Source organism: Capra hircus, chromosome 26 (genome assembly GCF_001704415.2).
Source record: "Capra hircus breed San Clemente chromosome 26, ASM170441v1, whole genome shotgun sequence".
Lineage (NCBI taxonomy): Eukaryota > Metazoa > Chordata > Mammalia > Artiodactyla > Bovidae > Capra > Capra hircus.
Window position 1 is genome coordinate 500,742 of NC_030833.1, and position 69,222 is coordinate 569,963.

The 69,222-nt window shown below is 62.5% G+C and overlaps 1 protein-coding gene across 1 annotated transcript; it reads right to left on the bottom strand.

Annotated features, from left to right (window-relative positions):
* ADGRA1 (adhesion G protein-coupled receptor A1) lies at window positions 7,252-43,224 on the bottom strand. Its single transcript, XM_018041698.1, has 7 exons — window positions 42,847-43,224; window positions 41,956-42,141; window positions 35,078-35,205; window positions 33,932-34,055; window positions 29,410-29,555; window positions 10,228-10,326; window positions 7,252-9,107 (listed from the first exon to the last, which is right to left on the bottom strand). Exons 2-7 carry the CDS (start codon window positions 41,956-41,958, stop codon window positions 7,901-7,903), a joined length of 1,707 nt encoding a protein of 568 aa, XP_017897187.1. The 5' UTR covers window positions 41,959-42,141; window positions 42,847-43,224; the 3' UTR covers window positions 7,252-7,900.

Genomic DNA, 69,222 nt, shown 5'->3' on the forward strand with positions numbered 1-69,222 from the left:
CCTCTTTCACTTTCATCAAGAGGCTCTTTAGCTCCTCTTCACTTTCTGCCATAAGGGTGGTGTCATCTGCATATCTGAGATGATTGATATTTCTCCCAGCAATCTTGATTCCAGCTTGTGTTTCTTCCAGTCCAGCGTTTCTCATGATGTACTCTGCATAGAAGTTAAATAAGCAGGGTGACCATATACAGCCTTGATGTACTCCTTTTCCTATTTGGAACCAGTCTGTTGTTCCATGTCCAGTTCTAACTGTTACTTCCTGACCTGCATACAGATTTCTCAAGAGGCAGGTCAGGTGGTCTGGTATTCCCATCTCTTTCAGAATTTTCCACAGTTTATTGTGATCCACACAGTCAAAGGCTTTGGCATAGTCAGTAAAGCAGAAATAGATATTTTTCTGGAACTCTCTTGCTTTTTCAATGATCCAGTGGATGTTGGCAATTTGATCTCTGGTTCCTCTGCTTTTTCTAAATCCAGCTTGTCCATCTGAAAGTTCATGGTTCACATATTGCTGAAGCCTGGCTTGGAGGATTTTGAGCATTACTTTACTAACGTGTGAGATGAGTCCAATTGTGTGGTAGTCTGAGCATTCTTTGGCATTGCATTTTTGGGGGATTGGATTGAACACTGACCTTTTCCAGTCCTGTGGCCACTGCTGAGGTTTCCAAGTTTGCTGGCATATTGAGTGCAGCACTTTCACAGCATCATCTTTTAGGATTTGAAATAGCCCAACTGGAATTCCATCACCTCCACTAGCTTTGTTCATAGTGATGCTTCCTAAGGCCCACTTGACTTCGCATTCCAAGATACCTGGCTCTAGGGGAGTGATCACACCATCGTGGTTATCTGGGTCTTTAAGATCTTTTTTGTACAGTTCTTCTGTGTATTTTTGCCACCTCTTCTTAATATCTTCTGCTTCATTAGGTCCATACCATTTCTATCCTTTATCGAGCCCATCTTGGCATGAGGTGTTCCCTTGGTATCTTTAATTTTCTTGAAGAGATCTCTAGTCTTTCCCATTTTGTTTTCTTCTATTTCTTTGCACTGATCACTGGGGATGGCTTTCTTATCTTTACTTTGCAACTATTCTTTGGAACTCTGCATTCAGATGGGTATATCTTTCCTTTTGTCCTTTGCTTTTCACTTTTCTTCTTTTCACAGCTATTTGTAAGGCCTCCTCAGACAGCCATTTTGCTTTTTTGCATTTCTTTGAGTTTCTTTTCCTTTAATGGTTGCACAAGTCCTAAATCTGCTCCTGCGTTTTCATGGGCCAGTCTTGGTGAGCGGTGCTTTCCTGGGGCTTTGTCTGTCTCCTCTCGGGTCTCAGGCTCGCTGGCTCCGTGCTGCGTGCACCCCCCCTTATCTTTCAGGGTCTCTGGGACCTGTCGTAACGCCTCCCTCAGTTCTTGGCGTTTGCTGCTTTATTTTGTCTTGATTAGATTTGCCAGGGCAGTGCTGATCACACTAAGTTTACTAAAGAATGTATATTTGATCAACATTTTACTTTCATTATTTCATTTAATTTACTTGGGGGAAAGTTCTAATTACTATTATTTTTCAAAATTCTTGAGATGGATGTGTGACTCACCAGTTTCCAGCCTTTTCCTATGCTGGTTTGAAAATTGTGTTGATTTTGGCTGCTCAGGTCTTTGTTGCCGCCTGGGCTTCCTCTGTTGCGGAGAGCGGGGGTGCTCTCTGGTCATGCCAAGGGCTCTCCCCGCGGGGGAGCACGGGTGTCAGGAGTTGAGGCTCCAGGCTCCAGAGCGCAGGCTCAGTAGCTGTGGTGCCCGGGCTTAGCTTCCCGGGCCAGGGAGCAAACCTGTCTCCTGCGCTGGCAGGCGGATTCTTCACCACTGAGCCACCAGGAAGTCCAGGCTTTCCCTCTCCTATAGTTTATTTAAAGCTGTAACTTTTCTCTCAACACAGTTTCAGCAAGACAAGGTTTAAATTGTTTTAACTGAGGTAATTGCCTATAACGTCATGTGAGTTTCCGGTGTGCAGTATGGTTACTTTATATTTGAATGTAGCAAATGATCAGCACAGTAAGTCTGTCACCTCACGCAGTTACAGCTTTCGGGGAAGACTTTTAAGGTCTAAGGACAAGGCCTTCCCTGACGTGCAGCCTTCTTGATTGCTGATCAGGCCGCGTATCTGTGTTTCCGTTGGTGCTGCTGCAGAAAGCAGCCTTCCCCCTATTGTGACCACCTGCTGCAGGGCCCAGCCCCAGGGACCTCTGTGCCCCCAGGCTGGGGGCTCGTGAGGGTCCTGATTGTGCCCCTGCTAGACAGAGATGGTGTTCTCACTGGGTGGCCAGGTAGATCTTCCCACTGGTTCATGGGACAGGCCCGGGTGTTGGGGGCCTCCAGCCCACCTTCCCGCAAGCCCTCCCCACGCTGGGCGGCTGCTGCCCTGACTGAAGGTTGAATGACTGGGACCTGCTGTGCCTCCTTTCAGGCTGTGAGTAGCTCCTGCCGAGGACAGCAGAGGCCTGGCACTCATGGTCGGGCTCCACTGCTTTCCTCCTGGCCAGTGGCTGGTGGCCCGGGGCCTCTCACTGGCCGGAACCGGGACCCTTCAAGTGCAGAGTCAGCCTGCCACCCGTGGGTGGGGCATCTTCCCACTCTACCCCCTCCATCCCCCCACGCCCACCCCGCACTGCTCTGGATTCTCTGCAGGCTTTCTGCTTCTTTGCCTAAGCCTAACCCCTTTGTGTTAATAACAGGAAGGGGGTCCCTTCATCCCACAGGCTCCACGGTCAGGCCCAGCTGAGACTTTCTTCGCCCCTAGACTAACACTGATCCATCATAAGCAAATTTTGATCATTAAAAACAAAATTACAGAATAAACTCAGTTAAACCCAGTTTAAGCAAGACGTTGCCAAGACACAGAGCTTGTTGGCTCTTTTCCCCACGTGAGACACAGCACTGACTTTATGCCGTGGGTCCCTGTGAGCAAGACGCTGGAATACCACCGTCTTTCCTGGATGGGTGTTGATGTCTCACGTTTCTTGAAAAACAGCAGAGGCTCCATTTCTTTCACTTCAATGTGGTACATTTCTCAAAAAAAAAAAAAAAAAAGTTGAGGCTCAGATTCACAGGAATGTTTCTCCTATTTTGTCTGTTTCTGCACGTACTGAACGCAACGGCCTCAGGGCCGTGGTGCGAAGCAGGACCCAGGGACCGTCTGGGGTCTGTCTCCCCTTTGCTCCAAACTCCACCCACGTTCCTGCCTCTGGGGGCCGCCCTGTCTGCTCTCAGCTTCCCCTCCCCCGGGTCTCCGCAGGGCGCGGCTGTGGAGGCTCCCACGCGGCCGGGGGCCTGGGCGGGGCTCCCGGGCCAGCTCAGGGGTCCCCGCCACTGGTCAGTGCTTCCCACCATCCGGCTCGTGCGCTGGCTTTTCCCGTTTTCCCGGGGGTTCAGTTCCATCGTTTTCACTCAAACCCTGGTCGGGTCCTCCCCAGGTGGGGCCTGCTCGGCCTGCTGGCCGTGACCCTCCTCTCGTGACGCACCTCTGGTGGGGGGTCGCCCTCCCCTCGAACCTGAGGCCGACTTTTCCTGTGCAGGATGTGTTCTTGTAGCTCGTGGAGAGAATTCCACCTTAGTGAACATTCCAAAAGGTGCACCTTCCGGGCATTTGTACTCACTGCCTCAGTTTCTGGAGCCTTTGTGGGAAACGAGAAGACTGCTTCCCGCCTGTCGGCTTCATCCCAGGAGCTCTGTCTGAGGCCTTGAAGAAGTCCTCACTTGGAAATCCCCACCCATCCATCGATGCCACTTCCTGGTCCAGGAGGCGCCCTGTGACATCCTGCCGTGAACGTGGCCCCCAGGCCCCTGTCCTGCCCTTCCGGGTTCCCAGCCCACGCAGAGATCACTGGGGTCCCACAGCCCCCAACCCGCTTTGAAGCTCCGAGGACATGGACCAAACAGGAAACAGCCGTGGACCGTGGGCCACAGGCAGTGAGCCGAGCCTGCAGCAGGCTTGCCGTGTGAAGACGGAGGGTCTCTGGTGGGGCCAGGCAAGCATGCTGTCTGAGCTGACGCCCCGGGGCCTCTGGGACAGTGGGTGGCAGATGCTGTGAGATGCTGGAAGTCACTTGACTTCTCTGAGCCTGCTCCCTGGGCTTGATGTGGGCTGTTGACAGGTGACGTGTGAAGGGCTCTTGGCCCACGTGTTGGGTTTGGCAGAGCGGGGAGGACAGGTGGGGCGTGGAGTCTGTGGGTGGAGACGGGGTGGGCCCTGGAGGAGGTGGGAAGTGGTCCCCTGTGAACCCTGGAGGGGTGCTTCCTCTGGTGGGTCCTGAGTGGAGGCGGGGGGAGGACGAAGGGAGGAAAGGGAGTCCCTGACCCATCCTGAGGGTGGAGTGGGAGGGCCACTGTCCTCCGTGAAGCCCATGTCTCCTGCACATGCGGGGCTTGCTGGGACCCTGAGCTGAGGGGTTGGAAGGGGCTGCACACCCATGTGGGCCCCCTCCTCCCCCAGGGCGCCCCCCTGCCCTTTATAAACTGTGGAGTGCAGTGCACACTTCTGGCCCCTCGCCCAGCCATGGGCTGCCTCTGCCCTGCAGGTTGATTCTGGCATGTCCACCACATTCTGTCCACTGCGTCTGGCTCGGTTCGTCTCTCTGTTGGCTCTGGGTGGATCCGTCTCTCTATCGGCTCCGGGTGGATCCGTCTCTCTGTCGACTCCAGGTGGTTCTGTCCCTCTCCCTGTGGCCGCGTCGGTCACTGTCTGGGGAGGCCCTGGTGGATGCTGGCGTGGACTGTCCTCTGAGCAGCATGTCAGCAAGGCTTTCCCGATGCCCACACTGGGACCCCCGGGGCCCACCAGCAACACTGATTCTGGCTCCTTTAAGATTTTGATGCTGGTCATCATGAATTTTTGCATCATTTTTTTTTTTCAAACATTGTATCACAACCTTACTCGTCTTGATTACTGAGTGTGGGGGCCTCTGAAATGTTGCCCCGGGCATCTGCTCACCCAGCCCCCCAGGAGCTGGCTGCTTCTGGCCTGTGCTCCTCACTGGCCCCGCCCTCTCGGCCCCCCGGACGCCCCTGCGCCCCGGTCTTGCCCCTGGGGCTCTGGGCTCCTGGCCCCACTGGCCCCTCAAGCTCTGCCCGCTGCTTTGGTCCCCAGGCCTCCCCACCCTCTGCTGCCGTTCCCGCGTGCTCCCCGGGGAGGTCTCGGCATCTGACCAGCCGTGCGAGTTCTCCTGCCTTTGCAGGCCCCCCGGTGCTCGTCCAGGACCCGGTGGTGACTGTGTGGACAGGCCACGCGGAGCCCACTGGCTGTGCCGACGCCAGCAGACCCCAAGGCGCTCCGGGGGCTGGAACGTTCAGAGGTGGCTCAGGGGCTTCTGGAGAAGTCGGGGGGTCAGCAGGGATCTCTTACTGAGCGCCAGCGCTCCCTGCAGTTGCGGGCTAATGCTTCCCGGGCCCCCGGCAGCTGGCTCCCCAACAGCGGACACTCGGGACAGACCTTGATGCTGGGGGTGGACTGCGATGCTGGGGAGAGGGCAGCTGAGGCACCCTGAGGCCCCGCCGGCTGACGCTGTCAGAGCTGCCCTGAGGGGCAGTTAGACAGCGGCCAGGCCAGGGCAAGGGTGCTGCACACGCCCTCTGTGATGGGCATGTACTTGCACACACACTCCCATATACACGTGTACTCTTCTGCACTCACATGTACAACACAGCCCTCTCCATGTATACACGATTCACACACATGCACACACATGTACTCACAAGTACACACACATTCACACATGCATATCTGCACACGTTCACTACTGTGCTCTCATGCATACACTACACACTCAGACGTGCACACACCCACCCAGCTCTCAACAGCACATTCAGAAGCATGTGTTCTCACAGTGTACACACACGTGACATGCACAGACACACGTGTGCACACACCAGTTTGAACAGTGCACAGATGCACTGAGCACACGGGTGCACTCGTGCGAGCTCTCACACGCATGCAGGAGGCACACTCTGGCTCTAGCCCTGCCTGTATGCCCTCACACAGCACTAGGAAGTGGCGACCCAGGGTTAGACCTCAGACAGCGGTCTGCAGCTTTGACCTCTGACTGCGAATCCCCTGGGGGGATCGTCCATGTGGGGTGCCCCCGGAGGTGGCTGTGTCATGGATTTTTATTCCTGGAGAACTTCACTGTGGACTGGGTCACCACACTGCCCAGTGGGCTCGGGAGGCTGGCGCAGCCCAGGGACCCACGAGGTTCACTGGCTGCCATCCAGTCTCTTTGGTCTCAGGGATGAGCCACTCTCTGCTCTGCCGGGGGTGGCAGGGCAGGAGGGCGGGGGATGCCTTCTGGAGGGGCTGGGGGCAGCCTCGTGCCTCCCTGGCCTGCCCTGAGCCGGGCACCGGGGGGCCTGCCCCTCAAGGGACAAAGAGGCTCGCAGATCTATGAACCAGCCTCACAGCACCAACGAGGGCGGCACAGAGCTTCGTCCACGGCTCTGCGTCCACAGTGAGTGCTCGGCGCTGCCCCGGGGCGCTGGTCACGGGGGCCACGGGCAGGCACCAGGCTGGGGGTGGAGACGAGAGCCACCCCGAGGCGGTCATCGGTAGCTTGTCTGGTTGTCTTGTGAGGATGCAGGTACTGAACACCAGGGTCTATTACAAGGTCACTGTTAGGTTTACAAGAACCCCGGGAATCGAGGCCCCTGTGCTGAGATACTGGGCAACCTGCCTGGGACCCTGGGCACGCCTGCCCCTCCCCGCCCCCCCAGCAGGTGTGGGGAAAGAGCTGGTCCTCCTGGACCCCCCCGCCCCCACGCAGATGCTAACAAGCCTGGTGATGAGGCTGCGCAGGGCAAGGAAAGCCTGGCGCTCGGGGGGCTGGAAAACACGTGTGTGCGTGGCTGTGCAGCAGCATGTGCACGTGGGTGGTGTATGTGACACACGCTGTGTGACGGGCATGTAATGTGCACACTGCGTGTGCGCCCATGGTGTGCCGTGCACACGTGTGGCGTGTGCGTGCATTCGGCAGTGCACACATGTGCAGTGCACCCACACACACGTGGGTGTGGGTGTGGGTGCACACATGCACAGGCCCGGGGGGGGAGTCCAGGCTGCGCACACGCTCTCCCCTCGGGCTGTCCAGGCTTCTGCCTCTGCAGGGACCCGGAGCCCCTCCTGTGGGACACGCGGCAGCCGTCACAGAAGGACTTTGGTCATTGACATGTGTCCTCTGAGTTGGGCTTTTCGCCCACATGGAAATGCCAGACCCTCTCTCTCTGTGGCAGGGACTTTATTGTTCCCAAACGCCGTGGTGGGCACGCCCTGGTCCCGACAGTGCCCAGCTTCAGAAGTCAAGTGGACATCAGAGGGTGTGTGGTGGGCGTTTCCAGGGCACAGACCCCTAAGAGGCCCTGCCGGCCCCGGGGGAGGCTGAGGGTCCCCGGAGTGAGGCAGCTGCCCGGGGGCCTGTGACGCTCTCCGGCCCGGGGTGAACAGAGAGCCAGCCTGGGCTGAGGAGCGGGCTGAGTCCTCTGACGCTCCAGACCGACAGGCAGGCTGCCCGCCTCTAAGAACAAACCTTAACGGAACACACACGTCAGGTACTGGGAGGCGGTGGCGGTGCCTCCTGCCGCAGCCAGGGCCATTGAGGCAGCAGGGGTCAGACGGGTGCACGCAGGCACGTAGGGTGGGTCCTCCACCTGGCTGCCGGGGACGCGGCGCTGTGGGCTGGAAGCAGGTGACTGTGGGCAGCTGGTGCTCCTGAGCGCAGGCTCCGTGGAGGCAACCGCGGCCCAGAGCATCTTCCTGCTCATGTCCTTCCCGGGCAGGGGTGAGTGGGGGGGTCTGCCAAGGCTGGGTCGAGAGGCGACCCCCACCCACCCCAGGGGCAGAGGGCTCTGCTTTGGGGCAGTCCCGGCCGCTACACCGTTGTCTCGTTCCTCCAGGGGCCCGTGCGGATGTTGCCTGTGCTGTCCGAGCCGAAGGGGGCAGCATCCCGCACGTCGCCCTTGAGCAGCCCGTTCTGGCCGGGGCCACCGAAGGGCAGCGACTGTGTCCGGCGGAGCATCTCCAGGCGCGCTGGGCCGCGGGCCGCCTCCCTGCCGGGCCGCGGCGGACAGCTGTACAGCACGGGGCTGGGGGCGCCGCTCTCGGGCTGGTTGACCAGGGGGAAGGGGTCGCCCTGGGCACAGCAGGCCAGCGCGTGAGGGCCCACGGGGCCCTCTAGTGAGCTGGGCGGGCTTTCTGAGCGCGAGCTGTTCGGGCTGCCGTCCAGGCTGGACGGGATGTGGTAGGCGTACTGCTCGGCCGCGGCCGCCCGGTGCCGGCTGAAGTAGTTCGGCTTAGTTCTGCCCTGGACACACGTGTGCAGGTGTGTGTCGTGCTCGAAGGCGTCCCCCGCGTGCACGTGGGCTGCTTCCTCCGTGAGCTGCTCGCAGTGCATCTGGGCACAGCAGGGCGTGGCTGGCGACAGGCAGCTGACGTGGCCTTGGCTGGCCTGCAGGTTGGTCATCTTGCAGTGGCTGGCGGATGGGTGGCTGAAGCCCAACGCCTTGCCAGGACAAGGCGAGTCCTGCAGGCAGGCCACGTGGCCCAGCGCGTCCCCGTTGGCGTCGAGGGCAGGGCGGGCGCTGAGCGTCGCAGGGTGGGGGTCCCGGCGGGCGGGGCAGCAAGACCACCAGCAGTGCCACACGTCATCGCGCTTGGCACAGTGGTGGATGAGCACGAAGAGCCCCAGGGTCACGCAGAAGGCGCCGTACAGGCAGCTGAAGACCATGTCCAGGAAGTTGCCCTGCGACACGGCCAGCGCCCCGAAGGCCCACGTGGCCGCGAACAGGAAGAGCGTGAAGGCGGCGGCCCGCAGCTGGGCCCGGAACGAGTGCTCGTTCTGCAGCAGCGAGGCGGCCCGGCCGTCGGGGGCGGGCGGCGCGGCCCCCTGGGTCCCAGGGCCACCCTCGGGGCCTGCCAGCCGCTGCTGCTCCTCCGTCCGCTCCCTGAGCTCGTACCTGCGCTCTGGGTGGCGCCGCAGCTGGACGTAGGTGCCAAGGAAGTACACGCAGGTGACGAGGGCGATGAAGGCCACCGGCCCATAGAAGGCGCCCAGGCTGGGTTCCCAGGCCATCCAGCAGCTGCGGGGGAGAGGGGGTGAGCAAGGGGGCGCTCCGGGCAGCCTGCTGGGTTGGAGCAGGGCTCACTGTCTCCCCGTGGTCACGTGATAAGGAGACACCAGCATGGCTGGGCCGGGGTGGGGGCGCAGGCGGGACACAGCGGGGCCCCAGGGAGGGCCCAGGAGGCGCTGGGCGCCCGAGAGCAGGACTTGGGGCTTCGCCCCCCAGGGCAGCTGTGGGAGAAGCGCGGGGGTCGGATGGCTTTCTGGCCCCCCAGGAGGCTCTGCTGAGGAGGGCGGAGGGACCAATGGGGCAGCCCAGGGGACCAGCCCCACAGCCTTCGACCCACAGAGGTCACCGCCGGGGTGGAGCTGACAGGCGGCCCCACCCTGCAGGGCCATCGGGGCGAAGGGCCCCACCCCGCCCGCCGGCCAGAAAGGCCTCCGGCAGGCCGGGAGTGCTGGAGGGCGCGGGGCTGGGGCGGGAGTGGGGCGGGGGCGGGGGCGGGGCGGGGCTTGGGAGGGGCGGGGCGGAGCGGGGCTGGGCTGGGGCTGGGCTGGGCTGGGCTGGGGCGGGGCTGGGGCGGGGCTGGGGCGGGGCTGGGCGGGGGCGGGAGTGGGGAGCGAGGCGGGGCTGGGGCGGGGCTGGGGCGGGGCGGGGCTGGGGCGGGGGCGGGGCGGGGCTGGGGCGGGGGCGGGGCGGGGCTGGGCGGGGGCGGGAGTGGGGAGCGAGGCGGGGCTGGGGCGGGGCTGGGGCGGGGCGGGGCGGGGCTGGGGCGGGGCGGGGCGGGGCGAGGCGGGGCTGGGCGGGGCGGGGGCTGGGCGGGGGCGGGGGCGGGGCGGGGCGGGGGCGGGGGCGGGGCGGGGCGGGGGCGGGGGCGGGGGCGGGGCGGGGCGGGGCAGATGGCCGCGCGGCGGAAGGCTCTGTCGGCCGTCTGGGCCCCGCACGCGGCTGGGGCCGCTCAGCCGTCTTGGGCAGTCCTTCGCACCCCCTACCAGGCCCTCCCTGTGCGGCCAAACCAGCCCGTAGAGCGGGCGGGGTTGTGGCGGCGCCCGAGCCGGGGGAGGCGGCTCTGGGCCCCTGGGAGGCGCGCGGGGGACTGCGGCCCATCCTGCGGCCCCGCGGGGCGCCCGGTACTCACTACGCCGCATCCTCGGCCTCCATCCCGTAGTTCCTGATATTCGTGGCGGCCGTGACGCCGCAGATGACCAGGGGGGCCCCGCCGCCGACGAGGTAGAACCTGCGGGGCAGGGGGCGCTCACTGCCCTCGGGGCCCCCGCACCCCAGGGCAGCCCCGCTCCCTGCGCCGCCCGCGGGCAGGTCAGGGGGAGGCCCTGCTCTCCGCTGTCCACGCGGCAGCCGCCCGGCTTGACTGAAGAGCGCTGCCGCTGTCCGGCCGGACCTGGCCTCCCCCATGCCGCAGCCCCCACACCCCCTCCCCACGGCCCTCCCCGCGGCCCTCCCCACGCCCCTCCCCCACTCATGTCCCCCATACCCCCCACATGTCCCGCGTGTCCCCTCCCCATGTCCCCTCCCCCATGTCCTCCATGCCCCACGCCCCTCCCCCACCGCCATGCCCCTCCCCCATGTCCCCCGTGCCCCCTCTGCTCCCACACACCCCGTCCACGTGTCCTCCCTTCGCCTCTCTGCCCGCACAGAGATGACCCTGGCCCGGCCCAGCGCGTGTGTCTGGGGGCGGGCGGGCGGGCGGCGCCCTGGTTCAGCAAGAACAGAAGGACGTGAAGGCCCTGGGCGGCGGTAGGCCGCGGTGGATGGGCGAGGCCGCGCACCCCGGCGGACGGCCTGGCGCTGCGGTGGGTGCTTGCTCAGGTGCCCCCCTTGGGCGCAGGTGTCCCTGGGCAGCGCTGGACGCTCTCAGCAGGTGCCCGCCGAGTCGCCCTCCGCCGGGGTCCAGGCCACACCTGTCGGCAGTGTCAGTGACCCACGGGTGCGTGCGCTGGCCAGACGCCTCGGGAGGAAGCGCTCGGAGCCGCAGTTCCTCGAGCCTGGCAGCCGAGTCTTCTGCGGCCTGGGGCAGGTTCTGGCGTGTGACCCTTCCGGAGGTGCAGGGACTCATCCGGGTAGGTCCTACCTGCGGGGCTTTGGCCAACAGCTCCTCCCAAGGATGCTGCCCCACGTGGGATCCTGGGGGTGTGAGCGTGGGTGCTTGGCCATAAGTATGTGGCTGTCACACACATGCAGAGGGCAGCCTTGGGGAAGCCCGGGGGACAGCGCGGGACGACCCCCACAAGAGATGCCATTCTCAGGATGCCACAAGCACCCACATCACTTCGACAGCACCAGGCCCCCAGTGCCAGGAACAACTCCGGGTCCACGGAGGAGAGCCGGGAGACCTGCACACAGTTACCCCGGTGATGGCCGGGCCTCTGCGCCCCCAGAAAGTCTGCTCCAGAAGAAAGGGCAAAGGAAAACACGTCCCAGACAGAGACGAAGCCCGGAAGGGCCCTTGTCAGCTGACCTACACTTCAGGAAATGCCAGATGAAAGCTTCCAGGCTGGAGGCGCACTGCACAAATAGGGGCTTGGAGGAACGGAGGCCGCACTGAGTATTTGGGTGAAGAGAAAACATCCTGTTTCCTCCTAGCTTCTCTAACATACATATTACTGATGAAAGAAAGACCTTAACACTGCCTGTGGAGTTTGCAGGACTTCCTGATGATGGCTCAGACGGTGAAGCGTCTGCTTACAACGCTGGAGACCCGGGTTCAGTCCCTGGGTGGGGAAGATCCCCTGGAGGAGGAAATGGCAACCCACTCCAGTATTCTTGCCTGGAAAATCCCATGGACAGGAGCCTGGTGGGCTGCAGTCCACGGGATGGCAAAGAGTTGGACATGACTGAGCAACTTCACTTTCACTTGTGGAGTTTACAGTATATGTGGGGCAACATTGATGATGTCTGTAGCAGAAAGAGTGGGGGGCACAGGGTCGCAAAGTTTCTAATTCTCATGGTTTTTACATGGAATAGTGTGACTTTTAAACTAGAGAGATGTGAAAAGGTTGTGGTCACCCCTAAAGCAGCCATGAAAAGTAATAAGCAAAAAACTAATAGATAAAATGAAATATTAAAAATAACTCAAAAGAAAAAATAAAAAAGGAAAGGAGGAACAGAAGAAAAAAAAGAGAAAAAGTAAAAACAGAAAACAGAAAAATGGAGACAAAATCAAAATGCCACTAAATTTTAATGGATTAAGCATTTCAGTTCAAAGGCAGCGATCATCAGAATACATCAATACCAGCAAAAAACCAAGACCCTGTTATATGCTGTCTACAATAGGAGAAAACATTTTAAATAAAAAGATATACAGTGGCTGAAAATTAACGGATGGATAAAGCTATCCACACAAACTGACTCTAAGAGGCCAGAGTGGCTGCGTTAATACAGGACAAAATAAACTTTAAGAAAAGACAGAAAGGACAGCATTTCATAATGACATCCATGTTGGTTCGTAGGAAGACATGTAAACTGTAAATGTGGGGGGCCAGAGGGAAGATTCAAAATATGCGAAGCAAAAATGGACAGAAATAATTAAAGGGAGAAATAATTCCAAAATCACAGCTGGAGTTTTGAACTCCTCTCTCTTAGCAACTGATGGGACAAGCAGGCAAAAAGTTAATAAATAGAAGATCTGAACAGTAACATTAATCATGTTTCCCTAATGTTCGTTCTTTCTAGAAAATCATACCCCAAAATTGCACAGCACGAATTCTTTTCAAATGCACACCATCTATTAATCATTGCAGATGATATGATGCTTCATAAAGCAAGTGCTGATAAGTTTAAAAGCATTTAAATCATACAGAGTATATTCTCTGAGATCAAAATGAGACTAAATTAGAAATTAATAGCAATAAGGTAACTAAGAAAACCACACATATCTGAAAAATGAGATGTTATACTGCTAAATAATTCATGGATGAAAGACGAAATTATAAGGAAATCTGGAAAATATGTTACCAAAGTGAGAAAGAAAGCTCAGTATAATATTTCTGGGATGCAGCTAAAGCTGGGCTTAGAGGGTTACTCACAGCTGTGAACACTCCCATGAGAAAAAAAGCAAGATTTGAAGTCCAGCGACTAAAGATCCCACCTCAACAGGGCAGAAAAATAAAAGAGCAAAGTGAACTCAGAGTAACCAGGAGGAAAGAGATGATAAAAACAGGGGCGGAAATAAATGAAAAAAGAAAACAAAACCAAAGTCCAACAAGAGCCCACTGCACAGCACAGGAACGCCTGCTCAGCGCGACGCGGCAGCCTGGGCGGGAGGAGGGCGGGGGAGGACGGCCGCCTGTGTGTGCGGCCAGGGCCAACGTCAGGGTCAGCTGGCGTGGGTGGGCAGGAGGTGGCACGAGCGATGTCGACCTTTTAGCGGTCAGTGAGCTAAGTGGACGAGAATGGGTGAGTCTGACTCAGATGACCTCCTGTGGGAATTCCCAGGTGGCACTAGTGGTAGAGACCTGCCTGGCAGTGCAGGGGAGGCACGAGGTGTGGGTTTCAGCCCTGGGTGGGGAGGATCTGAAGTGGGAAAGGGCAACCCACCCCAGTATTCTTGCCTGGAGAATCTCATGGCCAGAGGAACCTAGGGGCTACAGTCCATAGCGTCACAAAGAGTCAGACACACTGAAGTGACTTAGCATGCTCTGTGGGCAAGAATCCCTTAGATGAAATGGAATAGCCCTCATAGTCCACAAAAGGGTGGAAATACAATACTTTGGTGCAACCTCAAAAACAACAGAATGATCTCTGTTCATTTCCAAGGCAAACCATTCAACATCACAGTAATCCAAGTCTATGCCCCACCCACTAATGCCGAAGAAGCTGACGTTGAACAGTTCTGTGAAGACCTACAAGACCTAGAGCTAACACCAAAAAAAAAAAAAAAAGATGTCATTTTCATCATAGTAGGTTGGAATGCAAAAGTAGGAAGTCAAGAGATACCTGGAGTAACAGGCAGGTTTGGCCTTGGAGTACAAGCAGGGCAAAGGCTGATAGAGTTTTGCCAAGAGAATGCACTGGTCATAGAAAACACCCTCTTCCAACAACACAAGAGAAGAGTCTACACGTGGGCGTCACCGGATGGTCAACACCGAAATCAGACTACCTTCTTTGCAGCCAAAGATGGAGAAGCTCTATACAGTCAGGAGAAACAAGACTGGGAGCTGACTGTGGCTCAGATCATGAACTCCTTCTTGCCAAATTCAGACTCAAATTGAAGAAAGTAGGGAAAACCACTAGACCATTCAGGTATGACCTGAATCAAATCCCTTGTGATCATACAGCTTATACAGGGAAGGTGACAAATAGGTTCAAGGGATTAGATCTGGTGTAGACAAAGTGCCTGAAGAACTGTGGACAGAGGTTTGTAATGCTGTACAGCAGACAGTGACCAAAACCACCCCGAAGAAAAAGAAATTCGAGAAGGTAAAGTGGTTGTCTGAGGGGACCTTATAAATGCCTGAGAAAAGAAGAGAAGTGAAAGGCAAGGGAGAAAGGGAACGATATATCCAACTGAGCGCAGAGTTCCTGAACAGCAGGGAGAGACAAGAAAGCCTTCTTAAGTGAACAATGCAAAGAAATAGAGGAAAACAACAGAGTGGGAAAGACTAGAGATCTCTTCAAGAAAATTAGAGATAGCAAGGGAACATTTCATGCAAAGATGGGCTCGATAAAGGACAGTAATGGTATGGACCTAACAGAAGCAGCAAATACTAAGAGGCGGCAAGAATACACAGAAGAACTGTACAAGAAAGGTCTTAATGACCCCGATAACCGCGATGGTGTAATCACTCATCTAGAGCCAGACATCTTGGAGTGTGAAGTCATGTGGGCCTTAGGAAGCATCACTATAAACAAAGCTAGTGGAGGTGATGGAATTCCAGCTGAGCTATTTCAAATCCTAAAAGATGCTGCTGTTAAAGTGCTGCACTCAATATGCCAGCACATTTGGAAAACTCAGCAGTGGCCACAGGACTGGAAAAGGTGTTTTCATGCCAATCCCAAAGAAAGGCAACAGTTAGAACTGGACAGGGAACAAAGCACTGGTTCAAACTTTGGAAACCAGCATGTCAGAGCCATACACTGTCACCTGCTAATTTAGCTTACATGCAGCGCACGTTATGCGAAACGCTGGGCTGGAGGCAGCGCAAGCTGGAATCAAGACTTCAGGGAGAAGTGCCAACAGCCTGAGACGTGCAGATGGCGCCCCTCTAATGGCAGAAAGTGAAGAGGAGCTGAAGAGCCTCTTGATGAGGCTGAAAGAAGAGGGCGAAAAAGTTGGCTTAAAGCTCAACACAAAAAACTACGATCATGGCATCTGGTCCCAACTGCGGTGCTGGAGAACTCTTGACAGTCCCTTGGACTGCAGGGAGGTCCAACCAGTCCATCCCAAAGGAAATCAATCCTGAATATTCATTGGAAGGACTGGTGCTAAAGCTGCAGCTCCAATACTTTGGCCACCTGATTCGAAGAACTGACTCATTGGAAAAGACCCTGATGCTGGGAAAGATTGAAGGCGGGAGGAGAAGAGGGCGACAGAGGATGAGGTGGTTGGACGGCATCGCCCACTCGACGGACACATTGCTGTCAGTCACCCAGTCCCGTCTGACTCTCAGCAGCCTCTCCAACTGCTGCGCCCCAGGCTGACCTGCCCTTCACCGCCCTTCACCATCTCCTGGGGTTCGCTCAGACAAGGGACATGAGTTTGAGCAAACTCTGGGCTTTCCTGGTGGCTCAGATGGTGAAGAATCCGTGTGCAATGAGGGAGACCCAGGTTCGATCCCTGGGTCAGGAAGATCCCCTGGAGAAGGGCATAACTACCCATTCCCGTATTCTTGCCTGGAGAATCCCATGGACAGAGGAGCCTGGTGGGCGACAGTCCAAAGGGTCGCAGAGTCAGACGCGACTCAGTGACTGAACAACAACAAGAAGCCAGTCTGTCCCCGGACGGTGAGGGGGTGAAGGTCCCCTAGGGTCAGGCAGGGGCAAGGTGACCGTGCCTCTGGGCCTCTGAGCATCTCCCGGATGCCAGCACGTGACGAGGAAGCAGAGGAACAAAGGTGCCAGTGAGAATGCCGTCGATGCCCTTCCGTCCGCAGGCGCCCCGACTGGCTCCCCGAAAACTGCTACGGCGGCTCCAAGACAACAGCTTGGAAGCAGGAGCGAGTCTAGACGGCTGCCAGCCTATCGCACAGAGACCAGTCACCAGCTTATAAAGATCAGTCACCAGCTTATCACAGACATCAGTCACCAGCTTATTGCACAGACCAGTCACCAGCTTATCACAGAGACCGGTCACCAGCTTAGCAGAGATCAGTCACCAGCTTATCAGAGAGACCCATCACCAGCTTATCAGAGACCGGTCACCAGCTTATCGCAGAGACCGGTCACCAGCTTATCGCAGAGATCGGTCACCAGCTTAGCAGAGATCGGTCACCAGCTTATCGCAGAGATCGGTCACCAGCTTATCAGAGATCGGTCACCAGCTTATCAGAGACCGGTCACCAGCTTATCAGAGATCAGTCACCAGCTTATCGCAGAGACCAGTCACCAGCATATCACAGTCACGGGGGAGACAAAAGTGCTGTTTGCAGTGACATCAGGTCAAAGCCTTTGACTGTGTGGATCACAATAAACTGTGGAAAATTCTGAAAGAGATGGGAATACCAGACCACCTAACCTGCCTCTTGAGAAATCTGTATGCAGGTCAGGAAGCAATAGTTAGAACTGGACATGGAACAACAGACTGGTTCCAAATAGGAAAAGGAGTACGTCAAGGCTGTATATTGTCACCCTGCTTATTGAACTTCTATGCAGAGTACATCATGAGAAACGCTGGACTGGAAGAAACACAAGCTGGAATCAAGATTGCCAGGAGAATTAGCAATCACCTCAGATATGCAGATGACACCACCCTTATGGCAGAAAGTGAAGAGGAGCTAAAAAGCCTCTTGATGAAAGAGGAGAGTGAAAAAGTTGGCTTAAAGCTCAACATTCAGAAAATGAAGATCATGGCATCCGGTCCCATCACTTCATGGGAAATAGATGGGGAAACAGTAGAAACAGTGTCAGACTTTATTTTTTTGGGCTCCAGAATCACTGCAGATTGTGACTGCAGCCATGAAATTAAAAGACGCTTACTCCTTGGAAGGAAAGTTATGACCAACCTAGATAGTATATTCAAAAGCAGAGACATTACTTTGCTGACTAAGGTCCGTCTAGTCAAGGCTATGGTTTTCCCTGTGGTCATGTATGGATGTGAGAGTTGGACTGTGAAGAAGGCTGAGCGCCGAAGAATTGATGCTTTTGAATTGTGGTGTTGGAGAAGACTCTTGAGAGTCCCTTGGACTGCAGGAGATCCAACCAGTCCATTCTGAAGATCAGCCCTGGGATTTCTTTGGAAGGAATGATGCTAAAGCTGAAAGTCCAGTACTTTGGCCACCTCATGCGAAGAGTCGACTCATTGGAAAAGACTCTGATGCTGGGAGGGATTGGGGGCAGGAGGAGAAGGGGACGACTGAGGATGAGATGGCTGGATGGCATCAAGGACTCGATGGACGTGAGTCTGAGTGAACTCTGGGAGATGGCGATGGACAGGGAGGCCTGGCATGCTGCGATTCATGGGGTCGCAAGGAGTCAGACATGACTGAGCGACTGAACTGAACTCAGGTCAAAACCCTGGAGGCTCTTTTTTCTAAACTGAAAATTTATATGGGGGCTTCCCTGGTGGTCTAGTGGGTAAGAGTCTGCCTGTCAATGCAGGGGACATGTGTTCAGTCCCTTATCTGGGATGATCCCGTGTGCTTCGGAGCAAAGAAGCCTCCGCATGGCGGCTAAGCGCACCCGCCTGGAGCCCACGCCCCACAAGAGGCCATTGCACCACACCTAGGGAGCAGCCCCGCCCGCCACAGCTAGGGAAAGGCTGTGTGCACAGCGGTGAAGACCCACTGGAGCCAAAAATAGGATAAAATAAAAAATAAATAAATTTTAAAAATAACTTATATGGAAACATTAAGGGCTCGGGCTATCTGAAAAGCAGGCAGCGTGCCACACCCCCGACTGCAGGGACGGACCCTGACGTCCAGCATCGGGACCAGAAGGAAGGCTGACAGCAGGCGGGGCTGCTCAGTTCTGCCCCATCAGGCTGGCGAGGGGTCTCCCGTGGAGACAGCAGCTAAGCACGGCCCCTCTGCTGGGAGCCTCCCTTCCTGGGGCAAGGCTGGGGCTCCTCACAGGAAGACAGACCGCCTGGCAGGGGCCTGTGGAGGCGGCACTTTCAGCCTGGTGACAAGCAGTGACGGGAGATAAGCCCCCAGCCCCGGCCTGGGCCGGGCCCCCCGTCGCTGCCTGTAGCCCCTCCGGGCCTGCTCCCACCTGGACGTCCCACTGTCCCTCTCCTGAGCATGGTCCCTCCCATTGCTCTGTTGCCTGCAGCTCCAGGTCCAGCCTTACCCCACCGTCGTGTGATGCCCCCCAATCCGCTGCCCGCCTGGCATGACTGTCTGCACACGGTCTGTGCTGCTGCAGGGCAGCTGCCGTCTGCAGGTGAAGGCGCCGCGGTGGGGCAGGGCCCACTCTGGCCCAAGCTCCTCCGGCCATGAGCTTCGAGGGCCTCCTCTTGGGCCCTGGGTGTGAGCACGGGCCACGAGACCAGCCTGGAGGGAAGGAAAAGGGCAGCGACGGGCCCTGAACAGGCCAGATTCGCAGGATCTGCCGCAGGCCAGCGGGGCCCGGCCGACCGAGGTGGGACCACCCTGGTCCCACCTGGGGGCCGGACGCTGGAGCTGCCCCCACCGGGCGGGGCTGCGCAAAGGAGGGGCCTCAGCAGACCCCTCGGGCTCCAGCTCAGCGCCCACAGGGGCCATGCCAGGCCAGACGGAGCTCCAGGGACAACGGCCGGGCGGCCTCAGGGTGTGGGGAGGCCTCAAGGGAGCCAGTTCTGCTCTGGGCACACAGCAAAGGGACCCGCCTGCCGGACCCCCCGCCCCCTCCACTGCCCCCGTACCACATCCCCCAATGCCGCACTGGGCCCAGCATGCCGACAGGTCCACGGAGGAAGCCCTGGGTTTCAATGAAGAGGCTCCTTCAGCACGTGGTGAGGTGACGTTGCAAGCGTGCAAGGGGCCTCTGCTCAAGTGTGCAACCCACAGCGGGCCCAGGGCCCAGAGCCCCTCAGAGGACCCCAGCCACCCAGGGACAGCTCACCAGGAGACCCCGCTGCCGGCCTCACCTTGGGCAGGTCGGTGACCCCTCCTCTCCCTTCCCCGGCACTGCCCATGGGTCCAGATGGGTCCCCCAGCTCGCCCAGGAGGAGACCCAACCCAGCGGGGGTCCGGAGCGCTGGGCGGGCTTGGCCTGCCTTCCCCCAAGGTGGACAGTACCCCCAGCCCCCTGGGAGGGGCTGCCGCCTGGGCCAGACTGTGCCCTGGCCCTGGGGTCCTGCAGGTGGGCTCTCACAGCCTCTCCGCCGCCCCTGGTCGGGCCCCTGCAGCCCGCCGCCTCCCCCTCTGCGGGGAGCCTCGCCCTTCTCCGGTGGTTCGGCTCCGCGTCCAGCACCTGCGGGACGGCGGCCGGCAGAGGGCGCTGGAGGCCCGGGGCGCTGTCCTCGCGGCAGCCGCCTGGCGCCCGGGCCGGTGCGAGGCCCTGCCCGGCCCCCGCCGCCCCCGCGGACCCTCCTGCTCCGCCTCAGCTCCCGCCCCCAGTGGACCCCCGCCCGGCCGCCCCAGTGAGGGCGTGACCCCAGGGCCGGGGCGGCGCTGCAAGAAGCGGGAGCGTGGAAGCCCGGGTCAACCCTGGGGGCTCCGGGAGGGCCCGGCCCACGCGCCTGGGTTAGCCCGCTGGCTGGTTTCGCATTCCAGCGCTGGACTGCGTATGATACATTTGCCTCCTGCTAACTGTCTGACTGACCGTCGTGTCTGACTCTTTGCGACCCCACCGACGGCAGCCCGCCAGGCTCCTCTGTCCATGGGATTCTCGAGGCAAGAATGCTGGGGTGGGTTGCCATGCTCTCCTCTGGGGGATCTTCCTGACCAGGGGCAGACCCGGGGCTCTTCTCCTGTGTTGGTAAGGGGGTTCTTAACCACCAGCGCCACCTGGGAGGCCCCGACGATAAATTAATGGCATTTCAACTTGTTCCAATAGGAGCAGGAAACTAACCTGGTTCCCAAGCTCACACTACCCAGAAAGTCATGTCCCAGCAGAAAGCACAGAATTGTAAGTGGAATCACAGGGCGGAACCTGCGAGGCACGTCACCGAGAAGGGTGGGTTTGTAGGGGGTGCAGTGTTGGCGCCCAGGCTCCTGCTTCCGGCTGGGGGAGTCGGAAGGACACCTGTGACAGGTGATGCGGGGACCTGCCTACCGAGTCCTACAGCAGCGGAAGGACGGACGGATGGACAGACGGCCCAGAGGGGGACGGGAGGAGGCTGGGTGCTCAGCGGGGAGCGCAGATGGGACCCCAGAGCCCCTGCTCCCAGGAAAGATGAGCAAAACCTGGGAGGGTGGTGGGGTCACACCCCACCCCCCCCCACCAGGAGCAGCGTGACTACAGCGCCTGGCCACTTATCCGCACCACGCAGCCAGATGGTGACACAGTTTCAGACACGGGTCTGGAAAGCACGCTGGGCAGTGAAATAAACCTGATAAAAATATAAAATGAGCGAGTCCATGTGTATACGGCCCCAAATCAGTGCAGACAAATTTGGGTAAAACTATAAAAAAAGGCGATAGAAGTCATGAGTCAGGACGGGGGTGGGGCATGGCCGAGTTTCCTGCAGAGGAGGCTTCTGTTTCTTCCTTTGAAGGGCACAGGACTGTTTCATAAACCTGCATTGATGTTTTAGGCTTTTGGGGGGGTATAAATGTTCTATTTCTCCAAAAAAAAAAGCTTTTTTAAAAAGAGGAAGGACCAGCCCTCCCCACCCAGAGCCTGGGGTGGAGGGTGAAGGTTCCGGCAGCTCTGCCCACCCGCTCAGGCCCCTGCCCGCCCTCTGTTCTGTCTTCAGGGCCTGGGGCCTGCTCTGCACGCTCCCCTGGCTGCTGACTGGAGCCCACGTGCAGTCAGGGTGCACCGCTCCCGGGACAGGGAGCCCTGGTCGGTGGGTGCAAGGCCCAGGTGGAGGGTGTTGTCCCTGCCGAGGCCCCTGGGCCCTGTGTGGGCATGCGTGGTGCCCGCCAGGAGTCCCTGTGGGTGTCGGCCAGCTCCACAAGCCCCAGCCGCCCTGGAGGCCTCACAGAGGGGGCTCCAGCGACCTCTGGGTGCTGGGGTTTTCTGACTGTGACCCACGGGCCCTGTCTGCTCCAGCTTCAGTGTTCAAGTGGGGCATCTGTTTACCGACCTCGCATCCTGAGTTTAGGGCCCCTGGGAAACTTGACTTTGAAATCCCAGCAACCGCCCCCGGTGCCTGTCTTGTGTCAGCTGAGCTGGGCAGGCCCTCTTTCCAGGTCACGGAGCCCATGCTTCCCTGACTGTCCGAGGGGCCACAGGAGAGGACAGAGGACTGCAGAGGCCAGATTCTCCCGCCACGGCTCAGCGACCGGAAGGGACCAGCAGGGGGAGATGCCCACAGCAAGAACCCGGGAGGAGAAGCCGCGTCAGGCTGTGAGGAAGGACCCGAGGGCCTGCTGGCCACTCTGTCCACTGTCCAGGCCAGGCAGGCCCGCCCCCAGGATGGCCTGAGGAGCTGCCATCAGCTGGCAGACGCCGGCTGGTCCATGCCCTTGTGGAGCCTGGGTCACTGTGGATGAGATCCGCTGACGTGAACGGAGGGGTTGCTGCTCCTGGGCCCTCGTATCCTCGAGGAAGGGGGGCTTCACTTGGAGGAGGGGTGGGCTGGAGACCTGGAGCAACCCAGGGCAGCCGGCAGCAGCTGGAGGCCGGATGAGGATGAGCTATGGACCTGCCTGGGCGCACGCCTTCAGCCCCGGAGTCTGACCCGGAGGGCACTCCCCCTCTGGGCCCAGTTAGTGCTCCTAGTGTCGGTCAGGACTTCGAAACCCGAGAGATCAGGTCAGTGATTTCAGCTCGGGTGAAAGAGCCATCCATGTCCATCACCCGAGTATGCGGCTTTGAGAGCCACCGACGTGCCTCTGAGATGCAGACCCTCACGTCCAGCTCGCACTGGCCGGCGGTGGGCAGAGGAGGGTGAAACCCTCAGGAACTTGACGCCTGGAGAAGAGCTGGTGGACGAAGGCCTGGGCCGTGTGAGGTGCAGAGGACGCCTGTCTGAGCCCCGACCAGCCGTGACGGTGCTCCAGGACAGGCCGTGAAGGTGCTCCAGGACAGGCTTCTGTTCAGAACATGGTGCTGATTTAGTCGCTCAGTTGTGTCCGACTGACTCTTGGGAGCGTAGCCCGAAGGCTCCTCTGTCCGTGGGACTTCCCAGGCAAGAACACTGGGGTGTGAATACTGGAGTGGTCTCCTGAGGCGTGGAAACCCAGCAGCACGATGTGTCCTGATTCTCGGGGGTAGGTCCCCGCACGCGAGGCCGTCTGCTCGCGTTTAGCTGGCAAAAGCCCCCGTGTTCCTGGGCCGGGCCTGTGAGCCGGGCCGGGGTCCCAGATGCGGCCTCACAGGGTCCTGCTCGGCCCTGAGCCCTGAGCCCTGAGCCCTGAGCCCTGAGCCCTCTGCTCCCAAGGCCACACATGGGGCCGTGTGGCTCCACCCGGCCCAGCGCTGGGACAAGCACGTCCCAGGCCCCAGCCGGCTTCAGCCTCTGCCCTGAGAGGGGGCCCCGGGCAGAGGGAGCCCCGGGGACGCCTCCCTCCCTCAGGCAGGGCTGTCCAGAGTCGGGGCCAACTGCCTGTGGACCATGGACGAACCAGGCTGTGGGCACCACCAAGTGGGCTTTTCAGGCCTTGAGACAGGAAACTACTCGGGGCCGCTCCGTTGGGAAGGCGGGGCAGGCTGCACGAAGCTGAATCAGCCCAGACGTCAGCAGTCGCAGCTAGAGCTGTTTGATGCTGACGTTTCGGTGGAGTCCCTGGACCCGAGTTCCCCTGTTGAACTCTCCCCCCCGCCGAGATGGCGGTCTCGGGAGGGGGTCTTGGTTGTAGGGTGGAGCCGTCGTCGGGAAGCACTTTTCCAGAGACGGCGGAGAACCTCCTCGCCCCTGGCCCGGTGCTGTGTGAGGACACAGTGGGAGATGGGCCCCAAGGCCAGGAGGCTGGTCCCAGCTCTGTGTGCTGCTGGTTCCCGCCGCTTGGTTGCTGTCAGATCAAGTTTCCAAAGTCCCCTGCGCGATGCCCTCGAGTGCGCCCCTGCCCCGCCAGGCCGCCTGCATGCAGGCCAAGCCCTGGGCCGTGTCCGTGTCCCCACACGGCCCCCTCGTGAACACATCTGCATTTCCTCCCGGGCTGTGCTGACCACTCACCCGGCACCTGCACTCCTGGGAGCCCCTCCCCTCCTTGCGAGCCTGCACAGACTGTCCCAGACTCAGCCTGAGGGTCTCCTCCCCCTGCAGCCCCTGGAGGTCTTCCTGCAGAGCCAGCCACCACCTCCTCGCTGAGCACTGGGATGGGGCGGGGGGGTTACCCTGAGGATCTCGTGATGACAGCTGACCCTTGGGTCTACAGCCACACAGCCATCATCTCTGTGCTGAGCACTGGGGTGGGGGGCCCCTGGGGGTCCCGTGATGACGGCTCAGCCTCTGGGCCTCACGTCAGAACACAGAGTTAGTCAGCCTGCTTTCCGCCAACAGCAGCTCAGATCAGCATGGACGTTGCGCACACCAGGCCCAATTAAACAGTATTTACTGACTTGGCGTCATCTCTCGATCGTGGTTTCCACGTTTAATGAAAAGGAGCTGTGAGCCCAGGTCTGAGGATACAGGGGCAGAGCAGCCCCCCAGGTCCCGCGGGAGGACACAGCGAAGCCTCCCTTGGATGAGCTGCGGAGGCTGCTGACAGTGTCCCCCAGGTGGGAGAGCAGGGAACCCCTCCCGCAGGAGCAGAGGGAAAGCCCGACCCGCAAGGCTGAGGGGTGGCACCCCTGCATCCCAGGTAGTGATGCCCCAAAGGAAAGCCCTGGGCTGGGACTGACAGGCCAGGAACCCAACTCAGACTCAGGTCACAGCCGTCAGGGACACATGAAGGCCTCGAATCTGCCTGGTGACCCCTGGGAGGCCCACGGCCCGAATTGAGATGCTTCCTGGAGGCCCCCGGGGCCACGCCCACCCACCCTGCTGCCCGTCCCCCACAGAGAAAGCAGATGCTGACTCGGTCCCGCGCCCACAGCAGAGCCCGCAGGGGGGCCTACCCCAGCCCGGACCCTCGCTGAGCCCCAGCCTTGCCCTCGGAGCTTTCTAAACACGGGAGGGATGAAGTGGCTCATTCCCACCCCTGGGATCAGGGTCCCACCCTCAGCCACGTGGCCCTCCACTCACGCAGAGCTTCCCCGTCTCTAAGGGTCTCAGCATGGCTCTAGAGCAGACATCCCCTCCCTCCACTGCCTCCTGCCGAAAGCCTGATGATCTGGGAGAAACAGCACGATCACAAATAATAAGCGGGTGGAAGGAAAGACCTCACGATGAGTGAAGTGAGCCCACAGCACGCAAACCTCTGGGTCAGCAACAGCAGTGCCCAGGGGGAAAGTCACACCATAGGTTCTACAGTCAGAACAGACAGATCTCAAATTGGGAATCTGACTTGATACTGTAAAGAACTGGGAAAGAGGAAGAGCGAACTGAATTCAAATCAGCAGAAGGAAGGGAGTGATAGAGACGGCAAGCAGAGACGAATGCGACAAGGCCACCATTAGCCGGCTGCTGACGTGTGCGCTGGGGCAGCTCTGAGATCTCTTTGTGCCCACGTGTCCTTATTTTGTAAAACAGAAAGTCATCTTCCCTCTGAAATGCTTGAAAGCACTTTGTAAACTATGAGATCTTATTAAACTTACTTTATGTCAGACACGTTTTCTGTTCTAAACAAAGTGCCAAATAGCTGTAAAGCCCATACCAGCACTTGGGCAGAGAGCTTGACAGAGTATGTGCTCAATAAGTCCCTGATTTCAAAAAAGAAAAAAAAACAAACAGAAAGTCAATGAAATCAAAGTTAGTCCTTTAAAAAGCTTAACAGAATTGGCCAACTGTGGGCCAGACTAAGAGAAAAAGAGAAAGGGCTAACGCAGCCCTGCAAGTCCTCGCCAGGCAATGAGGCAGGAAGAGAAAGGAGGACGTCCAGGCTGAACACGAAGCGGTGAAACCCCCAACGTGGAGAGGAAACCCTGTGTGTGTGTGTGTGTGTGTGTGTGTGGTCCCAAAGGCCCCCTGAGAGTCCCTGGGGCTAGCAAGCAACCTGAGCCGCCTCCAGGACACACATCAGCAAACAAGGTCAGCTGCGTTTCTATACACAAGTGGGCTTCCCTGGGGGCTCAGATGGTAAAACAATCTGTCTGCAGTGCAGGAGACCCAGGTTCAATCCCTGGCCAGGAAGGTCCCCTGGAGGAGGGCATGGCAGCCCACTCCAGTCTTCTTGCCTGGAGAACCCCATGGACAGAGGAATCTGGTGGGTACACTCCACGGGGTCGCACAGAGTCAGACACAACTGAGCCACTAACACACGTACGTAAGCAATGAACAGCCTGAATACGAGATTAAAGAAACAATCCCATTTACAACAGCATGAAAATACTAAGGAGATAATTTAACCACGAAGCACAAGATGTGTGTGCTGAAAACTGTAAACATTCCCAGGAGGAATGAAAGCCCTTCGTGAATGAGCGACATCCTGTGCTTACGGACTGAAGACTGTTCGCAACGTTAAAATCTGCTGGATCACAGAAAAAGCTAAAGAACTCCAGAAAAACCTCTACTTCTGCTTTACTGACTATGCCAAAGCCTTTGACTGTGTGGATCACAACAAACTGTGGAAAATTCTTCAAGAGATGGGAATACCAGACCACCTGACCTGCCTCCTGAGAAATCTGTATGTAGGTCAAGAAGCAACAGTAAGAACCGGATATGGAATAACAGACTGGTTTCAAATAGGGAAAGGACTATCTCAAGGCTGTATATTGTCACTTGCTTATTTAACTTATATGCAGAGTACATCATGTGAAATGTTGGGTTGGATGAAGCACAATCTGGAATTAAGATTGCTGGGAAAAATATCAATAATCTCAGATACATAGATGATACCACCCTAAGGGCAGAAAGTGAAGAAGAACTAAAGAGCCTCTTGAAAGTGAAAGAGGAGAGTGAAAAAATCTGACTTAAAACTCAACATTCAAAAAACTAAGATCATGGCATCTGGTCCCATCACTTCATGGCAAATAGATGGGGAAACAGTAGAAACAGTGACAGACTTTATTTTTCTGGGCTCCAAAATCACTGCAGATGGTGACTGCAGCCATGAAACTCAAAGATGTTTGCTCCTTGGAAGAAAAGCTATGACCAACCTACACAGCACATTCAAAAGCAGAGACAGTACTTTGCCAACTAAGGTCCATCTAGTCAAGGCTATGTTTTTTTCAGTGGTCATGTATGGATGTGAGTGGTGGACCATAAAAAAAGCTGAGCGCCAAAGAATTGATGCTTTTGAACTGTGGTGTTGGAGGAGATTCTTGAGAGTCCCTTGGACTGCAAGGAGATCCAACCAGTCCATCCCAAAGGAAATCAGTCCTGAATATTCATTGGAAGGACTGATGCTAAAACTGAAGCTCCAATACTTTGGCCACCTGATTCGAAGAGCTGACTCATTGGAAAAGACCCTGATGCTGGGAAAGATTGAAGGCGGGAGGAGAAGGGGATGACAGAAGATGAGATGGTTGGATGGCATCACCGACTCAATGGACATAAGTTTGAGTAAACTCTGGGAGCTGGTGATGGATAGGGAGGCCTGGCGTGCTGCAGTCCATGGGGTCACAAAGAGTTGGACACAACTGAGCAACTGAACTGAACTGAATAATGTTAAAATGCTGACCCTTCTCAACGTGCACTCCAGATTCAGCGAAGTCTCTGCCCAAAGTCCAGTGGCCGTTCGTGCAGAAATGCAGAAAACTATTTTAATGTTAGTGTGAACCAGTGAAGTTGCTCAGTCGTGTCTGACTCTTTTCAATCCCATGGACTGTAGTCCCCCAGGCTCCTCTGTCCATGGAATTTTCCAGGCCAGAATACTGGAGTGGGTAGCCATTTCCTTCTCCAGGGGACCTTCCCAACCTAGGAATCGAACCCAGGTCTCACCACCATGCAGGCAGACGCTTTACCACCTGAGCCACCAGGGAAGCATAATGTTAGTGTGGGATTTCACAGATGTTTTTAGTTCTCATCAGAAAGCCGCGGAACTGAGTTGGGAGAACTCAGGGCTCTGCCCAGCGCGGGGCCTTCCCCAAGGCCCCGCAGGATGTGGCGTGCTCTGCCCGCAAGGGGCCCCGCAGCGCGCTCCTCCCAGGAGGTCCCAGGAGCTAAATCCTTGCTGCAGCGGGAAGCACAGCTGACTTTCCCGTCCTGGGGGCTCAGGATGCAGTGAAGCGACGCCCCCGGCGGCCCAGCGGGGAAAGCCCCCTGACAAGGATGCTTCTGGGTGGAGGAGAGCAGGACGCAGGCTCCAGGGCAGAGTTCAAGCCCCAGCGGCCCTGGAGGGAGTGCCTCCAGCCCCTGACAGTTCCTTCTGGTCTCTGGGGTCCCCGTCGTCAGCCCCTGTCCTCTGGAGAAGGTCCAGGCCCACGGCACCTGCTGCCAGCCCCAGGCCAGGCTGGGCCAGAGAGAGCGGCCAGGCAGGGGGGCAGGTAAGTCTGAAGCAGATGCCCCCCCTCTGACAGCCACACCCGTGGGGGTGCGTGCCAATGACCGAGGGACCCTCGGGGCCACCACACTGGGTGGGCGGCCTTCAGCACCAGGCTTCTTGTCCCACGGGCAGCAGCAGCGGTCCCCAGGAGGCACTGGGGGGAGTGAGCTGCGGGTGTGACCGTGCAGCTGGGCTGGGCCCCTGCCCCTATGACGCAGAGCCACAGGGCCAGCTGGGTTACGCACATTCGAAGCCACCGCATTAAACCACAGCTTGCTCCAGCCCATTCTTCAAACCACCAGGCAGCTCTGCAATCAGTTTCAGCTCCGGAAACGGAAACACATTTTGAGAGTGATTTTTAAACCCGGGGGCCTCCCTGGCAGGAGATAAGATGAAGAAATCTCGCCTCCCTGGCCCAAGCTGCAGCAGAAGCCACCAGCCCTGGTTGCCACGTGGCAACGTGTCTGCTCCACGTGAAAACTAGACAGTGTCGGGAATGGGGGTGGGGGCTGGGAGTCACGATACTCACTTAAACAACAGCGTTTTTATCTGCCTCACCGGATGCCTCTGCGGGGTGGGCGCTCACGAGGACAGGCCAGTGGCCCCTCAGGTGCAGAGCCCGCTCTGGGGGAGCTGGGCCCCATGTACCCCCCACCCCCGCCCTGCACAGGCCACGACCCCAGGAGCCGCTGCCCCTCACGGGACCACTTGGGTGCGGCCATGCCCGGGATCCCAGGCCAGGGCCCCAGACACCCAGCACCGTCCCACTCAGGAGCTCGGGCAGCCCCTGGCGGGCTGAGCGCCTCACAGCAGTCACCAGGGCATCCAAGGCCCTCTGAGCTCAGGTGATGGCCTGGAGACGGGCCAGGTGATGGCGCTGGGCAGCGGGCACCCAGGATCTGGCCACACAGGCCGATCTGGCCCTGGCTCCTGCCAACGGCCGATTTGGATTTAGTCTTGGTTCAGGAAATTGGAGGGCAGAGGCCAGCAAAACATGGATTGCTGTGAACCGCTGTCTGGGAGGGGTGGGCCCGTCCTTGCCTTAAGGGGCCGAGCCTCACTGCAGTCTCCCAAGAGGCGCTCCTGCTGCAGCCCAGACAGGACGCTCCCAGGGCGCCCCAGGCCGCGTTCTGGGAGGATGTCTGGGGGTCCCACTGGCCCCAGGCCTGGTCCCACCACGTCCACCCCAAACCATCCCAGTCTGAGGAGGAAACAGGGACGACCTGGAGCTGGAGCAGGGGCCCCATTCAAATCCGCGTCCAGCCTCATGGTCACCTTGAGGTCAGGTTCCCCCTGCTCACCGAGACCCATGAATAAACCGAAGCCGAGACCAGGACCCTGGCCCAGCACAGAGCTGTGTCCACCTGCCCATGCACGGCGGGCGCCGGGGGCCTCCCCGCACTGACTCGGCAGCACCAGAGGGCAGGAACCCCACACCTGGGCGTCGACCCCATCCCGGCTCCCCCGCCCTGGCCCCCCCAGACCCGGGCACCTGGGCCTTCCATCACCCCTGGGCCCAGGCTTGCCCATGGCCAGCTTGCCGAGAACCCCCAGGAAGCCCAGGGCTGGGGGTCAGACGCGCTCGGTACCTGAGCAGGGGCTGCTTGGGGTATGGCGGCTGGCCTGCCCCCGGGCACAGCGGGGCCTTCCTGGTCACCTGCTTGTAAATGTTCCTGGCGGTCACCCCAATCCACAGCAAAGTAGACAGTGTGGAGTAGTGCAGCACGATGCCCACCTGGGGGAAGAGCCAGTGAGAGCCCGCCCGCCTGCCAGCGCCCCCGCCCCGAGTCTGAGCCCCGACCCCCACCCTGTCCCCCAGCGCCCCCGCCCCGAATCTGAGCCCCGACCTTCACCCTCTCCCCCAGAGCCCTTGCCCTGAGTCTGAGCCCCGACCTTCACCCTCTCCCCCAGAGCCCCTGCCCTGAGTCTGAGCCCCCTGACCCCAGCCCTGTCCCCCAACGCCCCTGCCCCGAATCGGAGGCCCCTGACCCCTATCCCGTCCCCCAGTGCCCCTTCCCCGAGTCTGAGCCCCCTCCCCGTCTCCCTTGCCAGCGCCCCTGCCCTGGGTCTGAGTCCCTCCTCGTCCCCCAGCGCCCCTCCCCATCCCCCAGCGTCTTTTCCCGGGGTCTGAGCCCCGAACCCTGTCCTGCTACCCCCTCCCACACCCTCAGGAAACAGCTCAACAGCCACAGGAAGTGGGCCTGGCAGGGGCCCTGGGGTCCTGGGGCAGACACCAGGCTTCACAGGGACTCAGAGCTCAGGGAAGATGCGTGGGTGGCCGTGACCCTGAGCCAGCTTGGCCTCCTGCAGGGAGCTGTGGGCACGCCCCCTCCTCCTGCCCGCCCTGCCCCCCCCCACCCCCACCGCCTGGTCCTAGCGGGGAGACTCCTCCTGCACCGGGGGCCATGTGGCCAGCGCGGCTCAGCTCCCGCGGATCCCGCAAGAAGGGAGGGGAGGAGGCGCGGGGGTCTCCGGGTTGCTGTGCCTCGGTGATCAGAAGCTGAAGTTCACTCCTTGCCTGTCGGAGTCGCTCGTTATTATGGAAAGAGCCCCGACGCCCCTGGCGGCTCTGCTTTAGCTAATTGGGCGTTCATTCCACACCCCATCATCGCCATCCAATTCTGTAGAATGAGGCTACCTTTGAAGTAATGACCTGACGTTTTGCGATGACAGGTAAAATATGGTTGCGATTGTAAGGATGTCAGTGTTTAAGGAATACAGAGATTCTCTAAAGAAAGGTAACATCGCACCGTTGTAAGGATTTACCACATGCAGAGTTCAGCCTCAACTTATGAGAAAGCCCCGTAAGGACGGGTGGGACTGTCGTGAGAACGCAGGACTGCGTTTCCGTCGCTGCCCGCGCGCGGGAGCGTCCCGGCCTTCTCTCTGCCCGGCCCGGGCCTCTTGCCTGGGAGCCGGAGCCCGCGACCCCCGCCTCTGGCCGAGAGGAGGGGGCGGACCTGAGCCGCGTCCCCCCCGCCCGTCTTCCCCGAGGCCGGGGACGTGCCAGCCTGCGGGTGACGGGGAGGCCGAAACAGCAGCACCTCCCAGACGCCAGCCTCAGGTGGACACGTGCAGAGGTCGCCGCAGGGCCGTCACGCCGGCGTCCAGAGGGCCCTTGAGCCGCCCCGGCCGCGCCGGGCTTCCGCGGGGCCATGGAGCCGCCGGCGCGCGTGGTGTCGCAGCCTCCGCGCGGCGCGCGCGGCTCTGGTCCCATAACGACCACCTCTCCTCTCCAGCCCCCAGCTCTGGGCCCGAGCGCCCATCACGGCCCTGGGGCGCGTTTCCCTGCGACGCCCGCCGGGGTGGGGGCGCCGCTGGCTGTGGGGGCCGCTGTTGAGCCCAGGTGGTGGTGAGCTGGGGTTGGGCACGGTGGGCCAGGCTGGCTGCCGGCCGGGGCAAAACCGCCCTGGGGCTGACGAATCGTACCCCGTGGCGGGGGCAGCGGGGCACCCAGAGTCTGCAGCCCGCAGGACAGCCAGCTGTGCGGGTTCAGTCTGAGCGGGTCTGGAGGCGGGAGGTCCCCCGCCCAGGACACTCACGGCTCTCCCTGCTCAGACGTCTGTCCGTCTGGTGCACGCTCTTGGGGACTGACAAGGCTGACGTTGGGAGGACAGTCAGCTCTCCTTGGGCCGCCACTTGAACGTTCATTTCACACGGAAGCACCCTCACAGACGCCCTAGAAGGATGTTTGACCGAATGTCTGGGCACCAGGGCCAGTCAGCTTGACACTGGACAGTGAGCATCACACCTCCCAGCCGACCCGGCTCTGAGCTGTGCCCCGGGGTCCCTCTCCTCCGGCGAGTGTGGGGTCCACGGTCACGGCCTCCTAGCCCTGCACCTGTCCTCTCTCGTGACTGTCCCTCCCGGCGAGCCTGGCCTGGGGGCCACGGGCCCTCTGCTGGAATCTTGCCCTCTCTGCCCCGCACCAGAGCCGACGTTCGTCTTCAAGTGAGCAAGTGGAGCCGCAGTTCCTTCTGGAAACGTGGACTCGGAGCTGAGGGGGGGCACCACTAGGTGACCAGCAGGACTTCTGAGGCCCTCCAGGCATGTCTGCCCCTGCCCATGACACACTCAGGGGTCCAGCCTGCTGGCCTAGCTTGGCCGTGGCTGCCACAGGGATGCCTGGCCCCCTAGCCTCTGTCTGGGCAGAAGGCTTGGGGACAGTTCCCCGGTTGGGGGCCCCCGGCCGGGCTCTTGGGACTGTAGGGGTCATGGTGCACCTCACACCGGAGGTGCTGAGGGGTGGCGGCCCCAGGTCCCAGGGCTCCCCGCAGGGAAGTGTGGACATAAAGGGAACAGTCCATTCTGCTGCTTCCAGACAGCTCTGCGTCTCAGCAGGTGTTCAGAGGCGGATGGCAAATTCGATTTCCCGGGGCTCCCCCGCGGGTGTTTCTGCAATATCGAGAGACCTCCAGGAGCGTGTCTGCCCTGCGTGCGGTGCAGGGGTGTGCTGGTGAGTTTTCGGCCAGGCACCAGGAACAGGTGCAGAGTCGGCCTTCTGGTGGGAGGGTTGGCATCCACACGCGTTTGTGGAAAGCTGACCTCTCTTCTGTGCTCAGGAGCCCGGGGACGCTGGAAACTGGGCCCTTACATCCTGCCTCACGGGCCTGGCACCTTGTTTGCAGGGGGAGCGTGCAGGGGCAGGAGCTCACAGACAGTTCCCCCCGAGGCAGCCCTGCCCAGTGGGAGCAGACTCTTGCCCTCTGACACCCAGGAGTTGCCAGCAGCTGCCGTTGGTGCAGAAGGACAGGTCAGTTCATGTGGACAGAGGAGCTGAGGTCAGCAGGCACACACGGGAGCCAGGGAGTTGAGCTGAAGCAGCCTCCACGGCTGTCGCCATGCTCTTGTTGAATTCACAACAACCAAGGCCACAAGGGGAGCCTGTGAGGTCGCGTGCTGGCCAGGACACTTTCTCCATGTGGTCCTGGCAGATGGACACCCACTAAATGAGTCCTTGGTGAGATGCCCTGTGGTCCATGGGGAAGCCCCCACCTGGCCCCTGGTGAGTGCTGGAGGTGTCTGCCCGCCGGGAGGGGACTGTACCCCCGGAGGGGACTGTCCATCTAGAGGGGACTGTCCTCCTGGAGGTGTCTTCCTGCAGGAGGGGACTGTCCCCCTGGAGGGGACTGTCCACCTGGAGGTGAATGTCCACCTGGAGGGACTCTGCCCCTGGAGGTGTCTGCCCACCAGGAAGGGACTGTACCCCTGGAGGGGACTGTCCACCAGGCTGAGCCGAGGCCAGGTGTAGGTGGGCTGTTGAAAGGCTGGGGGGAGAGAGCAGAGGGGCCTCGATGTCCAGCTGCACGGACCCTGGGCCTTTGTCCTTGACTCGAGGCTGACGGAGGGGCCTCTCTGGCTCTGTCAGGACCAGGGGGTACCTCATACGTGCCCTTTCTTTTTTGGCTTCGCTGCGAGGTTTGTGGGATCATTTCCCAACCAGGGATCAAACCCACAAGCTCTGCAGTGGAAGCTTTGGAGTCCTACCCACTGGACCACCAGGGAAACCCCTTTCCCCTCTTTCTAAGAAAGGCCAGGCGGAGCCACGGGTCGGGAAGAAGACCCCCCAGGACTTCTCCCAAAGGCCCCTTATCACCCAAGAGGGCCAGACCTTCCAGTCAGTGTGAGAGTACTGGGTGCCTCGTGGGGGTGGGCACCCCCAACCCCTGGTGACCCGGCAGTGAGGGCGGTGTCTCCCTGGTGAGGAGCTGAGACCTCTCACCAGGACTCTTACCTGGGCCCAGGGAGCAGGCCCCGCCCCTGAACTCCTGCCCACCCATTTGCAGGAGAGGCAGGTCGAGTCCCTACTTCTGTGATCAGCCAGTTTGTTGGAAATTGACTATCTCGTTAACATGTCACCAGGGGCTTGGAGAAAACTAGTCCAGCTGGAAAATAAACTAACGTGATCAGGCGCTGAGCAGATCGGTCAGACTCACACAGGGGAGGAACTGAGATACAGGCGCACTGGGTGCTAGAGTGCCCGGCAGGAGAAGCCCCTGGACAAAACGCTCGCATGTCGTTTCACACTCAGGACGATCATCACAAATCTCCCCCTTGGCTGGAAAGTCGATGAACACTTCAGACCTGGCAGCAAATGAAGACAGCACTCACCGCCTGGCACAGGGTCGGGAATCTGGTGCGGTTGATGCCGCCCGCGAAGGTGGAGAAGGTCAGGGCCGCGTGGAGACAGAAGTTCAGGAGGGTGTGCCGGCCCAGGCGGCTGATCCGGATGGCGCTGCGGGGCGAGACCGCGGTTAGCAGCGTCTCCGGGGCGGGGCTCGGGCGGGGCGCGGGCGCGGGCGCGGGCGCGGGCGCGGGGCGCCCTCTGCTGCACAGGCCGCGCTCTGTCCTGCCGGACCGGGACCGGGCTGGAGGCCTCGGGTGGACCGGGATCGGCTGGGAACAGCACGCTAGGGAGACCAGGCCGGGGGCGGATGGACAGACTTGCTGTCCACTCTAGTTTGTGGCCTCGGGTGCTTGGTGTAGTCACCCTGGGATGCTGGGCCTGGTCGTCTCCAGTCGTCATATAAACGAGGACCTAGAGGCCCTGGGACCTCACAACTTGTCCGAGGTCCCCGGGAAAGGTGCGGGGTGGGGGGGGGGAGCCGGTCTGCTTCCTCATTCCCCGGGTGGGGTTCTTGGCATCTGATTGAGTCTACACCTTGGGAGAAGGCTGTGGCTGACTGACGACCCCACAGCCGTGACTGCCGCAGAGGACGCTGCTTGGGGTGGAGTCCACGCCCAGGGCCAGCCCGGCAGGGCCCACACTAGGCTTCTCAGTCTGTGCCTGCAGCCGTGACTGCAACCACAGCTTCCCTGCAGCCTCGGTCACGCTCAGGCCTCCACCTGCGGCCCTGGCCCGCGACGTGCCCAAGCTTCTCCCCTGACCACAGTTATGCCCGTGGGCCAGGCTCTGCCCACGGCTCTGCCCGTGGTCTGGCCCCTGATGGTGGCCAGGACTCCTCCTCGGTTTTCCCAGGTCATCTTTGAGGGATGTAGAGAACCCACTGGACTCCCCTGTGGCCGGCCAGCCCAGGGCAGGGCTGCTCTGAGGGTTGTGCGGCTACTCGGACCTCCTCGGGGCGTGCGCTGTTGGGGCCCTTGGAGGAAGAGCACGTGTCACCTGACGGGATGAGAACGTGAGGCCTGGGACATCCGTCCCCCAGCACTCAGCCACCTGCGGCCGCCAGGGCCACCCGGGCCCGTGAGGCACCTGCCCGGGACTCCTTTCTACATGAGGACGGAGAGGGGGCTCACCTTTGGTGGACGACGTAGGTGGCGGCAGAGGCCAGCAGACACAGCAGCATGACAGCCGTGCAGGCGTACACCACGGGGTGCAGGAGCTCCCCTGGGGACGGGGGCAGGGAGAGGACCGTCCTCAGATCCTGGAAAGGACACGGAGCGCACCTCGTGACTGGCGTGGCCGGGCTCTCCCAGGACCAGCGTCCGCCCTGCAAGCTCCTGGAGGCCATTCCTGCACCAGCAGACGTGCTGGGAACGCCTAGGGGAGGGGCAGGGCCCTTAACCCGGGGAGCGCTCAGGGCCAAGGTGCCCAGCACTCGGCTCAGCCGCCGGTGTCCCCGTGGGCTCTGACGGCCGCCTCCCCAGGGACAGCACCCTGCTGGGCTGGGGGTCGGCCCGCCAGCCTCCCTCTGTCCCGGGGGCGCGGGTCGCCCGGAGCCCGCTGCCGTCAGAGGCACCTGTGTGATGGCACCGCCCTGGGAGGCTCCTGTCGGGTTGCCCCCAGGTCCTTCTGTGGGCCGCACACCCACTGACGCACTGCTGGGAAGGTCTCCCAGGAGAGTCTGTGCCCAGTCTCAGTGGTCCTGCTGGGTGTGAAGCCGCCCCAGACCCTTGTGGCGCCCTGCCTCCACTGCGCATCACACAAGAGCCCTGCCGCGGGCACCAGGCCCACAGTCCAGGGGCGCTGGGCTTCAGGGACCCGGCTCAGGTCAGACACAGTCCTGGGGTGGCCCTGACCCGAAGGGGCCAGGGCCTTTGTGAGAAGGAGGATCAGCAGGAGAGGCCACAGCGGCATGGAGGGGGGGCGTCTACACGGCAGGGAGCAGCCCTGGGACACCAGCCTCCTGGGGAGGAGGAGGAGGCGCTGTCTACACGGCAAGTAGTGGCCCCGGGACACCAGCCTCCTGGGCTGTGGTTTGAGCCTCCTGCTCTTGGGGCTTTGCCACAGCCCTCCGGGGAGAGCCTCTGCCCATGGAGCGGGCGCTCTGGTGCCCACTGCCCAGGTCAAGGGCGGGGTCCGTGCTCCATGCTCTGAACCCGCTGCTCTGCTGGCGCAGCTCCAGGGGATGTGCTGGGCTCTGGAGGGCACACTGGGGGCCAGGCTGAGCCTGTGGAGTACGGTCCGGCGGCCCTGTGAGACCACCTGAGCTGCCCTGGCTGTGCCCGCAGGGCTGGTGCTCAGGGTTGGGCTCTGCCCTGCTCCCCAGACCGCAGAGTGTTCATGCTGAGGCGCCTGCCCTGGCCGAGCGGGCAGCAGAGGCGGCTGATGGAGCCTCCAGGATGCAGTGGTGGGGGACGGAGGGGCACCCCAAGAAGGCCTGGGCCTGTCCACAGCGGGAGGTAGGAAAACTGCTGTCCTCAGGCTCAGGCTGCTTGTCTCCCGATGGACGTTTCTCAGCCCAGAGGACACAAGGCCTGGCCAGCCAGGGGCGAGCTCAGAGATGCCACTCTGGGTCCAGCCTGGCCTTTGCTCCCTGACTTTGCTCTGATGCAGACTTGGGTGAGAAGGTTTCTGTCACCGTGGCAACGGTGGATGGAATTCAGTCCCCTGGGAACAGGCACTACGTGACCTGGACGCCAAGGGGTCCTGGGTGTCTGGCTGCCCAGGGGCCCAGCGGACGAGTCAGGCAGGAACAGCGCCCGTCCCAGAGTGAGCGGGAGGCCAGGAAGGCGCCATGCTGCTTGCAGACCCCAGACCGGGCACGCGCTGTCCACCAGCCCCAGTCCTGACCATCCACAGGCCCCGAGGGCCCCTGTCTGACGTGCACGGGCTCAGGGGAGAGGCAGGTGGGGGACACGGGCCTCAGGATGACTGTGGAGTTGGCTGTGTGTCCTGGGGACCCTGCTCCAGCACCGGGAAGGTGGTGCCCTGAGGGGCTGCGGTTAGACCCCGGCAGGACTCAGGCCGCATCCCGAGGAGCCCCTTCCGAAGGCATGGAGGCCGTTGGGCCCATCCTGCAGCCAAGAGTCTGCACCCCGGCGACAGGGCCTCCCAACAAGGGCAGGATGGGCTCCCGGTGGAGAGCGGATGCCTCACGAGGGGGCAGCGGGGCAGATGCCAGCGCTGGGGTCTCGCTTTCGGGGTGTTGGGCTACCGCAGCCCACCCCCAGGGCCCCGTGCATCCCGAACTCTGAGTGTCTCCGCCGGGCAAGGGCGGGACGGGGTCTGGTGCCCAGGAGTCCCGTGGTGTTTCTGCACCTGCCAGGCTCCACGGGCGCTGGCCTCCTGCCAGACACAGCTCACAGCGAACGTCGAGGAGAGACAGGTCTTCTCAGTCAAGTCCTGATACCAATGGGTCTTTTCTTCCCGGAGTCCTTGGCTGTGACGGTTTGGCTTCAGGTCTGACGGGGCTCTGGGGGCCTCCCCAGGCCTGTGCATGAGGTTCCTCTCACGGTAGACGACGGTTTGGCTCTCTGGGGACAACCTCACGGGCTGAGGCCGCCTGACTCACCGTGGAGGCACGCTGGGGCCTGTGTTTCTGGTTTACATCCATGTGCGAGGGCCACCGCAGGTCCGGCCCGGCCTGTTCTCCCAGGGACCCAGTTGGGACCCACACCCTCACATCTCGCCTGGAGCTGAAGGGCCAAGGGGGGGCCAGCCTCCCCGGGGGCTCACAAGTCCCTTCCCCACCTTCTCCGGGCACCATCACTACCCCTCAAGACTGAGGTCAGACCTCCGACTCTTGTCTAGGGGGGCAGGGACGCGGGGGTGGGGGTGGTTGAGCAAAGCAAGCCCGTGCTTCCGGGTGCAGTGTCCGCCTGACGACTGTGCCTGTGGAACGCCGGCCCAGGTGGGCTGCGACTGGGGAGCCTGTGCAGGGCCTGGACCTGTGGCGGAGAGCTCCCCTCCAGCGCACACAAGCTGCCAGGTTCTGTCCACGCAGGGAGACCCCTTTCCGCTGCACCTAGGAAGAGCCGGGAGTGCCTCTTCTGCAGCAGGAAACTAGGTGGGAGCGTCGGTTCTGGACACAAAGGCGCTTCCTGGGCATGACGCCCACACAGCCTTGGAGTGCGAGGGGTCACCCCACCTTCGCACCCCCTCCTTTCCATCCGCGGGCCCACTTTTGAGGCTACGTGTGGTGGTGTGGGGTCTTTGACCGCCAGCAGCAGCACCCACAGTATATGCTTCGGGAGAGACAGAGATCGGATTCCACTCGGCCCCCTGTTTCCGTTTCCTTCTCCAAATCAGCCTTGTCAACAGCGCTTTCTACATTTTTAGAGGTGACATTTAAAATTCAAACTAGGTAATGCAAACGGCGATGCAGTCTATGTTTTAAAGTTCGCACATGTACAAGTGCCTCAGAAGAATCCACTCTGCAAACGTTCCACCAGCAAAACCCTTCTGATGGTCCAGTGCCTGCTCAGATGGCACCTGACGAATAAGGCCCGTGGAGGCTGTGGGGCCAGCCGTGCGCTGGGACCGGGGACCGCGGATGGAACATGGGCCTCCGGACCGAGAGGCATCCAGAGAGCCCAGGGAGGAAGGGAGGCGAAGCAACCCCGGCCTTCTTGCGAACGAGGCAGCCCACCAACTGCTGAGAGCCGCGGGCCTGCCCCAGCTCTGGGACCAGGGCTAACGATCCCACTCACATCTTCGCTCACAGGATGGCCAGTTGAGACCACAGTGGGGTGTGTCGAGGCCTCGGTGGGGTGTGTACAGGCAGCGTCGGGGTGTGTACAGGCAGCGTCGGGGTGTGTACAGGCCACGGCGGGGTGTGTACAGGCCACGGCAGGCTGTGTCTTGTCCTGAGGACCTGGGCTTCGCCGCCCCGTGGCGCCCGCAGGCTCTGAGCGGCGGTCCCGGGGCAGCGGTCTGGCTCGCGTTTCCCCTTCATTTGCGCCTTATTGTGATTTTCTTGGATGTGTCCTCTCTGTTATGTTCTGTAACCACATCAGGATGCGGAGAAAGACAAGAAGATAGGAGGACGCCGTCAGGTCAGGCTTCGCCTGTCTGATCACACGAGGCGAAGTGGCCTCTCCGGGCTGTGGGTCGGACTGTCTCTGGGCGTCCATCCTGTTCGCTCAGACATCCAGGCTGGGCCCGTGGGCAGCTGGAGGCAGGCAGGACAGGCCCTTCCGCCCGAGGTCGTCCCGACCCAGACGCTCCCGGGGGCCCCTCGTCTGCCAACCTGTCCCTCCTCCCCGAGGGAGTCCGGGAGCGCAGACGCATAGGGCAGGAGTCTGCCCGATCCGGGCACACGCCATCCTGACAGGGGGATGCTCAGGGGTGTGCGGCATCAGCTTTTGAGGGTGTGCCAGCTGGCTGCACGACGAGGAACTCTGAAGAAAATACATTGAGAACTACCACAGGCTTCCTTCCGGACCAAGGGTCACGTGCATGAAACGGTCCCCACCAAGGGGAACCAGCAGGGGGCGACACGCTCTGAGAGATGCAGGCAGGTGCCTCAGCTGTTGGAAGGTGAAATACTGGCCCGAAGGGGACGGCACATGGCAGGCGGGAGGGACCCACTGGTGCCCCGGGGAGCTGCAGGCGTGGCGGGCAGGTCAGGTCAGCTGAGCCAGGGCCTGAGCCCCTCAGGCCTGAATGGAGCCCCTGGATGCCCTGCGGGCCCCCTACCTCCTGCTGCCCCTCGGCTCCGGCTTCCTGGCCCCTGCCCTGCTGGTCTCTCTGGGGTTTTACTTCCATCCTTCTCGGGGGAACGTGGGTGCTCCTGTGTGGACCGGGGCCCCCATGCGGGGTCTGGCCTTGGGGGGGCCTCTCACCCTGTCCTGGCCCCTGGGGACCGAGCAAAGATCAACCCCGCTCAGACCCAGAGGGGCTCCACTGGGCTTCCCTTGGGCTGGGCCGGGCCAGGCGCCGCCGCTGAGTGGTCCCCGAGGTGCTCGGGCCCCAGGGTCAGTGAGCTCAGCCTCCGGGCCACGCTCAAGGCCACAGGGCTGTGGGAAGCACACGTGCTAGCCCTGCCACCCAGCCAGTCCCGAGAGACAGGTGTGGCCGGACAGCCATGCCTACGGGACCGCCGGACGCCGCATGCAGGAAGGACAGAGCACCCGGCCAGGACGGTTTTCACTCCCTTCCAGGCCTGTCAGTGTGTTCCCTGGGAGACCTCGTTCTCTGCGGTTTTGGTGAGGATCACGGGGCTGCTCGAGGGGAGTGTGGACAGGGCCATCGCAGCAGCAGCGGTGCAGGTGGCCGCTGTCAGCCTCGGCACGAGGGTCAGGGCCCTGAGGGCTGGCGATGGGGCCCGACTTGGCCCGAGGAGGCCGGGCTGTTAGGTGCAGGCCCCCTGCCCCCAGGGGTGTCCGCCGTCCCGAGGGCACACAGGAAGCTTGCTCAGAAGGCAGCACGGGCTCCAGCAGGCCTGCCCGAAGATGCTTAGGGCTCAGCAAGGTTCAGACGTGGCCACGGCCTCACTCAGGGCCCAGAGTCGGGGCAGCCGACTGCCAGGCCCAGGGCCGAGCAGGTGGCTGGAGGGGGCAGCCTGGGCGCGGGGCCAGAGCCACTGGCTGGCCGGCTCTCCTCCCCACAGCCCCCAGGGCCCTCGAGCAGCTGCCCCGCGGGCTCCCAGACACGTGCAGGAACATGCTCGCGCCAGACCCGGAGGCTTGGGCTTGGGTGCAGCCGCTCCTTTCAGAAACGCTCCCCAGTGTGAATGTGACTTCTTAGGACTGGAACCAGTGAGCCACTAGGTCCAAGCTCTCTGGACAAGGGCGCCCCAGCTCTTTCCTCCCGTCCTAGACGCCCACGTGGCATGGATGGGAGCTGGGGGCAGGATGTGGATGGACTCGCCGCGAGGAAGGCGCTTGACAGGTCGGAGAGGGCCAGAGACGAAGGTGAAGACGGGCCTGACGCTGGGGCACCTGGACCGGCAGCTGTGGGGCCCCAGGGCCCACCCCCAGGCAGCTCCGTCCAGCCTTTGCCGACGACGGAACCCAGATTGCAAATGAGGATCTGAACTCGAGGAGGCAGAGCTTCAAACATAGCCAGACTGAAGTCCTGACCGTGTTGGGGTGCACCCACGGGGCAACAGGTGCCTGGCTCAGAGCTGGGGGCCTGGCCGGGGGCCCTGGGACGCACACCGCCGGACGCTCAAGAGGCAGGTGCCGCCCGCTCCCTGCCTCTGAGCCCTCGAGATGACGCTAACCTTCAGCAAAAGGCATCGCTCTTGTTTGGACATTTCAGATCCAACCGGAAGGGAACCAACAAGAAGCTCGGACGGCCCCTGCGTGTGGAGGCGCGGGTCTGCGTCTTCAGCCCGGACCTGGGGTCCGAGCCCTGGCCGTGGGGGTGCCGCCCTCGGCCATCGGCATTCTCTGCGCGTGCTGCCGCTGCCCGTCACAAGCGGGCACAGTGTGTCCTCCAAACCCGCTGCGAACGCAGGGAAGGGCCCCGCGCCTGCAGGCCGAGCCCCCGCACGCCGGCCGAGCCCCCGCACGCCGGGCGCGCCCCCACACGCCGGGCGCGCCCCCTGTGTTGGAGAGGGGCCTCCATGCCCGCTGCGTGTGCCGCTGAAGCCCACCCACGTCCCCTGCCTTGCGTTCGCCAACTTTCCGATGGGAAGAGCTGCAGTGGGAGGGAGGGCCGTGCGCAGGGCCTGGGGCCAGGAGAGGGCGGGACCCCAGCGCCCCCCGGGGGCCCCCAAGCCTGGGGTCCAAGAGGTTTGCACAGGTGGAGGGCGAGGCCGGGGCAGGCCGCCGCCTCCCCTGACTCGGTGATTCAACATTGCAGCGCGCCGCTAATTAGTATGATCTCCGCGAGCCGCCGCCGAAGAGCCGCGGCGGAGCAGCAGCCCGCGGCCCCCGGCACGGCCCCGCCCCCCGGGCGCCTCGCCGCAGGACCCGCCGGCGCCCCCCGCCCAGCCGAGCGCACAGCAGCCCGCGTGCCTGCGTGTGGGCGGGCGGGGGCCTGAGCCCCGCCGCCGTGTACTCACCATGGGCACAGCGAAGTTACTGAAGTGTGAGCAGGGGTGGAACGGCCCGGCCGCCTATGTCGCTCCCTGCTCCCCGCCAGCCTCCATGGCCGTCCGGAAGGTCAAGCTATCCCGCAGGGGCCGCGGGGTCGAGCCCTGGGCGACCGCGGCGATGGGGTGGGTGCAGGGGGGAGAGGCCGCCCCCATCTGTGAAGGCAAGGAAGGCCAGGTGGTGGGGGGTCCGCCCCGCATCTCGCAACCCCTCTCCCCCCGCCACCGTCCCCGGGCAGCCCCGCCTCCCGCGCAGCAGCAGCAGCGCCCCCCGCAGTCTGCCCCGCTCTGGGCTTCTCTCGCCCCAGCCAGCCTGTTGGAGTGTCCGGCTCCAGGCGTCTGGGTCTGGCAGAGGCTCGGGACGACCCGGGGCCTCAGGGGCCTTGGAGGGATGGTGCCCCCGGGAGCGCTTCCTTCTCCATATTTAAAAATCGGCCTCCGCTTGCCATCCAGCGTAGGACTCTCAGCCCAGTCTCAGGCTGCAGGAGTCACGTAGAGCATGTCTGTCAGCTCAGCCAAGAGGCTCCAACGATCCCCCACGAGCAGCCAGACCCGAGCGGGTGAAGCTTCTGCTGCCTGGATGCGGCCAGACCCTACGGGCCGGCCTCTCCCCACACAGCTCGGTTTCCCCGGTGGATGGGTTCCGTCAGCAGAACCCAAAGTTGTTCATAATCTGCGTTTGCAAGAGCAGGCACAGCCGGCCCCTGGCAGGCGCTGATGCCCCGGGGGGCGGCCTGGGGAGCGGACGCTGCAGCCGGAGGGCTCCGACCTGCACCCCTCCCCAGCCGTGTCCTGCTGCTTCCCTGGTGGGGGGGGGGCACCTGCGTGCAGACCCTGGAGAAACGCAGCCCAACTTCTCACCTATTTTGGCGAAACGAGCTGGAGTGGCCGCAGTCCTCTGCTTCCTGCTGGCGGAGAGGTGGGGCGCGTTCCCGGGCCTGGGGAGCCGTTGTCCATCCAGGGGCAGCGCGCCGGCTGGAGAGTGGAGTTATCAACAGATTGCAAGACCGCAGCCCGGCCAGCCCGGCCTGCCGGGGGCGAGCCGGAGCCAGGAGCGCACGCTGGCCGCCGTTCTCAGCGGGCGGCTTCTCGAACTCCGTGCTAGGATCGCCGGCGGCCGCTGCGCCTGCCCCCGCGGGCGGGCGACGGCCGGGGACGGGCCGGTCGGAGGCAGAGCCGTAACCATGGGGACGGGGGAGGCGCTGACGCGCACGCGGCGGCTCCCTGCGGCAGCGGCGATGGTTCTTCCCAGCCAGCCCGCCGGCCCAGGCTCCGCAGAGCCGATTTAAAGAGACAACCGGCGGTTTCGTCTTCGTTGCCAACAGAAGCGGACAGCTCCCGTCAAAACACCCCCTGGGGGAGGCGGGGAGCGGGGTGGGAGCTCTGTGTTATTCTGGCAGGAAGCCCCTGTCCCTCTAGGGCTCTGGGAACACAAATAGGAACAAGGAAATTGATTTCGGAGGAGTTTTCACAGTTCTTGTCTTAAAATATTCTCAGATCCAAAGATGGCCACAGTGAGGTCAGCCCACAGCGCATCCCAGCGTGAGTCAGCAGGTGGTCCTGCCCTGTCGGTGGGCTTCAGCTGTGCAGAAAGAGCCCCCGAACCCGACCCCGACCCCAGACCCCTACCCAGTCCATGGTCCCGGACCCTGCCCAGGGCTAGAGCTGGTGACAAGCTCCCAGAGGAAAGCTGAGCAGGTGAGGGGAGGATCACAGGGGTCCTGCCTGCAGGGCGTGGGGTGGGGGCGCCGCTGGCCAGAGGGTCTCTGAATGGGGTATTCCTACCCTCCTGTCCTTGGTCCCACCAACTTCCCCAATGCTTCTGTCTCCAGGGGCCCGCTGTTCCTGTTGCCCCTCCGTAACGGGTCCTGAGCTTCAGCCGAGGGACAGAGACCCCCGAGGGGTGAGGGGTCATCCGGCCGCCCAGTGGGTGCTGTCAGTGCTGACTGGAGACCCTCCTGCCCATGCCTGCCCACCTAGCGTCCTGGGGCGGCTCCCTCAGGTGCTGGCGGGCACAGCGGAGGTCCTCAGGCCAGGTTGATGGTCCTGGACAAGGGGGGCAGGGGGTGGTGGGAAGACCATCCTGGACTAGGGGGATGTTCTGCTCAGACTCCCCAGGGCTGAGGTGGACCCCATGGGGCATGTGTCCACCTGCAGCTCGTCCACAGACTGTGCTGGGAGGGGCTGATGGACACAGGTCAGCTCACTGCCGCCCCTGGGCCCCCAGCCCCGAGATGACAGAAAGGTCATGGGGCCAGGCGTCCAGGAGGCCGCCGGAGCACGGGGAGGAGGCCCGGGGCTGACCCTCTGTCCCTGGGCCCTGGCCACAGCATGGAGACCCACCCCGGCCTCAGAGCAGGGGGAGCGGAAGCAGAGGTCACCTCCAGGCGATGCTGAAGGGACACAGAGGGTGGGGGCTGGCCTGGAGGAGCCCCTCCAAGCCCAGGCCTCAGCCCCACCCTGGGCCCGTGGGCTTCAAGGCAAAGGCTGGTCGAGCCCAGACTCCCCAGGGGTGCAGGTGGGTGCACAGAGTGCTCTGGGGGCTCTTTGGGCAGACGGGCCTGGCTGGCTGCTAACATCCTGACCCTGCACTTGTGGCTGGACGCAGTGCAGCTGGCTCTGAACCCCAGCGTCGGCCTGGGTGAGGGCCAGGGGCTCCTCCAGATGAGGCCACCCTGGGAGCCGTGTCTGCGGGCTTCGGGCTTAGTGAGGGTTGGGGAGCTGGGCCCCCCACTGCTGCCCCACCATCCCTCCTCGGGATTGGGCTACCAGTGCCCTGGCACCCAAGCTGCCCATGGAGGGTCACGAGGCAGCGATCCCCGTACCCAGAGGCCAGGCTCTGTGCTGGCCCAGGTCAGAGCGGAAGGAGAGCCAGTGCCGTGCCCACAGCAGCCACGGGCGCCTCAGGCCCTCTCCCTGACATGGTGGCCTCCGCTCAGAGGACCCAGAGGGCCCCCTGACGATGGGTCATGAGCGCGAGCTTTGTGACGGGACCTCAGGCAGCTGGGCTAGGGCCGCCTCGGGCCCCCTCCGTGCCCTGAGCGTCTCTGCCGTCCGTGAGCGGAGCCGAGGCTTCCTGGAGTTTGCAGCTGACCGTGCGCCAGGCTTGGTGGACTCTTGGGCCCTTCCAGCTTCTAATGCACCAAGACTGTCTTCTGAGCAGACACGCATCTGCTCAGGCCTCCCGTAGGCACTGGGAGCTCACTCCCGAAACCTGCGTGGCTTCGCAGGAAAGCAAGGGTCTCTGGCAGGTCGGGCTCTGGGCCGCCTCATAGCACTGCGTCTTTGCCTCCCTTCGAGAAGGCGCGTGTCTGGCACATTCTGTGAGCTCAGGACTCCTCAGCAGGAAGATCTTCCAGTTGCCAACAGAGCGGGCAGCCCCGACCTCCTTCCAGCAGCCCCTCAGCCCTTTATCTGGCCCCCCTGGAGAGAAAGTCACTTTTAATGAATGGGTGACCACAGCTCTCCGTGGGGGGATAGGATGGGGTGGGAGCAGGCAGGGAGGGGAACCGGGGTGGAGGGCAGGCAGGCAGGAGGGCTGGGGCCCTGGCCCCAAGGCCAGAGGATGTCAGGAACCTGCTTATGTGAAGCCAGGAGACAGCCTGCTGCTGCTGCTGTTCCAGACAGCCGCAGGATGGACGGGGTCACAGGTCAGCAGGGGTAGGGGTCAGCTTGAGACGGCGCCCCACCCCACCTCCCTGGGCCTGAGTTGGGCCTAAGGCCAAGGAGTCTCAGGCTGGACCTGCCTCCGGAGTGAGCGCTGCAGGGAGCCTCAGGCTGCCGGCTTCCTGGACACGGCGGTGTGGGGGCCACGTGTGGGACGGGGGTGGCGTTTCCGGGCTGGCCCCTGAGGCCGGACGCATGGCCGACTATGTGCTCAAATCCACTGAGCCGAGTGAAAACCATGCTCCAGTTGCCGTGGCAACCAGCAATCTCCCCCAACAGCGTCAGTTTGAATTTGTGCAGAACATTTCTAACAAAGATTTACGTCAACAAACTCACTCTGCCCTGAGGTCAAGCTGAGTCTGAGAATAAAAGCAAATGCAGTGTTCCTGTGGCTGCCCTTCCTCCCCCAAGGCTCTCAGAGCCCCCGGAGAGCCAGGCCACGCCCGGGGCAACCTCCTGCTGGCCACCAGTGACCCCGGGCAGCCTGGGGGTTTCACGCTGAGAGCCTTGTGGGGTCCGTGTCCACGCATGCACACCCCTACAGGGCTTCAGTGCGTCCAGGGATACAGGACGCCCCCCCTTCAGGGCTTTGGTGCGTCCAGGGATAAAGACCCCCCCTACAGGGCTTCAGTGCGTCCAGGGATACAGGCCCCCCCTACAGGGCTTCGGTGCGTCCAGGGATACAGGCCCCCCCTACAGGGCTTTGGTGCGTCCAGGGATAAAGACCCCCCCACAGGGCTTCGGTGCGTCCAGGGATACAGGACCCTCCCTCCCCCAACAGGGCTTCAGTGCATCCAGGGATACAGCCCCCCCCTGCCACAGGGCTTCAGTGCGTCCAGGGATAAAGGCCCCCCCCACAGGGCTTCGGTGCGTCCAGGGATAAAGGCCCCCCCTACAGGGCTTCAGTGCGTCCAGGGATACAGGGTACCCACGGCCCACCTGAGCCGGCCACCTCAGGCCCCACAGGCTGCGGCCCGCGGCCCGCCTCTCTGAGCACCCCTGCTGGCAGTGGGGCCAGGCCTCCCCAGCCCCGAGCTCTCAGCCCCTCACCTGCCTGCATCCTTCAGGCCCATCAGAAGGGCCCCTGAGAAGACGCCTGAAGGAAGCGGAAGGGTGAGTGGCGGTTGCTTAGTGCCGCCGATGCAGCCCGTCTCTGCTTTCCTTTCTGGCAATCCCTAGCTCACCCCATTTTTCATTTCCTTCCGCCTCTCAAATCACATCTGCTTTCCTCCTTCACAGCTTCAGACCCTCCTGGAGCCCAGACCCTCCCTCCTTCAGGAGCAGGTCCTGGAGCCACCGTGGGGTGCTGGGTGGGGAGTGAGCTCAGCCCCCGCCGTGCTGGGGGCTCCCAAGGCGCCGTTTGCCTGGAGGATGTTCTTGGAGGAAGAACAGTTCAGAGGCCGCTGGGGGCCAGGAGGCAGCTAGAGCCTGAGGACCCCCTGCTGGTTCTGCCGCACGCGGGTCGGGGGTGGTCCAGGCTGGTGTCGGGGAAGCAGTGGGCAGGTCGGGCTTGCCCTTGGCTTCACAGTGAGGCTGGATGAACTGCGACTGCGCTGGGGCCCCTGGGGTCAGCCTCCCCGTCTCAGTCTGCCTCTCCTGATCCCCACTTCCTCCTGAGGCCACAGCCCCCTCGTCCAGGACGCAGCCTTTTTCCCGGTCTTGGGTGAGCCCTCCAACAGGACAGCCGTGGTGACCAGGCTCTCAGCAACACGGGAGGGCTGTGGGGGCACTGCTTGAGCACGGCCATGTGGGAAGGCCCCTCGGGAAGGTCCACGCCCTGCGCTGCACCCCAGAGGCCGTGAGGACCTGCAGCTCCACCCCAGCTGGTTTGAGCTTCCTTGCGAATTGTGAAAACAGATTTGCTAGAGACAGTCTGGAGGCAAGAACACACACCTGCCTTCTGCCCTCCAGACGCAGTCTGGACCCACGACTCCGAGCTGTAAACCAGCCTGCGTCCACCGTCACCTTGGGGGCCTAGGCTGGACACCCACATGATGGCCCCAGAGACACCTGGTCCCTCTACATGGGGTCGGGGTTCAACAGACACAGGGGCTCCCCCGCAACGCCTGGTGGGGAGCAGACACCAGCACGCGTTCGGGCAAGGCGGCATCCTGACCCCCCTTCCGTGGAGGCCGGCAGGGCTGACCACGGGCAGGGCAGCCAAGTGTCCACCGGGGGCACAGCTGAGCCCAGCCCTGAGCCAGCTCTGCAGGCGTGAGGAGCAGGGCAGAGGCCGCGCTCTCAGGAGGAACCTGAATCCAGGCTCCTCTGCTCACCCCTCCTCCGGAGGGCGTCAGGGCCGCCCACGCCGACCTCAGACCCAGGGTCAGGACAGATGCAGGAGCCGCCGGCGGTCGAACAGCTTCATGCCTGAGGCCGAATCGGGTTTCCAGACCTCGGTCACCAACCACACTTGGTCACCAACCACACTTACTGTTTCACGGGAACCTTTGGCCTCCTGCTGGGGCCAGTGTCTGGGGCGCCTGGGGGTCTCTGCAGGGCTGAATTTGCCTGTGGGGTCCCTGCAGGGCGGGAGGGTCTCGGGGAAACCCCTTCAGGGAGGTCCTGTCCCTGCTGTGCCCCTGCAGCCTCTGATCCTGGGGCTGTGGACTGGCATGGGGGTGTGGCAGGGCGGCAGCTGGGCCGTCCTGGGTGCCAGCCTGGCCTGGCCTGCCACCCTCACCCGCCCCCGGGATGTGCCTTCCTCCCTGCTGGAGCCCCTGTCCCCTCTGACCCTCCCGTCCCGCACACCCGGCTCCGACCAGCCTCCCTGGCCTCCACTCTCCTCCCCGGGTACCCACTGCCTTCTGCCCAGTCCCTGCTCCTGCCACTGGGGCCAAAGCAATTTCATCAAATTAGATGTGGTCAAACTTGACAATTTTGCTAAAATAATGAATTGTTTGAGAGTTAATCTTCCCCAGCCTCTGATTTTCTGCTTTGGTGCCTGGCAAGACAGATCCCAGTGCCTGTGTCTTGAAACATCTCTCCTCCTTTCAAAACATCCCTAAAAGAACTCCTTACGTTTTGATATCTAGTCACTTCCAGCCAGTTAATCTTGCTTTGAGCTTCTGGAATAGCAGAGATCTGGAACAGTCTGAGAGTCTGACGGGCTGGGCTGGAGTAACTGACACCTGCCGGCTGGTGGCTGGTCGGCGGGCCTTGGAGAGGAGCCCTGCAGATGCTTTCGAAGCCGTGGTTCACAGACGTGTGACCGGACGCCTGTGACGGCATGAGTGCGCACCCGTGCGTGTGCGCTGGAGATGTCTGGGGGCCCGGGGGTGGTGTTGGTGCCCGCAGCTCAGCAGGATGGTGGCCGCTGGTCAGCCTATTCTTCTGCACCCCTTTCAGATGTGGCCTCCTTGGCCACGCATGGCTTTTTTTTTGTTTTGGTAAAGAAAAACCCCAATAAAATCAGTTTAAACAATAAAAATGTGAACCATTACGAGTAGTGACTTTGAAGTCTTTGATTGACTGCTTAGCTGTAGCCGTTTGGTTTGCTCCACGGTTTGCTTACATTACAAAGCAGGCCGAGCAAAATAACTAAAATCAGGTGCAAGTGAAAAAAAATCAAGAAATGAGGGGAAAGCAAGCTTATGACAAAGGGAAACAGAAGTTCAACATCCTTGAATTTTGAAAAAGGATCGCAGTTTGTGAATATGAGCAAACATTTTCAAATTTCCCCTTTACCCAAGCTGGGATCTTGTGGAAACAGCAGGGAGATGTCCTGGGGTGTGCACCTGTTGTGGGGCAGGGACGCTGTGACTATGAGGCCCGCAGGGCCGGGTGTGTGGGGGCAGGCATCTGCAGGGGCGGTCACGCGACAGCCCCCCATCAGATCGGGGCGCCCCGGGCCCCACCACACCTGCAGGACAGCAGTCAGCTCCACTAGGGGCTGACCTCCTCAGCTCCGGTCCTTTTCTCCAAAGTTTATAAAAGATCCTCGTTATTTCAAAACAGGGTTCATAGACCTAACCATCCACCTGCATCACAAACTCTGTCTGCAGGAGCGGCAGGGGCTGGGCGGGGCTAGAGGAGGGGCTTGTGGGCAGCGGGCAGAGGGCCGGAGGAGCCCAGCTGGGAGTCTGCCAGGCCGGCCCGCCCTGTCCTGCTGGCCCAGCCTGCCACCTGGAGGCTGGTCCGGGGCCCAGGGGAGCAGACCCTCCCGGCTCCTGCCCGGCCCCCAAGAGGCCAGCGCCCCTTCTCCCCTCTCCAGAGCTTGTACTTCCTCTGGGGACTGAGGTCCCACTGGCTGCAGGGTCCTCCCCTCCTCCACCTGTGCCCTGGGGCCCTGCCTGGCACCCTGGGCACCCGAGGGCTCGCACCTCCTCTCCCAGCCCAGACTTCCTGGAGCTGCCTGGAGACCACAGTGGTGGGCAGAGGCTCTCGGCCCCGGGGGCAGCCCCGTGGGCCTTGCTGGTGACCATGTGGGCTGTCGGCTCCTCTCTGCTCACCTCCTTCCAGGCAGGCAGAAGTTGTCCCTGTGGTGGGCTCCAGCCTGAACACCGGCTTCATCCCTGTTCCCTGCACGAGCCCTCTGCGAGCGGGTCCTGGTGGGAAGAAGGGGCGTGTGATCCTCCCTTGGGACAGCCCCTGGCACCCCCTTGCTGCAGCCTCAGCTGGGCACCCCAGCTCCCGGGGCTGGTGGGGGCAGCTGCGGAGACCAACTAGGGGGCTGGCCTGGGGTCGGGGTGGGCGGCAGCGATGGAACCAGAACCCAGGAGGGCGGGTCAGGGCCAGGGCCCCAGTACTCGGAGCGGCGTCTCCCTGGGCCTAAGCGAGCCCGCCTGGTGCCTCTAATTAGAGAGACAGGGACAGGGACGGGCTGCTCAGGGACAGACCTGGGCCGAGCTGGGCTTGGAGCACACTGACACTGAGGCCAGACTGGACCTCTGTCTGCTCATCACCCCACAGGCCCCTAGAGACGCGACCGGCGGGGACAGCCTGCAAGAAGACCCCGTTTCCACAGAGAACCCCTTGGCTCTGCGTCTCAATCCGAGTCCCTCCTAAACCACTGACAAGATTCCGGGTGAAGCACGTCCTCCGGGTGTAGTCCAGACACAGCCGGATCCACGCTTCCACGTGCTCCTGCGAACGTCTGCTCCCTTCTCCCCGGAGGAGCCAGCGGCTCCGATGCTGCAGTGGGCTCGCCAGTGGCCTGTGTGGCAGGGAGGACGCCAGCTCCGCCTCCACTCAGAACCCTTTCTGTGACTTGCTTTTCGTTGCTTTTGTTATTATTATCACACAGAACGGTTGGCCCTGGAGAATCCTGCCCCTCCGCCTGGCTGCTAAACCACAGGCCTTCATTCAGAGCGCTGTCCGCCCCGTGGATGGCAGGGAGGAAGACAAGAACACACGCCCTGCCTGAGGCTTGCCCTTCTAGACGTGTGCGAGGTTAACGGCCCCTTCACTTGGCCTCCTCACCTCCCCTCATCTCTGATCTGTAAGACGACCTGGCACCGGACGGGGCTGGCCTGCCGTCTCCTCAGTCTGCCGCCTCCCCAGTACGCCTCTTCCTTGCCTCAACACCTCGTCTCTGGGGCTCTTTGGCCTATCACGTGGCGAGCAGAGCGAGCTCGGACGCAGTGACACCTGCCCCCGTGGGCCCAGGACCGGGGGTCTAGTGTGTGCAGAGCCAGGAGGATGAGCCGGCCCAGGCCAGTCCCCTGGGTACCCTGCAGGCTGTGTCTCGGGGGGAGAGCTGAGGTCCAGGCCGGGGGGAGGGGCTTGCTCTTGGGGGGTCGCCTGGGGGCCCCCTGTTCTCAGCCCCGCCTGTGCCTGCGGTCAGGTCCCGGGACAGCACTGTGCCCCCCGCCCCCCTGCGAGGCCCCTGTGCTGCTCCCACAGGGGGCGTGGACTCGGGGTGCTGGGGGTGGCAGGCCCAGCGCCTGCACCTCGGCAACCAGGCCCCTGGCTGCAGGCAAGGCCTCAGGAGCGGAGGCCCCGTGGGCCTGCAGGGGTGGCCCTGTGAGGATGCAGGCCTGGGCCCTGGGCCCTGCGGTCCCCCTGCCCCCGCTGAGCTTCAGCATACACCCTGGAGGCCTGTAGCCTCCCGAGGGACGGCTCTGGACAGCCCGCAGGGGCCTACCCACACGTGAACCGCGTTCTCACGGAGCTCAGACGGAGCTGTAGACACAGGTCGCTGGAAGCGTCTGCCCTGGGAGGCCTTGGTGTGACTGGTGGCCGCCTGGCAGCCTGGGCCTCAGCAGCCAAGCCGGGCGTTGGTCCCTCCAGAGCATCTGGGGAGCTGCTGCCAGTGAGCCCCGGTCTCCCCGTCCCGGGGCTGCCCTCTAGCAGGGTCTTGGGGGCATCTGCCTGGTAGTGCCTGCCTTGTGGCCTTCGGCCGCTCTGCACCCCAGAGGAGGTGGGCAATGCCCCCGCCGTGTGAATGGGCCTGCCTGCTGACCGCTGCCTGGACACCACGGTCCTGTTGCCCCCCGCGCCCCCCTGATGGCCCCCAGGCCTCAGGGCCTGACGTCCCCTGACGGCCAAGGGCTATGTCTCCCTCTGGGCCTCCTCGGGGTGGGGAGGCGGGTGGGGGTACAGGTTGGGGACGCCCACAGCCTCTCCCAGGTCAGGGGAGGCTGGGAGGCCCCCGCAGAGGGGCTGAGAGCTTCGGCAGGCTGAGTGGGGCTCCTGCTCGGGCCACAGGTCAGGACAGGACATGTCAGTCAGGACTGGAGAATTCCAAGGGACAAACACATGATTTCAAAAATGTGTCCATAAAGGGGGCTCCCACCCTGCCTTCCTGTGAGTGTGCACTGGGGAGGCCACGGAGACAGTGGGTGTGAGGACGCCCTTAGGGAGCGTCCAGGCTAAAGGAGGGACAGGGACCGATGTGTCCTGCAGCCCCGGGACCCGGGTGATGTAGGCACGACCTTCACAGGGCGGGCAGCTGTGCACTCCCAGCCGCCTGGCGTCGGGAGTGTCTCCTGCAGACACACAAGTGCGCCGGGCTCCACCGCGAGGCCAGACGCAGAAACAAAGGAGCTCGTCTCCACAAAAGCGAGCGAAGAGAGAGAGACGTAGACAGTTTACAGCTCGGGGACCTCGGACCCGATCTAAAGAGAAGCTCGAAACTGCACGATGGTCTGGAAGGTGGGAACACGGGCTCTGATGGCAACCCGGGCTTTTCTCCATTTTACAGGGGCTGGTGGAGGCCTTCCTGGGGGAGGTGCCCCTGGCTGCCCTTGCCTGGTGGGGTCAGAGCTGCAGCAACCTCACTGTCATCTTGGGGGCTGAGGGACCGCCCTTCACCCTGGCCCACACAGTGGGGTGTGCGCGTGTGTTTACAAAGAGCTGCCATCTGTCTGGACCCCAGCTCTGTGAGCGGGCCCCTGTGAGACCCGGGCTGTGACCTCCACATCTCCTCGAATCTGCGTGGCCCTTTGCCACCTGCTGGGATGGCCGGGCGAAGCCTCTGGTGCCGTCTGTCCCACAGTCTGCAGCTGGACCAGCCTCTGGCCCCTGACCTCTGCTCAGCAGCCGCAGCCCTGGCCCCAGACACGCCCCTGCGTCCCCATGGCCTCAGGTTGGCCCCAGGCCTTACTTAGTGATTGGTGTGCTTATGTGCAGGGTGTTCGGGCAGGGGTGCAGCGAGATGGATCCAAGACAGAAGTAAAAATAACGCTGTTCCCAGAATCAGTCTCTGCAAGTGAGTCTGCAGCCCCGGTTATCTGTTGCCGAGGAGATTCAGGGAAACAAAGACGCCTGTGTCTGAACAGCTGCGTGTCCGCATGCAGGGCCGCGCGCTGCCGCACAGCAACAGCCGTGTCCTGGCCGCGTGTGTTCAGGGTGGGCGCCAAGCTGGCGGTGCCCGAGGCTGCGCTGGGAGAAGCACGCTGGATGGATGACGTGAAGCGAGTGAAGGTGAAAAGCTTGACACACTGTGCTTGTAAATGAGGTCTTTGTGGTTCTTAATTCTCAGTGAGGTATGAAGATGTACATCAGCTCGACGCCCTGCATAGACGCTCGGGCAGCTCCTTGCGGACGGCAGCGGGGAGCCCTGGCGCCCCAAGCTTCTCCCCCGAGGAGGCTCCCTCTGTGTCATGGGTCCCAGCCTGCGGCCGGCGGCCCGTGATCACCATCATCCCTGGGGCCAGGGCCCAGCTTGCCCAGCACCGCACAGGGAGACAGGGACGCAGAGGTCAGCGACCCCACTGCCCCTGGAAGGGCAGTGCGTGGCCCTGGGGGGCCTCCCAGGAGGAAACCCTGGGCTGGGTGGTGGAGGGAGCTGTGGGGAAGGCCCATGAAGCCTGAGTCTGCACTGACCCCCGCCCGTCCTGTCAGCCGCTGCCCACGTCCACGCGCGGTTAGACCTCCGAAGGCCTGGGCGCTCAGGCCCCTGCACTTGGCCTCGCAGAAACGTTTGCCCCGGGGGAGCTGAGGTCGCTGCCCTGGGCTGGGAGGGCCTCAGGCCGCGTGGTTTGCGTGTGTTCCTGCACTCCCAGCATCCAGGAAACCACCGAGCCATGGGCCCTCAGGGTCATGAACCCCCGTGTGACCTCTGCTTGGCGGTGACATGCCACCATCAGTGGTTTCCATGGTGATGCATCCATTCTGGCAGGGGGCCGCTCTTTTTGAAAGGGCCAGTTCCCCAGGGAGACTGGGGAGGGGGGTGGTCTCCTCTTGGGTCTGCAGAGCCGACGCAGGACGCTTTTCTCCTAAGCTGCTCCGAGGGCCGCACTGTCCTCCTGCTGGGCCTGGAGGCCCACCCAGTGCCTGCAACAGGTCCCACTGAGGATGTAGAGCCCTGCCTCTGGGGGAGAGACAGGGTGGACAAGACTGCCGTCTGAGGCGGAATAGGGGTGAGCCTGGGCACAGGGCTGCCCATTCTGATGGGGAGGAGCAAGCCGGGAGGGCTTCCAGGAGGGGGCGACCAGCAGCCTTGGAGCTGAGCCTGAAAGGTGATGGGGAGCTCACTGCGTGGGAGACTGTGGGGTCAGGGCACGGAGCAGGCAGGGCTGGGGTCTCTGCAAACAAGCCTGGCCCGCTTGGGCTGTGAGCATGTCATGGCTGAGGGCAGGCCGGCTCCCTGGACACCTAGGAGGCCAGCGGGAAGGGAATCTCCTAGGGGCAAACGAAGCTGCCTGACACCCCAGGTGCAGAAGCCACCGTCAGAGCTGGTCAACAGCAGACGGCCCGAGGCCGGGACTGGCGTGAGGGAGACGCGGCTGGGTGGCCAGCAGCCCTGCCCAGAGCCCTGTGGGGGTCGTGGGCCCGGAGGGGGCCCTGAGGCTCTGACAGCTCTGGCTCCGACTCGGAAATAAGCCCTCCCCAAGCCTCCTTCCCTCCGCACCTCTGCACGCCTTCCCGGGCTGCACCCCTAACCCCCAATGCACCCCAACCCCCCTCAACCCCCCTTAACCCCCCTCAACCCCAACCCCGCAACCCCTCTCAAGCCCCCCTTAACCCCCCAACGCCCTCTCAATCCCCCTCTATCTCTACCCTCAACCCGCCAATCCCCTAACCCCCCTTAACCCCACTCAACCCCCATCAACCCCCGTCAACCCCACTCAACCCCCCTCAACCCCTCTCAACTCCCAACCTCAACCCCCACCCTCAAAACCCCCTCAAATCCCCCTCAACACCCCCAACCCCACCGCTCCCACAGCCCAGGCCTGCGTCCCTGACGCTGGGTGACCCCAGCCCAGAGGCGCCCCAACCGGCAGCAAGAGCCGCAAGAGGTGGGTCCTCCATGGTGGCCAGGACATGGCCGGGCGGCCCGTCTGCACAGGGTCTCCGGGCGCACGGCCAGCCACCCACAGAGCTGGGAGCCTCCTGGCGGCCTTCCCGGAAGGCGCTCCAGCGGGCCCTAGCAGCAGGCTGCCTCCCTCCCTCTCCTGGGTCCCCGGGATGAGGCCCCGGGCCTGGACGGTCCCCGGGGTGGGGGGCGGGCAGGGCCACAGAGGGTCTGGACGCTTGAGACCACAGTCCTGGCTGCTGAGCCTGGACCCACCGGGCAGGCTTCCCTATGTTGCTTCGGGGAGATTTCAACAGCCCTTGGCAAATGCAATTAAAATCATCAGATACATTTCTCACAGTTGTAGGAAAACCTCAGACCTGTTTCCAGCCCTCTCATGCTCAGCAGGTGTCTGTTGACGGTGCTTTTGGTCGATGTGGGACACTTCAGAGTCCGCCCTCAGACCCCCAAGGATGGCCGGCTGGTGAGCTGTCCGCCCTGCTCCCTGGCCACAAGGGCAGTCGTGGGGCCCGGAGTTGTCTCGGGCCTGGTGGAGGTCACCTTCTCCGCTCCAGGCAGCGGCCCTGCCCGGCTCTGGTGCTGAAGGACAGTTGGAGCCTCTCAAGACCCCGGGGCTTCTGGCCGCATCGCTCAGACGTAGACGGACGAGTTTATTGGTTCCTGTCAGGAGCAGGCGAGAAGCACCCTGGGGTTCTGCAGTAATTAAACACCAGTGGTGCTGGCTGCCAGTGTGACGGAGAGGAAGCATCTCCTCCACCTCCCGATGGGCCCCAGGCCTGTTTTCAGAAAAGAGCCGGGAGGATTGCCGTTGGCACGACAATTAAAAGAAGAGTGCCCGGAGCTCGGGGCGTCTGGGAACCCAGGGGACGGGCAGGCCGGGGGTGAGTGCCACGCCGCGCCTCAGGAGGACGGCTCCTCTGAGCATCTGAGCCTGCAGGGCTGTGTGTCGGCGGTGACCTGGGGCCAGGAGGTCGCCTCGCGGGAGGCCCAGGCGGTCCCAGACCCCACGCAGGGTCCAAGGTCACCTGCGTGCGTTTCCCCAAGGAGCACACCATGACCTCCAACCTCTGCGGTCAGCTCTCCTTCACGTCCTGAGCTGGAGCTCATAGGGGCCGAGTGTGTAATGCAGATCTGAAGGCCGTGAGGTGCCCCGGTGGGGTCTTCAAGGTCTGGAGCTGGACACGAGTGGATGGCCAGCTCTCCAGTGACCCTGAGAAAGGCCACACTTATCCCCTCTGGGTCTTGCAGGGGGAAGCTACCCCTGAGCAGTGAGGGGGGCTGGAGGCCCATCCCCAGGGGGACACCGGGCCCACGGCCATGCCCCTGGTCAGAGGCACAGGCTGGAGCTGAGCCCAGCCTGAGCACGAGGACCCCCTGGCCTTTCGTAGCTGACCCTCACTAAGAGCCCCAGCCCCTCACAGGGGTGGGGAGTGATGTCCTGGAAGGCCTGGCAGCCAGGCGGGCCCCTCCTACTGTGGGGGCCTGTTGGAACGGGGCAGTGTGCACGAGGGGCTCAGGGTTGGGGGTGATGGCGTGCCCACGGTGCCCTCCTCGTGGCCTTTTGGGCCTGTAGGCTCCTGAGCCCTTCAGAGGAACCGCTGCCAGGGACCGCCTGACCCACACGGTGCCTGCTCTTGGGGCTCAATGTCCGTCAGGACAGCGGGGTGGGCTCGGGGCTGCCGCAGCCCCCTTCCACACCGCCCTCCCACCCCAGGCATTGCTGCCGTGCCACCAGGGACAGGTGGGGGACATGGTGGGGGGCCCCATCCCCCGAGTCCGAGGGACCCTCCATCCTAGGAGGCGGGGGCTTGGCCACCCCACAGCAGGGGGCTGGCAGGGTGGGCAGAGGAGGAGGGTCTGGGGGGCAGGGCCTTGGGGGGATGAGGGGAGATGGGGGTGGCGGGCCTACGTGGCTGTGAGGGCAGAAGCGGGGGCTGGACTCTCACCCAGAGTCAGGGGTCCAGCCTGTCAGCACCAGCTCTCTGGAGCCGCCTCCAGCCAGAAGGCCAAGTGCTGGGCGCACCTCCTCCCCGAGGAGCTCGAGGCACGCGGTCCGCAGGGCAAGGCCGTGACCAGCTGAGCTCTGCCCCGCCTGCGGCAGTCACTGCAGGCCCAGCCTGGAGGGCAGAAACCCGCGGCGGGAGGGCCCGGGGGTGGGAGGGCTGACGCGCATCCTGAGGGGTGAGGGCTGGGGGGTGAGGGAGCAAGTGGGTGCCCTCCCCGCCGCGCCCCCCGCTGGCCGGCACCTGCTGCTGTGCTGTGACGGCCGTGCACCCCGTCCCACCGCGAGGACCGTCCCGTGCGTCTGCGGGGACCGCCTCTCACGCACACCGCCTGCGACCAGCCCTGGCCCCGGAGCCCGCCCTCCTCCACCCGTCGGCCCGTTTGCGTCTGCGTGCAGACCGTTTTCAGAACCAGCACGAAGCCTGTAATTTCTCTGTGTAAAGCCGGAGCAGTTTCCATGCGGTGGCTGAGGAACTCCAGAACGCGCATGGCTCTGTGAAGTTAGTTTCTATGTCTGGACACTAAGTGTTGCTCGAGAAAGGTGTCCCGACGCCACGCTGTCTGGTGCACACCGGGCCTCAAGCCACCCGCTCCCAGCGGCTTCCACGGAGGACGTGCGGCCCGGCGTCTGTGTTCCCGAGTCTGCAAGGCGGACGCTGCCCCCAACCCGCAGCCCCTTGGAAAACTGCTTCTCCGCAGTCGGATTCGGCGTCTGGCTGAGAGGAGGGTGTAAGCGATACTTTTATGTCCTGAAATTTATCATTGCTCAGGAGCCACTCTTTTTCTGTCGGGGTTTGAAACATGATTTCTCTTCATTATATTTCACCCAGTATTTGAATTTTTAAAGGACAGTTTCCCTGTGAAGTGGATCGATAAAGGCCCTCCCCTGTGTTGCCAGTGCCCACAAAGCTGTAATAAATCCCAGGAGGTGGCTGGCTCACTCGGAGATGCTGGTCTCTGGAGAAGGCCCCTCTGCTGGAAGGTGAAGCCTCCTGGGCTCCTGGCCGCGGCCGCGGGGTCCTGGCTCCATCCTGTCTTGTCCAGCCCCGCCTTGCATCCCACCCCGCGCATCCACCTCCTTGTCCGTGTGCCCACGTCCTCCTCACCCACCCATTCGCCCGTTTATGCGTGCTGCAGCGTCCCAGGGCCGCCGAGCTGCAGGTCACGGTTGTGGGCCTGGCTCCTGGTTCCTGACGCCCTGGGTGCCGAGAGGCTCTGGGGCATGAGGCCGGGTGCCTCCCGCTCTGTCCTGGGGTCTGGCCTCCCACAGGGGCTGAGGCGGGGCCACCAGCACTCAGGAGCTGCCCTGGAGCCTCGTTGGGGCCCTCTTGACCTGACCAGCTTGCTTGCTCTGCAGGCCATGTGACCAGCTGCTTAACAGCAGGAGATTAAAGCAAACCAGTGTAAATGAGACAGGCCTCCTGAAGATGCGTGAACTGGCAGAGCGGACTTCAAAGGAGAGCTGCTCCTCCTTCGGCATGAGATCAGCTGTGGAGCTCACCGCAGTCGGCTCCCATTCCAGCCTCAGCCCACGCGCAGAGCCGGCCCCTCCCAGGGCAGGGAGAGCAGGACCTGTTGGGCTGAGTCAGCATAGCCACCCCCTCCTTGTGCTGAGACAGGCCTCGCAAGGGCCACAGGTGTGCAGGAGGGGAGTGGAAGTCATAGGTGTATGTATCAGGTTCATGGAGGTCACAGGTGTGTGTGTGTGAGGGGCTTGGAGGTCACAGGTGTGTGTGTGTGTGTGTGTGTAAGGGGCTTGGAGGTCACAGGTGTGTGTGCCCAGGGGTGCAGAGATCAGAGGGGTGTCCCCGGTGGCTGTGCCTATGTTTCTCCTTGTCTGTGACTGAGCAGGTAACACGGTCCCAGCCAGGCTCTGCACACCTCCCCGACCTCCCCTGTGATCACACCTGTCCTGATGACTCACTGTGAGAATCACACCTGTCCTGACCTCCCTTGTGAGGATCACACCTGTCCTGACCACTCACTGTGAGAATCACACCTGTCCTGACCTCCCCCATGAGGACCTGCACTTGGGACCTTGAGGAGGGACCCAGATGCCTTCTGTCTGGAGTGAAAGCCCCCTCTCCCGCCTCCTGCGCTGGTGGGATGGCGGGGCCGCATCGCGCCGACCTCCACCCATGAGAAGGGGGCCGCCTGCCATCCTGTCCCAAGACCCGGGCTGTCAGCGGCCCGTCCTTGCGATGGGCTCCTCGTCAAGCCGGGGGTCCGCTCGGGTCCTCACTCCTGCTCACACCCACACCCGATCGTACCTGTGCCTGGACTGGAAGCCCCGCTCCCTCAGCTCAACGGGCCTGGGTCTGCACGCCCACCCCTGCAACCAGCTCCATGTGGGGCCGCGGACCCTCAGCGCCACCAGCAGACCCCAGGTTGGCGGGGCCGGGTAGCCGAGCGGGCAGAGGGCTGCTCCCGGCAGGACTGCAGTCTGAGGGGCACCCACCCGTTCCGGGTCTCCCAGGGCCCAGCGACAGGCCCCGGGAGGGAAGGCATTTCAGACAAGGCTTTGGCCAAGGTCGACGCATTCATTAGACCCGCTCTAAATCGGCTGTGGGCCGGAGGCCCTGGGAGGATGCCCGGGACTCGGCCGGGACTGGCGCGTCTGCTGTGCCTGCCCCTCCTCTGCCCCCAGGGCCTCTGCTCCACCGCAGACCAGGTGGCGGGGGGCGGGGGGCGCACGCGACCCCTGTGAGGACAGCATGTCCCCTGACCTTGGCCCCCAGGCCTGTGTCCTCAACCACTGCCCACCCCCAGCTCTAACGGCTCTCCAGGTCTGCAGGGCCATCTGATGGCCTGGGCTCGGCGTGAGCGGCCTTTGCTCTCAGACTCGGAGGAGGCTGGGCGGGACACAGCTCACTGGTCAGCCCGCAGGTGGGCGCCCAAGGCCAAGGCCAAGGCCAAGGCCAAGCCTGGGCCGCCCGGCTCCCGACCTCTCCCAGGGCTCCTCACCCCCACAGGAGTCCGTGTTTGACCCCAGCCTGAGGCCCTGCAGGTCAGGAAGGCCTGGAAACAAGTCCCCCTCGCCCCGGGGTAGGGTAGCCCTCCTACACCTTGGGCGGCCAGGTCACCGCCCACGCTGACCCTGCGGAGAGCAAGCGCCTGCCTGCCCAGTGGCGCCAGCCCTGGGCTGACCCGCTGCTCCTGGTGCCCGCTTCCCAGGTCCGCCTTGGCTTCCTGGCAGGCCCAGGCACGGCCGTGGCCAAAGGCACATCACCACTTCTCAGCCATTACAGGCACCCCTGTGGCCACCACCCCGGCCTCATCTGCAGCCACCCCTGCCCTGTCCTGCCCACACCTCTGCAGCGGGAGCGCTGACCTTGGCGGCACTGCCTGGCTCCCTCCTGCCCCCTGCTGGTGGGCACGGGCACTCTGGCCGCTGGTCCTGGGGCGCAGGAGGGTGGGGAGATGGTGCATGTAGACAGACAGGACCGCTGGCGCCATCATAGGCTGGCCGGGCGGCCTGCAGAGTGAGCGCCCGGTCACAGGGCGCAGGCCCTGTCACCCAGAACCAGGCAGGGGGGACCCTGACCCCTGCTTTCCCCACCTTGAGCCCCCCCAGAAACCCAGCACGTCTGAGACCATGATCCAGACAGCTCGGCCAGCCACTGCAGGCCCCAGGCCCTCCATTGTTTGAAGGACAGTCCAGCCCATCCATCTTGGAGGCAGGAAGCCCGGCTCCTCCAGGATGTGGAGCCCAGGGCTGTCTGAGGGCTGGTCTGCAGGAGCCCGTGGAAGCCACGGCCCCAGGTGGGAGTGGAGGCCCGGTCTGCAGAGAGACCACGTGCAGGGGCTGCAGCCCCCGAGCCGCCCTCCGTCCGTGAGCCTGAGGCCGCCGGTGCCTGGCCCCAGGCCCGCTCCCAGGGCCCACGGTGGGCAGGGGCAGGGGTGCCCAGCTCAGCTGGGAGCCTCAGCTCAGCGTCTCCAGGACTGGCCGCCTGTCCCGTCCACGCCCCACCTGCGCCTGAACTGCACACCCCGTCGTGGGCCCTCGTGGTGCACTGCTTCAGGGGCGGGGCGGCCGTTTGTCTCAGGAGCAGCAGGCAGACTCGGGGGTCTTGCTGCGCTTCAGCCACGAGTCCAGCGTCCCGCAGCCCGCTGCAGGGCGGGCTGGGGTGCTCCTGCGCTCCCTTCAGAGACCAGGGTGCCTGCAGTGCCTCCCAAGTAACTGGGAATAATCCTGCTATCAATCAGTGTACTCACAGACACTGGCAAAGTCTTCAGAGGAAAATAACTCGGCTCCCCTCCCCAAACCTGCACTTGAATGGAGACACACCTCCCCCTGCCCCAGGGCTGCAGTCAGCACTCAGGCAGAACTGGGTGAGGCAGGCCGCAGTCTCCACGCTCACCCACCTCCTCGGAGGAGACACGTCTGCCTCTGGCCCTGCCTCTGTGCCCACCAGGGTCGTGTGAGGATAGAACGCACCGTGTGACCTCCAGTGACACGGGAGGAACTCCTCGTAAAAGGGTCTGGGTGCTCCAGAGGGGGGCCCAGGTGCTCCCCACCCCAGCCATGGAGCCGCGGAGCCCAGGCCAGGGAGCCCAGGGACCCAGGGGCACACAGAGCCTCGGAGCCCAGGCCAGGGCGCCCAGGGACCCAGGGGCACATGGAGCCACGGAGCCCAGGCCAGGATGCCCAGGGACCCACGGACACAGGATGCTGTGAAACCAACCAGGCCACCGGCGATCTCCTGGCGTCAGGACACCCGCGCTGCCCCACCCCTCAGCAGCAGTGGTCAGGGCTTCCAGACGGGCAGGTGGGGGACCCGGCTGGGTTTGGGGCACCGACCGTGTGACGCTGTCCATGTGGGGCTGGGCTGGGAATGTGGGGGTGATCCTTCCCCCCTCATGAGCACTTCCCACGGTGATCCCCAGAGTCTCCTGAACCCTCTCCCTAGAAGGACCCTTGCCTGCGGGCAAGGGCAGGGTTTGCACCAAGCCCTTGCTGATGACCAACCTAGAAAGCAGAGATGTTACCTTGCCAATGAAGATCTGTCTAGTCAAAGCTATGGTTTTTCCAGTAGTCATGTATGGATGTGAGAGTTGGACTGAAAGAAAGCTGAGTACTGAAGAATTGATGCTTTTGGACTGGGCTGTTGGAGAAGACTCTTGAGAGTCCCTTGGACTGCAAGGAGATCCAACCAGTCCATCCTAAAGGAAGTCAGTCCTGAATATTCATTAGAAGGACTGATGTTGAAGCTGAAACTCTAATACTTTGGCCACCTGGTGTGAAGAGCTGACTCATTGGAAAAGACCCTGATGCTGGGGAAGATTGAAGGCAGGAGGAGAAGGGGATGACGGAGGATGAGATGGTTGGATGGCATCACCTACTTGACAGACATGAGTTTGAACAAGCTCTGGGAGCTGGTAATGGACAGGGAGGCCTGGCATGCTGCCGTCCATGGGGTCCCAAAGAGTCGGACACGACTGAGTGATAGAACTGAACTTGCTGGTACCCTCCCACCCTCAGCCCTTGTCCCGCTCCTTCTGCCTTTCAGCCAGACATGGGGGCTGGGGGTGAGACTGGTAAGCCTCCTAGCAGGGCTGTGAGTTGGAGGATGGGGTCTCTTCCAGCCCATGGCAACATGGTCCTCAGCGGTGAGGGGGTGGCCCCGAGCTAAGGGGGCCCGTGTGGGCCTTGTCCTGACTGGGGCTCAGCATCCTGTGGTGCCAGCCCCTCCCTGCGAGGCCTCAGGTGACCCATGAGTGACCTGGGCAGTGACCTGTCAGCGTCCCCCACGCTTGGCACCCAACAGCCAGACAGAGGCTCCCCCACCCCATCCCCGCCCCCGAGCCCGACTTCAAGGTGTCTACAGAGGACGAAGGGTGGGCCTGGACTCTCCCTGGGCTCTTCTGAGAGGAGTCACCTGGGCAGCGGGGTTGGGGGCTGGTACTCCCGCCCCAGCCCTGAGGTGGGAGGGGGCTGAGTCCCGGCAGCTCGGAGGGGTGGGCGGGACTCGACAGCTCCTCTTGCAAACGGGAGCTGAGGGAACCACTGGCCCCGGTGCTGGGGCTGCAGACACGGCCACGCTGCTGCCCAGCCCGTGAGGAGCGCCGGGAGGTGGCCGCTGATCTGGCGGTGTCGCCTGAGGGCATCGCAGGGCTGTGGGTGGTGGACGCCTCCGGGCCCACAGTCCAGCCCCGCAGTGGTGCCTGCTCCGTGCTGTCCCTGGGGAGGGGCCAGGCCTTCTGGCCTCTGGCGGGGGGCAGGTGCCCTCAGGAAAACTAGGGCGAGCTTGCCCTCCCCGCTCCGGGCTCTGTCCTCACAAACCCTTGTTCTCCGGAGACTCAGACCAGATGTAGAAGGGATGCCGGTCGCTCTCCTCCATCCGCAAGTCACAGCCCCGGCTGGCAGGAACTGAGGCAGCTGGTCGTGGGCGCGCTTTCTCATTTCTCACGCGGAGTCGCCCGGCCTGGCCCTGGGCAACCTGATGAGGCTGAGCCGAGAGGTGTTCACAGGCACAGCCTCTGAGGGCCTGGAGGAGCCTCGGGCCCCGAGGCCAGAGTTACGCTGCCTGGAGGCTCATCCTGTCGGTCCATGTGAGGGCTGCACCCTGCAAGCCCCATCTCGTCCTCCACCTGCTTCTGCCAGCAGCTCTTTGGCCAAGGACCTGGGAGAAGTGGGAATGTTGTCTTTCTGTTGTGGCGTCCTTGGTGGGGGAGTGCCCATGGGCAGGGTTTCTGGGTGGAACACCTGGAGGAGACGCCTGGAGGGGGCACCTGGAGGGCACACCTGGAGGACATGCCTGGAGGGCACACCTGGAGGATGCACCTGGAGGGAGACACCTGGAGGACACACCTGGAGGGCACACCTGGAGGGTGTGCCTGGAGGGGGCACCTGGAAGGCATGCCTGGAGGGCACACCTGGAGGGCACACCTGGAGGATGCGCCTGGAGGGCATGCTTGGAGGACACGCCTGGAGGGCACACCTGGTGGGCGCACCTGGAAGGAGACTTCGGGGGATGACCTGCTACTCCCCAAGCACAGCCCCACTCTGCCCTGAGGGCCTGGGTCACTCTCTGGAATGACCTCCCCCCGAGAAAACCAGCCCTGAGTGTCTGCCATAGACCTCCGGCCTCCGCTGAGGCCCTGACCAGGTTCCACTTCGCCTCCCCGGGCCGGCCGACTCCCCTCCCACCAGGAGCACCTATCAGAGTCCTGAGGACACGGCTGCAATCCCATTAGTCTGGGCATCGAACAGGAACACACAGATGACATAAGGAAAATTAATTTCCAGTTTTCTTCCTTGATTTGGATTCAATTTGCTAAGACCATTTTCATTTGAAGAGGCTCTCTTCTCATCAGAAAAGCAAAACCAAGGGAAAAAAAGGCTAAATTTGTCTGTGTGCTGTGAATACCTCTGTGAAGCAGCAGTGCGCCCAGCTGGTGAGGCGGTGGTGGGGGGCGTGCGGCACGGTGCCTGTGGCCGGGGCCCCGGCGCCACAGTGGGGTCTCCACGGTGGGGTCTTTGCAGCCACACAGTTTTGATTCACTTCAGTTTCAGAGCCCACTCACTTCACTGCCCACCGCAGTCCTGTGGCGTCTCCCTGCCTGGCAGGATGACCCATAGCAGCGGGTGAGGGAGCACTTCCTTCTGCCGGGCCCAGGACGGCCGGACACAGAGCCGTGATCGGGGTCGGGCGTGCCGGCCGGCAGGTGGTGGTGCGTGCACGCAGCCTGGTGTGCGCGCACCCACGGGCCCAGGACTGCGTACAGCACATGGTGGGCAGACAGCACGGGCGACCCGGCCACGCACTGAGTCCACACTCCCTACCCTCTCGACACCCTCTGGCTCGGCACGCCAGGCAGCCAAGGAGTGGGTCTGGGACCAGCCATGGCGCTGAGGCTCTGAGGCCTGCAGTCCTGTCGTCTCGACACCTGCAAGGCCCCCAGTTTGGGGAAAACGTGGTGATGTTTTTTCAGTCATCAGAGAAGAGCGAATCTCTTCTGCTCAGGAATGGTGATCCTGACTCTGGGCCACAAAAGGGGTGATGTTCCCTGGGGACCTGCTGTGGGAGCCGCTCGGCCTGGTGGAGACGCCTCCTCAGCCGCTCAGAGCAGGAAGTTGGAGCGACGGTTTCACTTCCTGAGGGATACGGTAGAGAGGGATCCCACGTAGACCATCTGGATGGGGCTCGGAAGACAGACGACCCCCGTCAACCACAGCACCACAGACAGGACGGCCTCGTGTCCAGACACGCGAGGCCACCTGCCAGGCACTGGTGGACACGTGGGTGGACGATGTGCCCCCCCTCCGCCCCAAGAGTGTGATCATTTCATCATTTTTGATCCAGCCCTCCATGAGCTTGTGGGGGGTCTGGGGGAAGACACCCTGACCACCAGGGAGCAGAGACCCATCAGACCTGTGCCCTGGATGGCAGTGGGCTGGGGTCACGGCTGGGGCCACGATCTGGTTACCGTGGAGACCAAGGGCTGAGCCCGTGGGAGGCTTGCAGGGGACACCTCTGAGCTCCCCTGGCTCCCGTCTGGTCAAGGTGACCCTGCCCAGGTCACAGCCCTCTGCCTAGGGACGAGTCTGCCACGCCGTACAGCAGTCACTGAGGCTGTGGGCCGGCCGAGTGGGGGCCGTCATGCAGCAGTGGACGCGCCACAACATGGGGAGGGGGGGGGGAGGGGAGGGGGAGAGGAGAGTGGGGGAGGGGAGCGTGGGGGAGGGTAGTATGGGGGAGGGGAGAGTGGGGGGAGCGTGGGGAAGGGGAGCGTGGGGGAGGGGAGCGTGGGGGAGGATCCTGGGGGGAGGGGCCCCTGGGACAGGCGTCCTGGGGTGCTCTACCATCTCCAGGAACCCTCCGTTTCAGGGGCTGCCTGGGCATCTCTATAGCACCCCTGTGGACCCTCTGCTCTCCGCACATACCCCAGCCCTGCCCGCCCCTTAGCCAGGGGCTTCATCGTCTCTCTCCCCTCTATCCAGAGACCTTGAGGGCAGGCCTGGACCCTACCTGCACCCAGCAGACCCTCAGCGAATCTTTGTGAGGGAAGGAAGCCCTCCTCCCACCATGGGTCACCTGCGGAGCCCAATGGCGTCAAGGCCTCCCAAGGGCCGCAGGACCCCCACCAGAGCCCCCACACTGCCTGGTGGCCCCCACACACCAGCTGCTTTCTGCAAGCCGGAGCCCTCCCCGAAGCCGCCCACAGGGTGGGGGCAGTGTCCAGGCCCCTCAGCACTGACCTGCGCTCTGGGGCTCCTTGGTGGAGGCCAGATGGAAGCGTCACTTCGGTACTCAGGGCTCCTGGTGACCGCGTGGGTGGTGCCTCCCTGAGAGGCACTGGGCCTGAGCAGCAGCTGCAGAAACGAGCCCCCTGCCGCGTCCAGCCCCCTGCCGCCGCCCGGGATGGGCAGAGCCAGTGTCCCGAAGCCTCCTGAAGAATGAGCCAGTGCCAGCCTAGAAGCTTAGTTCCAGTGACGCGCAGGGAGACGAGGCTGCGCCCCAGGAACCCGCAGTGTTTGCCTTGCTCCTTTCCCCTGCCTCCTGGCTTCCCTGCTCCTCTGGCCCCTGGCTACTCCCCACCTTCTCTCAGCACCTGCTTCTCATGCCCACCCCCGGAATGCTGCCCCGACGGAGACTGGAGCCTCGCCCAGGACCGCTGCTCCGGCCCCGTCTCTGCAGACTGCCGGGGGGGCACCGAGACCCCACAGAGCGGGGCACCCTACACTCACCCAGGCGGGAAGGCCCTGCGGCTCCGCATCTGAAACGCACCCTGGCCCCGGGGGAGCTGACCTGCCAGGCGTCCTGGGCCAGGTGGGGTGACGTTCTGTCCCACCGCCTGGATCCATCCGCCCGGACTCCTGCGGCCACCACCGCTGTCTCCACACCCTGAGTCCCTGACCCCAGCCGCCAGGACCCTGCCCAGGGTCCCCATGGGAGTCTGGGGACACTGACTCAGGTTCCCCTGGAGGACACGTCCCAGGACCACAGGCGCGCCCACTGTGGGGAAGTGATGGCAAACCCTCCAGTGGGTGCGCTTAACCCCCGACCCCCAAGCTCCATCCCAGGCCTGTAGGGGGCTGCACCTTGGATGAGGGTCTTGAAACCCGCACCCACTCTGACGTGCTGTGTCTATGGTTGGGGCCTTCCTGAGCCGGCTCTCCGTGCGGCAGGGCTGGCGCCTCGATCCCCCCGTCCCCATGGGTGGCCTCAGTCCATGCCAGCAGGGTCAGCGGCCCAGGGTCTGCGCTCAAAGCTGGACATGACCCCAGGCTGCCCCTGCCCGGGAGGGCGGACTGCCAGCTGCCACCTGGCCAGAGTCACCTCGAGCAGGCCTGTGTCTCTGGGTCCCAAGTCCTTCTCCAGAGACACCTGGTGGTGGCTGGACTGAGTCTGGAGGCTGCGCCAGGCCGGGGGCAGGAAGAGAGTCTGGTCCCAAACCCGGAGCTCTCTGCCCAGTTAAGGTCAGCAGCGGGATCCCCGTGAGCCCCTGAGGTCATCAAGGTGGCTTTCTCCCGAGAGGCGTGGGCGTGCTGGGCTGGAGAGACGGCAGAGGACAGTCAGAGGCTTTGTATACTGGCAGTGCTCTCTGGACGCGGCCTGAGGCCTGCGAAGGCTCCACCCCTGGACATGGGGTGTCCGGCCGCTCACCACAGACCCAGGGTGGCTTGGCCCGCCCCGACCTCCCCTGTCAGCAGGGACGTCCAGGGGCTCGTGGTGCGGTGGGGTCCTGTCTCCCCTGCGCATCCACTCTGTCCCTGAGCCTCAGGCCAGCAGCTGCCCCGGTGGGGTTGATGCATGGGGGTGGGTTTGCCTCCTGAGAGCCCTGGGCTGGGAGGGGGCACAGCCCCAGACCCGGATCCCACCTCCAGCTCCAACCCCAGGGGTGGCTGATTAATCACAATATGCAAATTACCCATTTAAAAAATCAATCACACCAGGACGTTTGATTCATTATTCAGGACCTGAGTTGTGTGCACAGAATTCCTAACGACCCTGGAAATCAAGGATCACGATGGTTGTTTCGGGTAAAAGCCCTGCTTGCTGGTCGCCTGGCCCCTCCTCCTTGGGCTTGCTTTCAGGGACAGGACTTTCTGGGCACCAGGGCAGAGGGGGCAGACGGCCTCCACCCACGAGCCCATCCCAGCACCCCATCCTGGGGGGCCCGCTGCACCCAGCCCGGCCTGGCCCCAGGAGGCACCCCACAGTGCCTGCCTGCCGAGGGCATCTCTGCCCCGCAGACACTCTACAGACCCAGGACTCGCTGTCCCTGCAGATTACCCCTGGAGGGAGGAACATGACCTTGTGGGGGAACAGGGGCCAGGACAGCAGGTCACCACGGATCAGCCCTGCAGCCCTGCCCTGCCCGGGGTACCGTCCTGTCACGGCCTGTGGGTGGGTGTCAGCTGCCCTGGGCTCGGAGGGGGCTGGGGGCCTGGGGGTGGAGCAACACCCCCTCCCCAGATTCCTCCTTGGCCAGAGCCCCTCTAGGCCGTGCTGAGTCGCCAAGCTTTCCGTGCGCCTAGCGTTCTGGAGTCGGCAGGCCTCCTCCTGAGCACTCAGCATCCTCTGCACCCCGCTGAGGACACGCTGAGGACAACGCTGAGCCTGGGTGGAGGCCTGGGGCGGACCCCACACTCCTGGTCGTTGTGACCACGGGGAGCTGGGGAAGGGCCCCCCAACTCAGGAAACAGGCAAATCTGCCCAAAATACCAGCACGGGTCTCCCGTTCCCATGAACGGCTGGGTCAGTGTTTCTGGCATAAAATCATCCATCACATCCTCACTGTTTATTTGGATCTTGTTTTGAATCTGAGGATTTGATGTATTTCTTGGAAAAAGAAAATGCTCCTTTTTAGTTAAAGTTACTCCAAATTTTTCTACTTACTTTCTCATGCTTGGAACTGGG

Coding starts and splice junctions, on each gene's coding strand:
- ADGRA1 (XM_018041698.1), bottom strand. Junction 34,056..35,077: donor ACCTACGTCGTCCACCAAAG/GTGAGCCCCCTC, acceptor CTCGCCCCGCAG/CGCCATCCGGATCAGCCGCC. Junction 10,327..29,409: donor CCCAAGCAGCCCCTGCTCAG/GTACCGAGCGCG, acceptor CCTGCCCCGCAG/GTTCTACCTCGTCGGCGGCG.